The sequence below is a fragment of the Cucumis melo genome, chromosome 12 (assembly GCF_025177605.1).
Source record: "Cucumis melo cultivar AY chromosome 12, USDA_Cmelo_AY_1.0, whole genome shotgun sequence".
NCBI lineage: Eukaryota > Viridiplantae > Streptophyta > Magnoliopsida > Cucurbitales > Cucurbitaceae > Cucumis > Cucumis melo.
Window position 1 is genome coordinate 11,723,507 of NC_066868.1, and position 72,089 is coordinate 11,795,595.

General features: G+C 33.6%; 2 protein-coding genes and 1 long non-coding RNA gene across 3 annotated transcripts; all 3 read left to right on the forward strand.

Moving 5' to 3' along the window:
- The first annotated feature begins 5,039 nt into the window (after positions 1–5,039).
- Positions 5,040–5,615, forward strand: LOC107991890 (protein PELPK1-like). The gene has a single exon (XM_017047307.1). It carries the CDS (start codon positions 5,040–5,042, stop codon positions 5,613–5,615), a length of 576 nt encoding a protein of 191 aa, XP_016902796.1.
- Positions 5,616–23,907: 18,292 nt separating this feature from the next.
- On the forward strand, positions 23,908–26,951 carry LOC103500211 (uncharacterized). The gene is made up of 2 exons (XR_539993.3): positions 23,908–24,336; positions 26,556–26,951. It is a non-coding gene; the product is annotated as an uncharacterized LOC103500211 (long non-coding RNA).
- A 20,727-nt stretch (positions 26,952–47,678) lies between these two features.
- LOC103500203 (uncharacterized) lies at positions 47,679–50,017 on the forward strand. Its single transcript, XM_008463432.3, has 2 exons — positions 47,679–48,285; positions 49,001–50,017. The coding sequence occupies exons 1-2, from the start codon at positions 47,751–47,753 to the stop codon at positions 49,783–49,785; spliced, it is 1,320 nt and encodes a 439-aa protein (XP_008461654.1). The 5' UTR covers positions 47,679–47,750; the 3' UTR covers positions 49,786–50,017.
- Positions 50,018–72,089: the final 22,072 nt, after the last annotated feature.

Below are 72,089 nucleotides of genomic sequence, written 5' to 3' on the forward strand. Positions count from 1 at the left end.
ATAACACCAAATCCATAAAGAGTTAAATGAAAGGTGAGCTATTAAGCTTTAGTAAGTTTAGACATGCAATGGCTACTCTCTCTCTCTTTTTTGTCTATTTAAAGAAGTTTTTTGAATGTGTAAAAGAATTTTGGAAATTTAGTTTTTTATCCTTTAAAAATAAAGAAGTTAAGAAAAATGACCAAAATTCTCTCGATCCTAATCCAATCTTGGGAGGTCCCGTTTGCATTTTACCTTACTCGGTAAGATTTCATGCAACAAGACTACTTATGCAAAGAGACTCATATGCGACGAGAAGTAACTACATGAGAAACTGTTATACGTTTTGAGCTTACTTCACTGAGAAATAGTGCCATCATCCTCGTATAAAAAGATCAGTGATTGATTTGACTTTGTCATCCAATCCAAATTCAGAATCATAAAGGAAATGGCAATGACACATGGCGTTCTGGGATTGACTGATTCTTACCGCCTGACAAAAGTCATTGTTTCTGCATGGAAAGTGTCACCAAAGAGACTTATAAATAGATGAAGTCCGACCATTTTGAAACTGCTTTTACCCTGTGTTAAGATAAGAAAGAATTGAGAGAATTTTGAAGATTTCAAGAGATTTTCAGAAGCTTGAATACAGCAAGAAGTTGCAAGGAATCTCTTGATTTAAGAGCTAGGTGAAGAAGCTAGCTGATTGTTGATTGTGAGTGGTTCTCAAACTCTTTTTAAAAATGAAAGAATTTCTAATGTGTTCAAATCCTTAAATGTATTTCTATTAAAACCCTGAATTACATGATTTTTCTCATGCTTTCCAAATGTATGTGATTTATAAATGAATGAGATTTCACATGAACTGAATGAATGACTCCTCACACTTGCTACATGTTCGGGTGTGGGATGTCTTACCATTGTTGTCTGATCAAGATAAGATGCTTTATTCTTGTTGTGTGATCTGGAATATTATTTGACATTAACAACTTCAATGAATTGGCCGCGTAGACCTCACACCTTTTCCTTTTCTCTTTTATATATATATATATATATTAAATATCGTGGTCTTTTAAAAAATATAATAAAGCTGCAAAGTATTTACACTGTATAGAATAATTCCGAAAACAAGAAAAGCCTAGAGACTCACTATATAAAATACCAAAAATGTCTCATCAACCAAGTCGTCAACAACGCGTGCGTAATATATTTGCTACACGATCGTTTAGATTCAGCTATTCTTTAGTGCACGATCGTTTAGATATGGCAAACAATTTATTTTTTCAATTCTATCGTTTAATTTTGTTACACAATCATTTAATTTGGTTACACAATTATTTAGATTTGATCGTTTAGATATGGACCCAAATCAAAAGGATTTTTTTTTTCAAAATTTGGTTACATGATCATTTAGATTTGGCTAAACAATTTTTTTTTAATTCTTTTGCTACACAACTGTTTCTTCTTTTCTACCCAATTATTTAAATTTATTTACACGATCATTTAGTTTTGGCTAAATGGTTTTTTTTTAATTCTTTTGGTACAAGATCGTTTAGATTTGTCTACCCAATGATTTATTTTTTTTTACATGATCGTCTACATGGCTACTCCAATCTAAATGATTTTTTTTGCAAGATTCTTTATACACAATTTTTTAGATTTTGCTATTTTTTGTACACGGTCGTTTAGATTTGGTTATCCAAATTAAAACGATATAAAAAAAGAAAAGGAAGAGAAGAAAGATGATGGAAAGAAATCACAGCGAAAAAAAAAAAAGAGAAAAAGAAGAAAGACGATAGAAAGATTAAACAATGTAAAAAAAATCAGAAAATAAGAAAAACGATGGAAAAAAATCGCAGCAGTAAAAAAAAAAGAAAAGAAGACAATGAATCGCAGCGATGAGGAAGATGATGAAAGAATCGCAGCGAAGATATTTAAAAAATGGTTAATTTCATGAACTTTATTACACTAGTCGTAAATAGTTTGGTATTTTGTTACATTTATGAAAGTCAAATTTCAATCCTGAAAATATATTTTTTCTTATTAAACTAACATCATCTTTCCAACGTTGCATTTATAAAAGTCAAATTTCAATTCTTTTTCTTCTGTTTTTCTTTATATATATATATATATATATATATATATATATATATATATATATATATATATATATATATATATATATATATATTAAATATCACAATCCTCATATTTTTATTATTAAATTTACCTTTCCTATTTTAATTAAATTATTTTCTGATCAAAATTAAACTATTTTTTTCCTGTGTCTAATTTTTTAGAAAGATATATATTACCAAATATGTTATTTAAAAAAATATATTAAACAAATATTTACGATCTATTGATATTAACAAAAATATGGTTCAAATAATAATATTAAATGTGTTAAATGTGAACGAAAAAATCTGTAGGTAATGTTTAGAATAAATGAAAAGGAAAAAACCTTAGCATTAAGGAAAAAAACTACAGAATTGGCAACTTTAATGTGTTGAAATAAAGAAAATGTGTTAAATGTATATTAAATCAAATTAAAATAAAAAATGAGTTAAATGTGTTAAATTGCCCAATTTTATGCAAAATAGCCAAATTTCACAGTTTTAAATTGTATTGAATGTGTTGAATGGGAAGAAAAAGTTAAGAGAAAAAGGAAATTGTGATTTCAAATGAATTTTCATGTTTGGATCCAAAACAAAATCAATCAATTTAAAATCATTTATGATTTCAAATCTACACAACTGTGAATTAATCTACACGACTTCCCTCATTTCAAAAGCCATCTTATTTTTTACCATAGTTTCGTGATCTACTTTATTTTTTTCATTTTTTTTTACAAATTATCATATTTTTTACAATATTTTCAAAAATCACTATATTTTTTAAAGGGGCTCTTCCAAATTTAGCAAAATTAGTTTGATAAATTAGGTCCATACACACTACTTTTAAATTTGCAAAAATGACAAAATTTAAGCCCAACCCACATTTGAAAAATGAAAAATTACAAATCCACCCCACTAAAATTATCAACATTTTCACGCATCACTTGATATGTGGTTGATACATTCGATGTATGGTTGATACACTTGATGTGTTGTTGATATACTTGTTATGCTTTGCTAATACACTCGATGAATTAAATAACACTTGATACACGTCATTGGTTTGATACACTTGATATGTTGTTGATACATTTGTTAAACTTTGAAAATATACTTAATCAATTAAGGACACTTGATGCACTAAGCATGAAATATTAAATTATCGATACACTTGATTAGGTTTAATACACTTAATAAGTTTGATACACTTAATACACTACTGATAAACATTTTATACTTTCATCGATACACTCGACAGATTTAATGCACTTGATGCAGTTCATATGTTTGATACCCTTGATGTACTGTTGATATATTTTCTATATCTACTGATACGTTCGATTGGTTAAAATACAGTTGATACACTTAATATACCTCACTAGTACATTTTGATACATATTATATGTTTGCTACACTAAGTTACATCATTCATATACTTAATAATACTACATTAAATTGCATAAATTTTGAAAAAAAATGGAAATCACGTAGTAAGTATATCAACCAACTAATACATATAATATAAGTATATCACAATACTAATATACAAAACTGATACAAAGTGAGAGAAAAATAATGATTGGGGCCTTAAAAAGTAGGAGAAGAAATAAGTTATTGAATGGTAGTTTGAGACTAATAAAATATTTAAGATGAAATGTATTTTAAAAAGTGAGAATGTTGTCGTGTTTGAAAGCAACCATTTGAAAGAAGTTTGAAGAAAAAACTTAGACTTAACAAAAAATGATTATCGAAAATCTGGATAAAAAATGGTGAAAAATAAAAGAAGAAGATAAAGATGCCAAAAATGGAGATTGAACGAACGATAGTTTTTTTTTTTTTTTTTTGAAAGAACTTACAGAAAACCAACCAAAAAATAGTGTTTGAGAAAAACAAACATTTTTTATTATTAGATTATTTTTTTTATTATGAATACAAATATGATATAGAGGTTTACAAAAAAGAAGAAGAGAAACTAGAAGATGAAACATTAAAGAGAGATGATCAATAAAGAGGAAAAAAATGTAGGGGGCAGTTTAGGAATAATAAAAAATTTAAAGTAAAAAATATCTCCAAAATATTTTAAAGATTAAAATTTGCTATATTTTTAAAATTTAAAAAGTACGTGTCTAATTGCTAAAACCTATTATGATAGTGTTACCCAATACAAATTTCCTTTTTAAAAATACTCGCACTCAACAGAAAAAAAAATCATTTGAAAATTTAAATTAAATTGAACCAAGAGGTCAGAGGATAAATTCTCCAATAACACATATTGGTGGAAACAATTTGTATCATAGAAAAAATACGAGAGCATTATAAATAAGGGTGGAGAAAGTTACTATATTTATCCTTCTTTAAAAGTGTTCCTTTGTACTTTTTTACTAAATTATTGTCATATAAATTAACTTTAGAGGACTAAAACAAATTGTAACTACTGAACTTAGGAAAACATACTATTTTCTCTCAAAGAAAAGAATGGAAACAAATTGGGTGTTTGAGATCCAAGTAGAGTAATGAAGAATGATCTTTTTTTAGTTTTAGTGTATCCATAATTACCTACAACATATATATATTTTTCTTTTTATGATGGACACCTATATAAATTTTGTTTGGGGTTTGTATGAATATAAATACGTTCACATAATTTTGAATGACATTTGAAATTTCACTAAAATATAAAATAATAGATAGCTAAAGTACAAAACAATGTTTTCTTAAATTATAAAAAAATGTACCAACAAAAAAGAAATTGTAAAAGTTTCAAACAATATTTCTTAAATTAAAAAAAAAATGTAATCATAATAATGATAATAATCAATAATGCTAGCAAATAGTGGACCGCCAATTAAGCCTAGCTACCAATGGATGCCTAACCTTGGATATAAAAACCCCCAAACGTATGTTTACGATATCATTGTAAGTTGAAGTAAACATTTATCTATCATGGCTTCCGATAAAAGCTTCTTAATCCTTGTTCTTGTATTTATAACTCTATCATCAACAACCATCAAAGGGAGTGAAGCAGGACGTCATCTCCAACAATCATTGCCTTCTGTTCCATCAATCAGTTCACCTCTCCTCCCTAACATTCCACCGGTTACTATCCCAAACGTTCCTTTATTGCCTTCGATTCCATTCGTGCCTAATACTCCACCTGTTACTATTCCAAACATTCCTATCCCGAACGTTCCTTCTTTGCTTTCGATTCCACTCGTCCCTAATATTCCATCCGTTACTATCCCGAACGTTCCTTCATTACCTTCGATTCCACTCATCCCTAATATTCCACCTGTTACTTTCCCGGACGTTCCTATCCCAGACATTCCTTTATTGCCTTCAATTCCACTTGTCTCTAATATTCCACCCGTTACTTTCCCGGACGTTCCTTCATTGCCTTCGATTCCACTTGTCTCTAATATTCCACCTGTTACTATCCCCAACGTTCCTTCTATTCTATCCACCGATTTTCCTCCCCTTCCTAATATTCCAGTTATCCCGAGCATTCCTTCCACTCCCTAGTATGCACCAAATACTGTTATCCATTCACTCTTTATATTTCCTCGAATCCAACTTGTCTCCCCCTCAGTATTCCACCTTTGACAACATACTTGTGTGCATTATCAAAGAAGTGTAGCTTCTCTAGACTCGAATTTTCAAGCATGAGGTTTCCTGGTGGAATTTTATTTGCTTCAATTTCTTTCTAATCAATCATGTAAGCTCCTATTATGTAACTTTAAAATGTCGTATATTTGAATAAAAAATTACTATGAGTGAAAATTATTCAGTGTTATTCCATGTATTAATTTTATAAATATCACACAAATATTAGTTAAATCGAAGGAGAACATCACACTAATATAAAACGGCTTTGGTTATATGGGAAGCAAATCCAAAAATTTGTTTTAAATTAATCTATAAAAACAAATGTGAGAACCAAGGATTGTTTTAAATAATTAAGGTCAATCATTTTATTGGTTTTGAAAATTTAGGTCATAAAGATAACTGGTACTCCCATCTTCAACTTTATTTCTTCTTCGTTTATTTACTTTATCAATAGTTTGAAAAACCAAACCAAAATTTAAAAACAAATTAAAAAGAAACTGTTCTCAATCATAAATAAATGGTAAATTATCCTAAAAAATAAGAAGAATTGGACTAACTTTCAAACTATGAAATCAAGTTGAGTTGTGAATCTTTCTAAGGTCATCAATAGCCAAGTTCCAAGAATCAAAGCCTAATCTCACAAAACTATCTAAATTGGAGGAAGGGATCTATCCAAGCCTATTACAATTTGATTTTAGGAATTCAAATTATCCAGCTGGTACTGTAACCCAATTTGTTGAAAATTTCTAACAGGCTTCGGAAGTATTAATCAAACTAAATGTCAAGTCAAACTAGGCACCGTAGTGTTTCATGTAAATCTAAACAATTTCAAGTCATATAAAGATTAATATAAAGCTTGTTTGATAACCATTTCAATTCGTTTATAGTTATTGGTTTTTTAAAAGTTAAGCATGTAAACACTCCTCTAAATTTCTTGTTTATTATTTATTATCTACTTTTTACTTGTTTTATGTTAGCTATCAAAAATAGCTATTTACTAGGAGAATAATTTGGATTTTGAGAAAATATTCAAAGTATTGAGACAAAAAGAACTACAAGATCAGAAGACAACGACCCCAATTTTCAGATTTCTGTTTTCTAGTATGTTCCATCCGTACATCGCAAACAGTTTAGGTTTTTATATAACATGTAACCCTAGAATGAAGAGGGGAAGAAGAGACAATTTACATGCACATGGCAGATCGAGTTTAATTGAATTCTATATAACATATAGAATATTCTAGTAAGGCATTAATTTGTTGAGTAATCCAATTAGTATCTGCTTGTTGTGTGCACTGACCCATTCCGGTGCATTTTGTCTAACTCCTTCTCATCCTCCTAAAGGAGAGTTTCGACCTCAGTTGTGAGTGAGACAGAGACTTATTTAGTGATGCAGTCAAACACGTCATCCGACAATGGAACGTGGCGAATTTCTATAGCACCCTTGAGAATTTTATCATGTGATAATCTAAAATGTGTTTATTTTTCCGTCGATTTAGAATGATTATTTTAATTTAGTTAGTTTTGATGTCATTTGTTAGTGCTTTTAAAATTATGTTTGAGATATCAATTCAACGTCAAAATGGAGAAAAAGTCCGAGGAGTGCTGAAAACATGGCAGGGTGCTTGCACGACAATAAACTCAGATGCTTTTTCATGAAACTAAATGCTCCAATAGGTTGGAAAGGAGCGCCGCAGTGCTCGGTGAAAAGCGTAGGAAAGAAAATAGCATATTTAGGACATCGAGGAAAGAAAATAGCATATCTAGGACATCGAAGATTTCTAACATACAATCATCTGTACCAATGACAAAAAAAGTCATTCAACAGCAGAAAAAAATTTGGTACAATTCATGAACCACACTTTTTAGGGAGGCTGTGTATCTAAAATTGAAAGATCTTGAATTTCCTAGAAGCAACAAGAACTTTAAGAAGTTGTCGATGAAAAGAAGTGAAAAAAATTGTTGAAATAGGTTGTCTTCCTCTTTTGAGTTGTCATTTTGGAAAGATCTTCATGTAAGACATTGTTTAGATGTGATGCATATCGAAAAAAAAATGTTTGCACAAATATCTTATGTTTTAGTTGATTTAGATGGTCAGTTGTGCTTACTCCACCACAAAGGGACTTTGAAGATAGATATAATGAAGACAAACTTGGTGACACAATACTACAGTATCAAAGAATACCCAATGATATGCCAGATGTCGATTTAAATAATGACTTGGATAACGACATCTCAATGTACGTACAACCAGATTGTGTAGGCACATGGATACCTACGTATAATATTATACTGGTTTGTTTTCAAAAGCTTCCTTCCCTCGACATTTGAAATGATTTATAGTTTACAGAGAGAGAAACGACAAAAGCCTTTCATTGTATTGATTTCTTGTTTTGATCTTGTTTGCTTGTGGAGGATGTTTGGGGAGGTGGGGGTATTGTTGTTTTCTAAGGATCTATGGATTAGCGACTTTAATTTCGTTTTAATTTGAATGATTGTTCAAAATCACTACTACAAAATTGAGTTCCCATTTAGAAATATTTATATTTTTAATAAAAACTATCAAGTAAAATGAAAAAACATGGGAAATTGCCAAAAATAGGTTAAAAAAAGAGATTTAAATGAATTTTGGGACAAGTTTTCAAAAGAAAGACTTTTAGGACAATTTGGGTGTGAATGGACAAAAATGCCCTTCCTTTCCTTTCTCTCTTCCACGTTTGCTTTCCCTTCTCTCCACGATCGATTCCTTCTCTTTCGCGTATAGTTCCCTTTCCCTTCTCTTTTCTTTCGCGTAGAACACCTGAACCTACTCCGGCCATCGTCTCTTGCTCATCGTCACTTGCCCATCGTCGCTTGCCCATCGTCATTTGCCCATCGTCGCTTGCCCTTCGTCGGTCGTTGTCCAGTGCATTTCGTCGCTCCTATTCGGACCATTCAATCAACTTCGAGCGTTTTCTCTTATTTAGGTGAGTTTCATGTCTAACCGATTTTCAATTTATCTGCTGTAAGTAAATGTTTGGTTGGGGTATTTGGTGCTATTTTCATCCGTAATTGTCTGGTTTTTGGAATTGGACTTATTTGTCGTAAATTAGTTTAGTCAAAGTTTGGTTTTAGGTTCTTAGAAAGTTCAATGGGTAGTGAAAAATGAATTGAACTAGAGGATGAGGATTTAGTTGGATCAAATAGAGGAGGAGTAAGCAATAGGAATAGAAGGAATGAAGGTTTTTTTTTTTTTATCTCGCACGTATTTTTTTTTATCTCGCACCTATCTCGCACGTATCTCGCATGTTCCAAACTTTCACTATTTATTTCAAAATCAACTTGGTACACCTCCTAATCCATTTAGAGCTATTCTTTGCATGTTTAGTAACTCTCTTAGGCCCTCATGCTTTATCTCGCACGTATCTCGCACACATCTTGCACGTATCTCGCACGTTCCAGACTTTCACTATTTATTTCAAAATCAACTTGGTACACCTCCTAATCCATTTAGAGCTATTCTTTGCATGTTTAGTAACTCTCTTAGGCCCTCATGCTTTATCTCGCACGTATCTCGCACACATCTCGCACGTATCTCGCACATTCCAAACTTCCACTATTTATTTCAAAATCAAATTAGTACACCTCCTAATCCATGTAGATCTATTCTTTGCATGTTTAGTAACTCTCTTAGGCCCGCACACATCTTGCAGTTATTTTTTTTATTTCTTTACATCTTGCACGCATCTTGTAGGTTCTTAAGTTCAAATCAAATTTTGAAGATACAAAACTACTTAAGGTAGTTTAAGGATGACACATGTTCGGATTTTAGTGCGTCATGGTGGTGAATGGGATGGGGGACGAAGAAAATATGAAGGAGGAGTGTTAAAAGGCATTGTTGTCCCTAAAGAAATAACACACAAAGATTTACAGTCTGAACTATATGACCTTGCAGAAGTTGACCCTACAAAGTTCGACATAAAGATAAGATGTATATATGAGATCAAAGGGGAAAAGGAAGCTCCTCCATTTGAGTTAAGCAATGACCGTGATTTGAAGTTTTATATTCTTAGTGAAAATCCATTGGAGGTCCCCCTATACCAATCTTTTGAGCCTACAAGCAATCGAAGCATGAAAGTGTTAAACAAAGATTACAATTCAGTATCTGGGAGCAACCAAGTTCAAAATTTAAACCCTCATCCTCCTCCAATTGGAATGGATACATTAGATGAGAATGAAGTTGATATTGGTGAAGTTCAGGTTGGCTTGTGTGATAACATGATAGGGACCAATTCGGCTATATGGAAATCATATGAGTCATATCATTCAATAGATGATACTTTTACATGGGAGTCAGTTGAGATGTACAATGAATTGTTTGACATCCCGGAACAAAGAGATGCTCCTACAAAAGATTGCAAAGGAAAAGGTAAAGTTGACTACAGCTCCTCTAGTCGGAAGTTGAAGACAAAAGGAAGTGGCTGGTCGGAAGAAAGCTCTACAAGTGAAGAGTTGGATGTAGGACAAATCTTTTTTTGCAAGAGAGATTTGTCAATGAGATTAAGTGTGTTGGCAATGAAAAAAAAATTTCAGTTTGTAGTAAAAAAGTCTACAAAAGAGGTTCTTTTCGTTAGATGCATCGACAACAAGTGTGGTTGGAGATTGCGAGCGGTTAGACTGAAGGATTCAAATATATTCAAGATTAAAAAGTATGTGAAAGTTCATTCATGTTCTCTTGAGTTTTTGAATCGTGACCATAGGCAAGCAAAATCTTGGGTTGTTGGAGAATTAATAAAGTCCAAATTCAAGGGACCCGGTCGCATATACAAACCACGTGATATCATAGAAGACATGAGGCAAGACTATGGCATAAATATGAGTTATGAGAAAGCATGACGTGCCAGAGAAAATGCATATGAACGAGTGCGAGGGTCTCCTGAAGAGTCATATAATCTTTTGCGTAGATATGGTGAAGCACTCAAATTTACAAATTCAGGTACAATATTTCACATGGAACTCGAAGATGATCGTTTCTTTAAATATCTTTTTATGGCTGTTGGTGCATGTGTTAGAGGATTCTTAAATTGCATTAGATCGGTCATAGACATGGACGGAACATTTCTTAAGAACAAATATCAGGGTCAGTTGATAGTGACCGTTTGTTTAGATGGTAACAATCAGATCTATCCTCTAGCCTTTGGAGTAGTTGATAGAGAAACAGATGACTCAATACTGTGGTTCTTAGAAAAATTGAAAGGTGCAATAGGGGAGGTGCCTAATCTAGGCTTTGTGACAGATCGGAAAACATGCTTCGCCAAGGGTATTTCATCAGTTTTCCCCTCTGCATTCCACGACCTTTGTGTCCAACATTTGAGTCAAAATTTGCATGATAAATATAAGAATGACACGGTTGCTACTTTGTTTTATAATGCATCGAGAACATATCGTGAATCAACGTTTGTAGAAGCGTGGAGACATCTTCTTGCATTTCCTAATTGTTCAGGGAAATATTTAAATGATGTTGGAATAGCACGGTAGTCTCGTGTTCACTGCCCAGGAAGATGGTATAACATGATGACAACAAATATCGCAGAGTCCATGAATTCTATACTGAAAGAACCTAGAGATTTGCCTATTGCTTCCTTCCTTGAAAATGTTCGAGCTTTGCTACAACGTTGGTTTTGGGAGCGTCGAGAAGAAGGCATTAAAGTGACGTCTACATTGACCAAATGGGCAGAGTTAGTTATTTAAAAGAAACAAGAAGGAGCTTTGACAATGAAGGTCAACCCAATTGACTGTTACCAATTTCATGTCAAAGATTTAGATAAGGAGGAGGTCGTAAACCTTCAGACTAAAGAATGCACTTGCAAGGAGGTCGTAAACCTTCAGACTAAAGAATGCACTTGCAAGGAGTTTCAAGCTGAGCAACTACCATGCTCACATGTCATTGCTGCAGCACGAGATCGTAATATAAATGTTTATAGTTTATGTGCTAATTATTACACTAATGAATGTTTGTTGGCTGCATATGCGGAGGCCGTCTACCCAGCTGGGAATCAGTCAGATTGGAAGACAAGCGAAGACTACGTACATATGACTGTTTTACCTCCAAAAGTAGTCAAAAGAGTTGGTCGACCGAAGAAAAAGAGGATTCCAAGTGTTGGTGAAGCTCCGAAATTGCATAAGTGTGGTCGGTGTAAACAAATAGGTCACAACAGATTAACGTGAACCAATCCAATTTCATATACCGACAAGTCGAGCATACAAGATTAGAAATTTCTCTACCAATGTACTAAGTATTACACTAATTAATGAATGTTTGTTAATGATGTGTTTTCTTAATGATTTGTCCCAACATTCTTACTTTCTGTGCTTCCAGATGAATGAAGAAGACGAAAATAACAATTGACTTATTCATTTAAGAACACAAAAACTGGTTTTAGGATCGTTTAAAAATAACTAAATGTTCGTTTAAAAATATCTAAATGATCGTTTAAAAATAACTAAACGATCGATTAACAACAACCAAATGATCGTTTGAAAACAACAAAACGATAGGTTAAACAAAACTAAACGATCGATTAAAAACAAGCAAAACATCGTGTAAAAACAACCAAACGATCGTTTGAAAAAAACTAAACGATCAGTTAAACAAAACTAAACGATTGGTCAAACAAAACTAAACGATCGTTTAAAACAACCAATCGATCGTTTGAAATTAACTAAACGATCAGTTAAACAAAACTAAACGATTGGTCAAACAAAACTAAATGATCGTTTAAAACAACCAATCGATCGTTTGAAATTAACTAAATGATCGATTATAAAAAACTAAACGATCGTTTACAGAAACTAAACGATCTTTTGAAACAACGAAAGACACCCGCGAATTGTTTACAGCCGCGATTCAACATTTCAAAAAAAGTACGCGAATTTACAATATTGCCCCTTTGGTAAAAACGACCGATATATACGTTCCGCCTTCTTCGTTCGTTTTTCGTCACTACGCAATACACAACCGCACTGATCACTCACCTTTGTTTTCTCTCAGTCTATTAATCTCTCAGACCATTTTTGTCTCAGTCCATATTTTTCGTCAACGTTAAAAGGTATTTTCCCGAACTTTTCCTACTATAACGTTACACTTTTCCTTTCTTTATATTTCAAACGTTTCGACTTCTGTCTTCAAAAACTATCATTGTGTTCTTAAATTATTATTGTGAAGCGTTTAGGGTTTCGGATTCGACTTCTGTCTTCAATATAGTTCTCCAGATTGTTAAATTTATTACTTTTCGATTAACTATCATTTCAGGATGGCTGTACCTAGCGACAAGTATTTCCCTGCCACTGTGTCATGCCAAGTGCACAAGATCGGCAGTCTTATTAAGGATCAACTGACCAAGGACCAGCTGCAAATGTTCAAAAAAACAATTTTTGGTCCATTGCTGAATGTGAACATGGTCTTCAACGGCCAGTTGATCCATCATTTCTTGCTGAGGCAGATACCTGAAGACGGTAACGCAGATGGAATCTGTTTCTCAGTTTTAGGGAAGAACGTCCATTTTACCCAAAAGGAATTCAACATCATAACTGGATTGTGGCCAACAAACAATCCATTGGAGAAAGATTGCGATAGCAAGCGCCTACAAAGTCTTCTATTCAGATCAGAAAATAAGAAACTAATAACATGCTTGGAAATTGAGGAAATTTTCAAGAATTTTGAGTTTACAAATGATGACAATGTTGTGAAGGTCGCCTTGGCCGTCTTTATAGAAACTGTGATGGTCGGGAAGGATAAGAAAACACGGTTTGACATGGATATTTTGGGAAGAGTTGATGATGAAGAAGCATTTAAAAGCTTCAATTGGTCAACTTTCTTCTGCACTCGTCTGCTCAACAGTTTAAAGACAAGTCTCCAAGGAAAAAAAGAAGCATACGAGCTGAAGAAGACACGAAGTTTCAAAGCAGTGTCATACTACAACATCAAAGGCTACGTGCTTGCTTTTCAGGTGATTTTTATTTGTACATACACTTTAAGTAAATGCCAATTGAACATCAAAGTTTAGCATATTTGTTTAAATGTTGTAGGTGTGGGCTTATGAAGTACTCTCAACTGCAAATGAGCACCTGGCCACAAGAAACAGTAAGGGATTAATCCCTAGGATATTGAGATGGAATTGTACACAAGCTCCATCTTACAAAATGCTGCAGAATAACATATTCCAAAACAAAAATGTAAGTAAAACTTGTCAGTCATCGTTTAATATAATTACACGATCGTTTAATACAATTACATTACAGACTGTTGTTCAACCTAAACTGAAGATGTCAACCCAAGAGAAGGCTTTCATGGAGAGTCGAATTCGAGGGGATGATAACATGCAAATGGAGGACGATGAATCCATTGGAGCAATGAACAACAAATCATTGGAGCAATCAGACTCATCTCCACAAAGAAAACAACTGTCACCCCAAAGAGAACAAAGTCAAATAGTGGCTGACGAGTCTAAAATGCATCCAATCACCAAGAAGAAACATTTCAGATCAAAGAAGTCCAATGACAAAGAAGAACAAAGTCATTCAAAATCCTACAAGAAACTGAAGAAGGAAATAAAAGAAGTTCGTAAGGATTTATCCACACTGACTTCTATAGTCTGTAGGATGGATGACACAATCACAAAGTAGTCATTGGAGCTGTATGAAATGAAGCAGATACTGGAGAGATTGGTCCAGGTAAAATTTGTTTTCATAATACATTAGTTACACGATCGTATAACTTTGATAGACGATCGTTTATCAAAGTTACTCGATCGTTTAACTTTGATAGACGATCATTTATCAAAGTTACGCGATCGTTTACTTTTATATACACGATGGTTTAACAATACATTATTTTTTTAATTTTATGTTCATTTTTATTTGTTTATTAGAATCAAACTGAAAATCAAGGGAATGATCATACTGATCAGAATGACAATGAGTATGTTGTTCAAGAACTGTAACGCCCCAAAAATTTAGATAATTTATTGGGCTTATTTTGAATCTATCTAATGAGAATTATTTGATTTAGGTGGGAATTGAAATTAATTAAATTTTTCTTGGATGAATATTTAATTAATTAGAGGTTTTGGCATGTGGTGTTGTTGAGTTTTATTAAATGGTAGGTTAAGAGGATTAAGTAAAGTTGTGGATTTTTAGTGTTGTTGAAGTTGAATTTAATTAAATAATTATGGACGTTATTTAATTAAACCGTAGGGTGGAAAGTTTGTTGGAGATTTGATAATTATATGTATACGTGGAAATATATATATAATTATTATGTTAAAGGAAAAGATAATTATATTTGTTGAAATATAATTATTTAAGGAAAAGATAGTTGTATTTTGGAGAAAGGATATTTATTAAAGGAGAAAAAGTAAAATAATCATATTTTGGGAAAATATAATTATTTGTAAAAGGATAATTAATTACTTTGGAGAAGATAAATAATAATTAATTATTGTGGAAGATAATTAATTATTTTGGAGAAAGATAAATAATAATTAATTATTGTAGAAGATAATTAATTATTTTGGAGGAAGATAAATAATAATTAATTATGGTGGGAAATAATTAATTATTCTGTAGAAAGATAAATCTTGATTATGGAGTGGAGTTGCTATGGTTGGGTTAAGATAATTCATGTTGAAAGTTATATATATATAATCATTATGTTAAAGGAAAAGATAATTATATTTGTTAAAATATAATTATTTAAGGAAAAGGTAATTGTATTTTGGAGAAAAGATATTTGGTAAGGGAGAAAAAGTAAAATAATTATATTTTGGGAAAATATAATTATTTGTAAAAGGATAATTATTTTGGAGAAAGATAAATAATAATTAATTATTGTGGAAGATAATTAATAATTATTTTGGAGAAAGATAAATAATAATTAATTATTGTGGATGATAATTAATAATTATTTTTGGAGAAAGATAAATAATAATTAATTATTGTGGAAGATAATTAATTATTTTGGAAGAAAGGTAAATAATAATTAATTATTGTGGAAGATAATTAATTATTTTGAAGAAAGATAAATAATAATTAGTTATTGTGGAAGATAATTAATTATTATGTAGAAAGATAAATATTGTTTATGGAGTGAAGTTGTTATGGTTGAGTTAAAGATAATTCATGTTGGAAGTTATAAGTGATTTATTGGAAAAGATTTGATTGATTAAATTAATTGAGGACTTAAGTTAATTTGAGATTTTGGAGGGAAAAGTTAGTTTTGGTGGAATTGTAATTAATTGAGTATATATATATATGGATATATATATTTAATTAATAATTTGGAAAAGTGTAGTTAATTATATTATGGAATATAATTATATTTATTTGGAAAAGAAAATAATCCATGAAGAGAGAGATGATTGATTTTGATTGGACGAAAAAGATATATATTTATAAGAGAGAGTAATGGTTTAAATAAATATATATTTATTGTAGATTTTGGTGAGAGAAAAATAATAATAATAAAGAAGTATTATTATTATTATTAATGGTTATAAATGCCTAAGATTAAGGCATTTATTTAGGAAAGATAATGGGAATAAAGATATATGTATACTTTTTTGGTATTTTATATATATATCCTAAAAGGAAAAGGAAAAGGAAATAATAATAATAATTATTATTATTGTTATTATTTGGGTCTATAAATAGCATTAGAATGCTTAAGATGGAAATAAAAGAAAAAGAAAAAGGTTCTTTATCTTCTTCTCTAAGATAACCCTCTGCTGTCGCCGCCTCAGTTGAAGTTAAGATTGGTCTCTTTGGAAGCTTGAGGATTTAAAGTGATGAATTTTTCATCAAGGATAAGAGGATTTTCCAACCTCCATCTGAGTAACCTTGGTAAGCCAATAAAATTAAATTAATATTTTATTAATCTATTTGGGGTTTTTGTAAAGGTTCAATTGGCTAAACTTTTTAAGATTTAAATCTTGGAATTTTCCCAATCAAGGTTGAATTGGTTTCAACCCTTTTTTTAGAAAGTTAATTAATTTGGGAGAATTTTTGGATGTTAGCCAATTGCTAATTTCATTAATTAAAATACTAAGTTTTCCTTTTATGATTAGGATCAAGTTAATTGGAGAATTTTACTGTCAACTAGGGAGTACCTTTGTTTGGCTAAAATCTCCAGGTAAGAGATTCTCCTACTAGACCTTCGAACTAAATTCAAGAGACCGCATGTAATTATGATTATGCATTGATGGTAGCTAAGATGCATAATTTGATGATAATGATTATACTGAGATTATGATGATAGTTGATGATTGATGATGATGACTGATGTTATGTTAATGACCGGTAGTATGTTGTTGATGACTGTTGATGATTGTTAATGCATGATATATTAATCACATGATTAAGGACGTTAAGATTAATACTCATCCCATGTTATGATGTTATGTTATGCTACATGCTATGGATAGGGTGTTCTGTTAACTTTGTCTATTAGAGTCGTACCTGCATGGGTGTCCTTCGGGATCACCACCTATTTAGGACTGTGTGGTTCGACGGGACGCCAGTCTAGCATGGATATAGATATGATTCGAGTGATTCGACGGGGTCCTCGCATCCCGATTGTCTTAGTGTTACCCCCGGGTTCACTACAGACCAGCATGTCCTAGGTGCTCCCTCGGGACACCGAAGACCAGATTTTCGTTCCTACGGGAGCGCATGTTGCACGTGTTCGGGAACGTGCCAGAGATTGGGTACCATTTTCAGGACTCTAATGGGAAGTTAACAGACACCTGGCGGGACTAGTAGTAGGTCCCTTACTGAGTATATGTTTATACTCACTCTTTCTATGTTTAACATTTCAGGCGAAGGTAAAGGTAGAGGAAAGCTGGCGAGCGACAGAGAAGGATCCGTGACATGCCATATGGGGACTCAGTTTTGCTTCCGCGTTTATGTTTCAGTGTTATAATATTCCATTCTTAATGAAAATTTATTCTTCCCTCGTTTCAAAAAAGTGTCTCTTATCATTGTTTTTTTTTAGTAACGACCTCAGCTTAGTATAAAAAGTTGGGTCGTTACAAGAACAACGTACTGAACAACAACCTATTGAAGAACAACATACTGAACATCAAGAGGAAACCCAAAGGTTAACATTTCATTCATTGTTTACTAGTTTATAAATACCTAACAATTGTATTTTTTTTCTTATTCTCATGTTTTTTCTCATTTTGTTTAGGGAACATCAAGAGGAATGTGGTAGTGATATAAGCATAGACGGTAGGGATGCAGACTTGCTAATGACTATAAGAGATATATTGGATAGTCTAAGTCATCAAATTCAGAAAGAAACAGACCTGCCACAAATGATTACTACCCTTCCATTTGTGAGCCAACCTCTTGCACTTTGTGAATTGGCTCCATTGGATCAAACCGTACAAATTGTAAATGAAGAATCTCAACTGGTATGTATACACAACAAATTTGTAGTCGTTTGAATGAATAGTTTGTTACTTGTTTAATACGATTACATTGCAGGAAACAACAAAAAAACAGGTTGAGATTAAAAAAAATGATGAAGCAGTTACTTTGGTTGAAAAAGAACCAGTAACTGTGCCTGATAAAGATAAACAAGAAAAACCAATAAAGAGAAGAAAGCTATGTAAAATAGCAAATAAAGAGGTGCAAGATGAAGATGAACAAGGTAATCCACCCATAACATCTACTCAGATCATATCAGAATCTACAACACCTGTCCCAGATGTGGAAATCAGAGAAGTAGATACATATAATCCGATGTGGAAAGTGGATCCAAAATTATGGAAGGAATACTTACAATGGAAAAGATTAAGAAAAACAACCCATGAACAAAGGAAAGTAGTCTCCACAACCAGAAAGAAAGACTTTTTCAAACAGCTTGAAGAAAACACATGGGTACATGGAGACGTAAGTACTCTTCCCAAACGATCGCTTATATTAACTAAATGATCGCTTCTATTAACTAAATGATCGCTTCTATTAACTAAACGATCGTTAAGTTAATATTACACGATCGCTTACTAAGTAAACGATCACATGTACATTTCTTAAGCGATCGCTTACTAAGTAAACGATCCCATGTACATTTCTTAAGCGATCGCTTATACTCTCCTTTCATTCACTAAACGATCGTTTATTTTTTCTTTGTAGACATTGAATTTGCTATTATCCCACTTGCAGTATAAAATGTTGCATCTCAAGCACCATTGCAAGCGTTCTTTTAGAATATTATATTCCTCGTTTCTAGTAAGTTGTTATTCTTTAATTTTTTTTTTGTATAGAAGTTAAACTGCATCATTATATTCTGACTAAATTTTTTGACTTGTTCTTGAAGCTTGGAATCAATAAACCAGACTGCATTGTTTGGAACCATATTTTCGATACTCATCTGGTGACACCAGATAATACGAAAACTGAATGGACAGACCCAACAGCACACCTAACTATATGGACAGAAAAAGATGTGGAATACTATTTCAACACTGTTGTGGGTGATTACAACCACATACCAGGGTGGGGAGATGTCAACTACGTGATTACCTGCATCAACAATAAAAGAACACTGGTTGGCTATTGCAGCTGATATGAGAAAATGCAGGATTTACGTGTTCGACTCAATGCCAAATTATGTTGAGCAGAAACTTGTTGATGAAGCTCTTCAAATGCCTGCACGATGCATCCTCTCACTCGCGATTGCAATTGGAGTCAACCTCCATTCAGATCATTTCACATATGGCCCTTGGCCAATACACAGATCGAAGGCCACATTACAGAAAGGGCGTTCATTGGATTGTGGAATTTTCTATGCTAAATTTGTTGAATGCCTTGTAACTGCTAGTGACCTTGGTTGTCTAACTGTGCCAAACATGAAACTGTTTAGATAACAATATGTGCTGGAACTTTGGGCCAATAAATACTTTTGCTAAATAAAAAAATATATATTTCGTTCTTGTACTTTTGAGTTAATATTTGTATTCGTTTATATAATTGTTTTATGTAATTTTTATAGAGAGAATAACATATTATAATTTTAAACTTTGTTATAAAATAAATACTTTGTGATATTTTCAATTAAACGCGACCAAAATTGAGAAAGAATATTTGAGTTAATATTTGTATTCGTTTAGATACATATCACAAAATATTCGTGTAGAGAAATACTCATCGCACACATATGTATAAACGATCTTCTTAATAAACGATGTCTAAACGATCTTCTTAATAAACGTCAAAATATTAAGCGATCATTTAGTAAAGTCTAAACGATCGTTTGGTAAAGTATAAACGATCTTCTTAATAAACGATGTCTAAACGATCTTCTTAATAAACGTCAAAATATTAAGCGATCGTTTAGTAAAGTCTAAACGATCGTTTGGTAAAGTCTAAACGATCTTCTTAAAATCATAAAAAAATTAAGCGATCGTTTAGCTACAAGTAGTTTTGCAACATAGAGAATAATCGATACTACTAATTGAAATGTCAATTGATACTAATTGAAATGCAACATAGACAATAATCGAACAGCCAATTGATACTTGTGATTTATGTAAATATTTCAATACATAGGAGTGTTGGTCCATAATTGAAATGCTAATTGTTTTCTAAAGTATGACATGTTTTCTTGACATAATGTATCTAAACCAACACCAGCAGCTATATACTCAAAATACTTAATTGTGAATACGCCACAATCACTATTATTTCGTTGAAGTGGAATTGAGTCAACAATGACAACTGGCCAAGGTTCCTTGTATGCCAATGATCTACCTCTCCTATCAAAGAAGCCAGTACTATCTAACAACTTTGGCACCAACTGTCGAATGGGCAGTAATATGTTTGTCATCTCTTCGGCAGTTGTAAGTGACGGAAGCGAATCCCATACCTTCACTTGACAACTTACCAAATCCAAGCATAATAGAACCCAATGGTTGCCATGGACATTGAATGGAGAGTAAACGTAATCAACACTTGCCCAAGGATCTTGGAAGTCCTCTTTTGACCCGACAACATAGTCAACCAACCTATACTCTTCGTCCCAGTCAAACAGGCGATTCTCTTTAATACATTCTTTGTATAGGGGCCACTTCGAAACTAAAATGCGCTGCAAAGAAAAACATACAGACGCAAATATCAGACCGAAAGACAAATATCAAACGCAAATACATACATAAAGTAACGCGACGATTCCAAACCATAAAGATTGTGTCTGCAGTTGTGAAGTTCTGAGAAGAAGGTATCCCGGCTGCCTTAATCTTCAAGCGAATGAAAAGAAAAAGTGCATCCAAATGCTAATAGAAACAAAAGTAAGCAGTAAATGTATAGAACCATAACAATGAAAAAATTATAATTGCATAAATGATAAGATAATCCCATACCTCATCCGCCAACCACCGGCGACACATAAACAAGTCTCTGAAAAAAGCCTTCGATTTTTTTCCATGAAAGGTTTCACGCAGCTCATCGTCTGTACGCTTGTCTGTAATTCAAGCTCGAAGTCTATCTAAATGGACGTCAAGTATTTTGTGCATAGGATCATAAACAATTGCTTCATAGTGAGAGGTGCTGGTGGTTGATGTCACAGACCGTTTAGGTAGAGTTGTGAATGGGGTTGATAGGTAAACACTTGCACGCTTCCTACGGGCGGGCCGAACGTGTGGTCGTTGAGTGAGAAATGGTTCTATCTCTGTGACGTCCTCATCGTCAACGACATCTATTGGCTCCTCTAAACCAATATCAACCTTCTTCTCCAACACATCTTCGTCGCCCTATGGAAGCTCATAATGCATTAGTGTGGATAATGATAGAAATTAAACATCAATATTAGCAAGAACATGGAACCAAACCTTCTTTTTAACTTCAATGTGTTCATCCTCCTTTGGCATCCTCAACCAATTAGGGGTACCGCCTGTGTCAACATCTTCGGTTTTAGCATTATCCACTTCATTACTTTCTAATGTATGATCTACTAAGCCTTCGGACACCTTGTGGTCCCCTTCGTCACCCTATGGAACCTCAAAATGAATTAGCGAGAACATGCAACTTAATGTATGAGTAATTACCAAATATGAAACAACTAACGTCAATACACTTAACAGTTTCATTCCTAACCTTTCTTTGAAGTCCAATGTGCTTCAATATGGTTGACATCATGCCCTTCAATTCGTCAATATCTGATTTTATACTATTAAGTTGCCCTTCAACAACCGCTACTCGATCTTGGAGATTCCGAATAGCCTTTTTCATCTTAATCTTGGACTTCTGCTTCTTACTCTTTTTGAAGTCATCTTCATCATTAACAACTTCTCTTACTCTTTTTGAACCACCATTCTTCGACTGAATAATGGTAGATGAGCGGAAGTTTTCAAAAAGTTCACCTGAAGCAATTTTCAACTGCTCCTCTTCAGGTGTCATCTCAATGACCGCCTTAATTATAAACTGCAAATAGAAAAAGGCAAATGTATTTAGGACAAAGAAATAAGCACAAAATCATGCGATCCTTAAGTAAGTTACTATTGCTTGCTACTTACCATTGGCGAGTCAAACACCTGGCTTATAGTTTGGGACTTTGGTGATTGTTGGCACACCCACCTCAGCATTCGTGGTATGACATGATCGTTTACTTTATCTACACCACATCCAATGATGGTTGGTATAGACTCATATGCCCAAACCTATTCGACATTTGAAAAACAAGTTTAGGAAGTGCCACAAGATATATATAGATATATAAACAAGTGGTTATACAATCGTTTAAAAACAACTATACGATCATTTAACATAACTAAACGATCGTTAAAAAAACAACTATACGATCGTTTAACATAACTAAACGATCGTTAAAACAACAACTAAACGATCGTTTAAAACAACTAAACTATCGTTTAAAACAACTAAACTATCGTTTAAAATAACTAAACGATCGTTTAAAATAACTAAACGATCGTTTAAATAACTAAACTATCGTTTAAAATAACTAAACGATCGTTTAAAATAACTAAACGATCGTTTTAAAGTTTTGAAGTAAGAAGTAAGAAGTGACATACGTGTAATGCATGCGGAAATCCATTGATAGTATATTTTTTTTGTCTGTGTTGGTTTCTTCTTTCCCTTGGCATATTGCTTGTCCAAGGCTCTTTTCAAGGCACTTAGCGTGCGTACAAAAACAATCCGACCCCAATCATAATTATTAAATGTATTCCAATCATCAGCAATCTTGAAAAAACCAATGTTCACTTTGGTTCGCCTATCTTTTCCCAACAAAGATATCTCTATAAAGTAGACTAAAGCTAATTTCACAATATCATCGTCATCACCCTCGTATTCCAAAAATATATCCTCTAAGTCGCTAACATAAACACACTCCTTGTCTTTGAAAAACTTCTCCAACAGTCGACTATTCCCAACCAACTGAATATAGTCCTCTTTAGGACCCCATAGTCCAGTTATGATGTTAAACTCTCTCCTACCGAAAGTACAAACAACGTCCCCTAGTAAGAAACTTGTAGAATCCTTTCCTTCATCTTCCACCTCCCTTAACAGTAAGTAGTGGATGAGTGGCCCATTAAAGACAATATTTAGGTCCAAAAAGTGCCCAAACTTTGTTTTCCTAAATAAGGCTAATTGATCGGGTTTGAGTTTGGCCTTAATATTATGTGTTGTCTTTTCCAAATGAGACAAACAACTTACTAGGGAATAAAAATGATGGGAAGGATTAATCTTGTACAAGGGTCCGTCGGTCGATGTCGAAGTCGATGTCATGATTGAAGCCTGAAGAAAAAGGAACAAATTCCAGCAAATATATTGAAAATGGGTTACAGATAAAATTCACTGAAATAAGAGAACACGCTCAAAGTTGATTCTTAGGTTCGAAAAGGAGAAGCGACGAAATGCACTGGAGGACCGACGACAGACGAACAGTCGGAGTATCTTCGAAGAGCAGAGCGGGAAATTTCAAAAGCCAACGAAAGGAGATGTTTTTTTTTTTTACTTCAGGTGTTCTATGCGAAAGAGAAGGGAAAGCGAACGTGGGTAGGCGAAAAATCAATAGAGAGCGATAGAAATTTAATGAAGGGCATTTTTGTCCATTCACACCTAAATTGTCCTAAAAGTCTTTCTTTTGAAAAACTTGTCCCAAAATTCATTTAAATGTCTTTTTTTAACCTATTTTTGGCAATTTCCCAAAAAAGATTAAGAATAACCAAAAAGCTGAAAAATGCATATTTTATTTTTCCCTCGATACTTAACAAGTTACAAGGGTCAAATAATTTTAGGTGCTAAAATGACCTATTTGAAAAAACGATTCATTAAAGAATTAAAAAAAAATCTAAATCCCCATTTTTTTCTCTCTCCACAATACTACCCAAAACCCCATTTTCCATCTCCACTGTTCGCAACGAACGACGACGGCTGATGGTGACCTTCGGCGGCGACCGACGTCTGACGGTGACCCACGACGCGATGCTACACTAGAACGGCTACGAGTGAAAGACTCCACGCGAATGGCTCCACCCGAACGTCTGACGGTGACCCACTCTGACGATGCTCGTGAACAGTGGCCATGACTTAGCTGTTTTTGATTTCGAGACATTGCGCACGGCTGACCCTTTTATTGCTGGTATGCTTGTTTCTATTTCTTAATTTGAAGTTGAATCTCTGGTATTTCCTTTTTTCTCTACAATTCGTTGATTCCGGATTATTGTAGGTTGGTTTCTAAGTGCTTATAGGTTGTACAATCATGTCTTCAAGTCTAAGGTTCCATATCCATAAGAAAGCTCCAACATGATGAAGTCAAAGATTTTGCTTGTCCTTTTTGAATGAACGACCTAAGTAATTGGGAAATGGGAATAAGATGTCTCCAGGTCTTGGAAATTCCCATCCAAAAGTTCTAGTAAAAATTATATATGTAACTCTGTGACATAGATGCAGCTGCTAAAATTGTGGATTTCATTTTCAAAATGTCGAATGTGTACTTAACAGTTTTTTGAAGAGTCAGCTCTTCTTCATCTATTAATCAAACATAAACTAACAATTACACACTAATCCTTAGCATTTGGGCCATACTAATTCTAACACATATTAATTAGCATCAATCACCTAGAAAGTGATTACACAATCTCAGCAACATTTGTTGAGGCTCTCTCTTGAACTTTTACCACCAATCCTTTCATCTTCAACTTTGAGATTTGAATTTTTTGCCATTGATTCTCAAGTTGCAACCTTGCAGTTGAAGGCTGAAGCTTCATACATGTGAAAGGTTGGTTTTCATTTCAATTTTATTGCTCTGTTCCAAGTTTCAAGCACCATTTGTATAAATCAAAACTCTCTTCACCTTCCCCAGGATGGCTTCACCTTCAATTATATTCCATTCAAAACAACCTAAGAAATGATAAATTTTCCATCTAAAGCTATATAGTTACTAACCAGAATTTCTGTTATGACCATGAAGGTAACACTCTTCCATTATTACCATGATCCAAGTTATTGTTTAGCTCCAAGTCACGAATTTCATAATGACTGTCATCGAAATCCAGCTCACTGTCAAATAATTGATCTGGATGTTCCGGCCTAGAAGAATTGTGGACTTTAGGATCTTTGTGCTGAATATTTGTTGCCCTCTTCTTTGATCGATCAAAGCTTTTAGTGGCATCATTTTCATCTAAATATTCATCTTTATCTTTATTTCCGCCTCTTCTTCATTTTCCAGAATCGTTACTGTCATTACTGTTGCTTCCATTTTTTCCTGCTCCATAGAATTCCTTGATGGTAGATTCTATGGTTTCCAAAATACGGTCACCGTACTTCCTCTTCTTCTTCACTAGTGCTTGTTTCAAATTTGTATAATACCTTAAACAGAGACTTAGACGAGAAGGAGCGACCATGCATTGTATTTACACGATTTTGTTATTGAATGCAAAATGCATTTGGAGGGGGACTGGGAGCTAGGGTCCATTAGCTTCAGAAAAAAGAAAAAAGAGAAAACTGGTTGATAGAAGTACATGTCTTCCCGGAAATCTGGCAACTAGGAAAATTTTGATTTATGAAGTAGTAGATAGTACATGTCTTGTTACCTTTTCTACATGAAAATAGTTTTTACATTATCCTATTTGTTCGAATTCTATGGTTACTGTTATGTTCCACAACTTCTTGTTACATATTTATTTCTCTTGTTTGAAAAGGCCGATGTTTCTCAATCAAGTCTGTTTCATGTTTAGCCTATGCTTACTCTCTCAAGGCATTTGTGCTAGTTTCTAGCTCGTATATTGTTGATTCTTCTTTTCTTCTTTTTGTGCAGTCTATTTGGTGGTTCATGTGTCCTCCAAAGATGCTAGTTTGTGTTTTATATCCCGCTTTTATGCAATCTATAAATTTATCAATATCTTAGCATTTTGTATTCTAACTTCCAATTGTTTTCTTTTTTGTTATAAATATTTTAGGTTAAAAGATACTTAGGTGTATTCTAGATAGGCCAGTATCATTACTTGTCATCTTCTCATCTTGATGAGAACAAGTAATATTAAATGTCATCTTCTCAAATTTGATATTCTAGAGATAAAAACAAGTCTACCAATACATCAAGAAGTTTGCAAGAAGGTTTTATGGCCTCAAGTTGTGTTGAGGCCATCTCTTAATATTAGTCATTCAAAGCAACAGAACATCTTAAGTCTTTGAGTTCTAAGTTATTGTTTGAAGTTTGTTTTTAACACCATAGACATTGATAGCTTTTTTATGAAAGTTGATCAACTTAAACTATTATTAGGAGAGTATAATGAGATCTCTATATTTCTGGAAAATTCTCTCATATCTGAAATTAGTGTGGAGTACTTGTTTTGTAAGGTGGAGGATGGAGGTGAAAGTCCGAGGTACACCATTGACGAAGCTCTTGTATCCATGGGTTTTGGGAAATTTCAAATTCTTGTGCTTGCTTATGCTGGAATGGGATGGGTATGAGGAGCTATGGAATGTTGCATATTACATAGTAGAACCATAAGAGCTGACGTTATTTGGCCACAGGCCACAGTAATCTTATCATCCATCACGGCCCAATTTTAAACTTGACACATATTTTGCTTGTCACACTTGTAGAATGAGCCAACGGGGAGTATGTGTGTACCTTAAGGAGGGATAGGTCAATAACAGAGAAAATTGTTTGATGTGTGATTTTTTCCCAAGTGGTTATAGATCCTAAAAGTAATTAGTAGAGTAATGAAACTTAGCTACATAGCCTCATAATCTTCTTATTTCACTTTAACGGTAAGCAAATAATGACATACAAGAGTCATCTTCCATCCCTAGCTTAAGAAAATTCTTTAATTCAACTAATTATTTGATCACTTTTTAGTTATCCAAAAACCTTATTTCCAGCCAAATCAATCAAGCTAATATATGTAAACCTCTTTACCACAGTTAGAGCAATTTTCTCTAAAGAATTGGGCATTCAAAATGCTCTCGACCTCCTCAAAGTAAAGGAAGTTCTCTCATGTAAAACATGTGAATTTTGCAGCAGCAAGCATTCACCAAAATGAGTCTATCTCCCTCATTTCTTAACTAAATTACCTCAAATTTATTTCATAAAAACTTCTTAACTAACTAACCTATGAATGTGGAGCTTTGGAATTGCTTGGATTGATAAAAAACGGCCTCAAAACAAGCTCTCTTATATTCTGTACAAACCTGTATTCCTTATATCTCCAGCCATTTTGAGCAAGAATCAGCTTTTACATTCGTCATACAATTGTTGAGAAGTCCTTTAACTTACTAATCTCAAAATTTCAGTTCCTAACTCATTTTCTATACCTCAAACCGCTTCCAACATCAAAGATTACTCCAGATTTGCGAATTAACCAATCCCTTGTATTGTACCTACTGTTTCATCTCTTTCCCTTCATTTCCAGTTCGAGTATCCTTCATAAAAGTTGTTATAAATTGAAATATCTTTCTAACCTGATTAATCGTCTCTTATTTAACCTATAATCAATTCCCTTTTGTGGTATCTTGTTCTCCAATCCGTCGTCACTTGAAGCATCATATTGGTTTGATTCTCTCTTTCTACTTCTCTCATTTAGCCGATTCATAGCTTAGAGATCGAAACGGAAGCTTTTCACTATTAATTTCTTGTTTTGATCTTGTTTGCTTGTGGAGGATGTTTTGGGGAGATGGGGTTATTGTTGTTTCTTGTGGATCTGTATATTAACGACTTTAATTCCGTTTTAATTTGAATGATTTATTCAAAATCATTATCATTCTGTTTTCACTAAGTTTTGAAGGAGGATTTTGTTAAATGATCGTGTAGAAAGGTAAACGATCACATGGAAAGTTATCCAATCATGTTAGAAGTAAACGATCATTTGAAGGTAGAAAGCTAAACGGTCGCGTGAGAAGGTAAACTATCGTATATAAATATAAACGATCACGTAAGAGGGTAAACAATCATATAGAAAACTAAACAATTGTGTAATAGGTTGAATGATTGTGTAGAAAGCTAAACGATCGTGTAGCAAGTTGTAGGGTAAACGACTGTGTAGCATTTCCAACACAACCTACATACTTATAATTAATTCTTAGACATCTTATTCTCATGCATTATATTCCCAAGCATAATTTATTCCTAACAATTTTATTCTCATCCCTTTTCCCTTAATCCGAATGACCCCTAATTGTTTATGAATTTCTTCTTTGTCCAACCATTAAGTATTTTTATCGTTAGCAACCTTTATTTTAAAAAGAAAAAAGAAACCATTCCCTCAAATGGATCTCACCCCAAGTTAATTATTTAATCCCAACTACGTATATACATTTAAAACTCAGGACTTAGCTTCTTATAAATTTAGGGTTTACATTTTAGCTTCCCTTAAGAAATTTTGTACTCAAAATTTAGAAATCTGTAGCTGAAAATAATAGGTTATCTACTTCAAATCTGTTCTTCCATTTCTCAAGTTGCCTATTTTATTCCATGATGATTCCTAAGAACTTTTACAAATGGAATTGTCTTATTCCTTAGAACTTCCTCTCTTCTATCTAAAATCTTGACCAGTTCTTCTTCATAAGACGAGTCTTTTTTTACTCCACCGGTTGCTCTTGCAACCATGAGATGAATTTGGAATGTATTTCCTTTACATAGATTAATGGAAACCATCATGTATCCTTGCAAGTTTTGATGTCAACTCGAGTCGATAGGTTGCTCGTCCAACTCATTCCATTACCTGATAAGGTCTAATGTATTTGGGGCTTAACTTGGTTTTCTATCTGAAGCAGAGAATACCTTTCTACAAAGATAACTATAGAAAACTTAATCTTCGACTTTGAACTCCAAGTCTCTTCGTCTTTTATCTGCATAACTATTTTATCGATCTTAGGCTCTTTTAAGATTCTATCTGATCAACTTAACACGCACTTGCATTCGTAGCTTGCACTAATTCAAGAACGACTAACTTTCGCTCTCATACTTCATTCATTCCAGCATACTGGAGTTCTATAGGGCTATTTCAATGCTAGATTGGTAATTGTTACTTTAAGAAAACTTCATAAGAGATAGTGGATATCACAACTCCCTTTAAACTATAACACACAGGCACTCAACATGTCCTTTAAGGCCTGGATGGTCTTCTCTGACTAATTATCTATCTGGAGATGAAAAGTTATACTAAACCACAACTTGGTTCTCAAAGCCTTCTTCAAAGTAGGCCTAAACTTAGAAGTAAAGCTCGAATTCCTATCTGACACTATGCATATTGGAACTACATACTAACTCACAACCTTGTGGACGTAAAGCTTATATAGCTGATTTAGCGTAAGCATCGCTCCAATCGGTATGATCCATGTTGTCTTTGTGAGTCTATCTACTATCACTCAGATACCATTGTATCCACTAGAAGTATGAAGTAACGAAAACAGGAAATCCATAATAGTGTGCTCCCACTTCCACTCTGACACTAGTAGTGGGTTAGGAAGTCCTCCTGGCCTCTAGCGTACTAGCTTAACTTGCTGATATATCAAACATCTATGAACATTCTTGAATGTCCCTTGCTTTATTCCAAGCCACCAATATATCTTCTTCAACATTTTGTAAATCTTAGTACTTCTTGGATATAGCATACATCGAATGTGAGCTTTCTTCTAATATAGTATGTTTAAGCTCTTTGATGCTTGGAACTTATAGTCTCATCTAAGCTCTACTCAAATTATGCCTCTTGGCCTTGCTTGGACTTTCCAAGTAACTTTTGCAGATTAGCATCTTCCAACTATCTTCTTACAATCTTAGTTACTAGTGAAGATCTTGAAAATTAATAAAGTTTTGTTTCAAAAATATTCTTGAACTATTGAATAGTTTCATACATAGCCTTGAGCTTAGAAAAAAGTTTTAGAAAATATTTTATTGATTCAAATTTTACATCCGTTTTTTCAGCCATAAAAATAAAAATAAACATTTTAAGTTAAACGATAATTTTAAATTTATTTGACTATTAACACACTATCATAAATCATTAGCACAACAAATCTCAATAGTTATTGTTGTAATTAATATACAGGTAATTGTTAAATACAAAATGTATTTGACAATTAACACACAATGATCGTATATATGATAGATCTAAATGTGTGAAGTTTTTTTTCTATTTGACTAGTTATTGTTTTAATATGTTTTAAGAACAATATTCTTTTGAAATTTGGTGAAATTTTGTGAAATTTTATATTTTAACAAAAGTTTAAAATATCGATATTGACGAATATATCGAAGTCTTAATCTTACACAAATTTTGATTTCGATGGGTATTTTTGAAAACAGTTATAAAAACAAAAATTCAAAAAATACATTTAAATTAGTAAATAAATATTTTATTATTTTCAAATAAATAAACATGTCTATTATTTATAATATATTTATATTAGTGTTATTTTCATATTTATTTTTCGTAATTCATTGATTTTTTTACAATGTAATGGAAATATCAATTCACCCCCTATTATCAATATCGATCAATGGAAATGTGAAAATATCGATAAAAATATTGACACATCGATGAAAATTTAAAACTATGATTTTAACTTAAAATTTTGGTTTTTCATTTTGGGTGCTAAAAAAATTTGTGTAAAAATTGGATTAATAGGAATATTTTTAAAAACTTTTAAGGGGTCTTTTAAAAAATATAAAAAAGCGACAAAGTATTTACATTGTATAGAACAATTTCGAAAATGGAAAAAGTCCAGAGGCCCATTGTGTAAAATATAAAAAATGTCCCGTTAACAATGCGCGTAATATATTTGGTAACGTGATTTGGTACGTTTAATTAATTGGGTACTTTAAATTTGTTTATACGATCGTTTAGAATTAGCTACCCAGATCTAAAACATTTTTTTTTTCAAAATTTGGTCGTTTAGATTTGGTTATACGGTTCCAGATCTAAAAAAAAAAATATCAAAATTTGGTATACAATCGTTTAGATTTGACTACACTTACATTTGGGGTTTTAAATCTATTTCTTTTTCAAAATTTGGTATACGATCGTTTAGATTTGCCTACATGATCGTTTAGATTTTTTTTACCCCAAATCTAATTTTTTTTTTTAAATCTAATATAGACGATTTTTTTCAATATTTTTTATACACCATCTCTTAATTTTGGTTACTTTAATCTAAATCCCTAACAAATTTTTTCAGGATTCTTTATACACCATTGTAAAAAAGAAAAGAAGAAATACAATTTTTTTCAATATTCTTTGTACTCAATCTTTTTAGTTTTTGGTACTCTAATTTAAATGGCCAATCCAAAGAAAAACGATAGAGGAATAAAAAGAAATAGATTTGGTTACCCAAATCTAAAAAAAAATGGAAGAAATCGAAGACGATAAAAAATAGCAGAGAAAAAGATGGAAGGGTAAATCTGAAATATTTTAAAAATGACTAAATTTATGGACTTTGTTAAATAAACCGTAAATATTCCCGTAGTTTGTTATATTTAGGAGAGTTTTTTTTTTTTTTTTTTAAAGTTAAGAGTATTTATGAAACCTTCAATAATCTAGGGATATTTTTCAAACAAAACATTAAAGATTTCTATTCAAAACTAATGGTAAAAGTATTTTTTTTAAAATTCTTTTCAAAATTTTAAGAGCACTTCTTAAGCTTTTATAAGTTGAGTGATACAAACAACAGAGTTGAGGTACATATTTTTTAATTTAGCCTATATATATATATATATATATATATAATACATACATGGATTATTTAACATCTCAACAAATATAGATATTTAATTTCCGAACATCAATTATTATATATATATATACACACACATTGATTAACACACCAATATAAATATATATATATATATATATATATTTAGACATGAGAAATTGCAGTAGGTAGCATTTTGAGAATATAAATATATAAGAAATACGACATTGTTTTAAAATTTTACAAATGTGAAATTCTCACTTTTTAAAATACTATTGATCTTAAATTTGTTATTATTTCCAAATTACCCTTTAATAACTTATTTCTTCTTCTCTTTTAATGCTCTGATCATCTCTTATTTTTTCCTCCACTTTCTAAGGCCCTAATCATCCTTTTTTATATGAAAAAACGTCTTGTTCTTCCATTATTAGTCTTGAATTTAGGATATCAATAGTACATTAATTTCAATATGAAATATAATGGTTGTTGATTGGAGTAATTTAACTTCATTTGTGATTTTTCTCTACTTTCTTTGATGTGTATTTTGAGTTGAATCTAATTTTAAATGATTTTGTTTTATTTTCTTACATTGGTTTTGTTTTGGTTTTAGCTTGTATCTGTTTTGTATATCACATTACTACAAAAACTGACTCTCTTGACGGTTTTAAACTGTCAAGAATGAGTATTCTTGACGGTTTCAAAACCGTCGTTGAATCTAGTGTCAAGTAAGGCCATTTTCTTGATGGTTGTAAAAAGTGTCAAGAATTGGTATCGTTGACAATTTATAACCGTCAAGTATTCAATTTTTCATGACAGTTGAGAACCGTCAAGAGGATACGTTTTTATGACCGTTTAGAACCGTCAAGAATGAGATGATGAAGTCCGAAAATCGTCAAGAATACGACTATTCATGACATTTTAAAACCGTCAAGAGTGCATTTTTCATGACATTTAAAAACCGTCAAGAGTGCATTTTTCATGACATTTAGAAACCATCAAGAGTTCATTTTTCATGACATTTAATAACCGTCAAGAGTACTCTTTTTCATGACATTTGGAAACCATCAAGAGTGCTTTTTAATGACATTTTAGAATCGTCAAGAATTTTGTTATTTATGACATTTGCAAACCATCAAGAAATGTATTGTTAATGACATTTGCAAACCATCAAGAAATGTATTGTTAATGAAATTTCAAAACCGTCAAGAAATTTTTCATTTTTTTTAATTGTAATTTATTTTATATTATTCTTCCTGTATTATGCTCTCACTGGTCCAAAAATTCAACTACATATAAACGGCAAATATACATCAAATGGCAACTAAACATCATCCATTCAATATCATTTCCAAAACTTTGCATCATATTCATATATGATTTACCAAACCAATATATATATAAACAATTTCAACAGATTTCCAAGAATTGAACTAAACATCATCTAATTAACTAACCTAGCCCAAAAGTATATCATCCCCAATACATAAACTTTCATAATGGCAATCCCCTACATATAAACAGTTCACCTATCAACAATTCACCTAAACTGTAATCCTCTACAAAGTCTCAAAAGTATATCAATTAACCCCTCCCCTCCATATGAACATTTTAAAAAATCAGCCACAAAAAATAAAGTTAATTTCCATTTTCAAAGATGACAAATAAGTCCTAGATCATATGTACGAACCCAAAAACTCTACCAACTCAACCCGCACCTCATCTAACTCGGCTTGTGAGTATGATTTTCGTGTATCAATTTGTAGACATACAAAATAAATGAATTAGTATTCATGAAAATATTATACGTACAAAAGAAATAGTTTGATATATAACATACCGAATCCGAGATGACAATGCTTCCCCTATTTACAATTTCTCTCATATACTTCATGACATAGTATTCACACGTAGTGCTCCCGACTTGTAGTGGACACTATAAAAACAACAAATTAGAATAACGGACTAGTCTTAGTTGCTAGTAATTTACAAAATACAATTGAATTTAAATATTTATACTTGCCTTTACTGTTCGCCATAAAGTTTGTTTTCTGCTTTTATTAATGTTCTTTTGCGAGTGAAATATCGCTATTGCTCTGTTTTGGCAAGATAAGATTGCACATATCTTAGAATATTGTACATGCATTAGAATTAACAGCACTACATGATATAAAAGATTAAACTTACGTGTCGGTTACATATCTTGTAGTTGCTTTTGATGTCGTCCTTAGCGAGTCAAGGTAAAACACTATATCCTCATACGCATTTATAGCAAGCAGTGCCCAATGACCCCTAATTATACAAAAATGTAAATACTATTTTATTGTCAATGCAACCAATACCCTAACTAAACTTGCCCGAGATTAAAAAGAGCAAGAACTACTTGGTTTGGTTTTGACACCATCAATCTACTACACAAGTTTCGAATTCGAGATTCTTGTGTGTTTCCAGAAGAGATTAGGGACGAATCTACGAAGACATACTGCACATTTTCTTTCTAACCAATAACAGATGAATACAAGTACCTACAAAATATATAAACTCGTAAAGGAGATACATAAATTTAGATGCAAAGAATGAAATTGACTTACATCATATAGGCCACCAATGTAAACGTTTTCACTTCGTTCATGTTACAAAGATCAATGATATCCTCTCGAAGCACAAAAGTCTTTCGACTAATGCCAAAAAGGTCAGCGGGTAGTGAAAAAGTGATGCTGGAATCTTTCTCCATTACCTTCTCAGCATATCTGAGAATCGACTTCAACGCTAATGGCAAAGTTGATGTCGATTCACATACAACTTCTTTTTCTGCAGGCATTTTTATTAAATCCCTCTCCTAATTCAAGAACATCCAAATTCAGTAAGACTTAGAATATTAGACACTCGAGTTTAATAGTGGATTACATACCTTCAAGACGTCCAACTCTGGTTCATTCACCTTCATCACCTCCTTCCCTTTCTTTTCCTTCTCTTTTAGTTTGTCCAACGATTCCACTTCTATTCTCTTACCCTTTTCTTCAATCCCCTCTAACATTATTGGCCTTGAACAACTCCCGTGTGCAGACAATAGTGTAGATAAGTTTGAGCAAATTTGTGCCTCTAATTCACTAACTCGCCTACGAAGTTCTTCATTCTCAACTAGAATGTTCGCCTCATCTTTTGATGTTTTCTTAATTGAATGAAAGTACGTTGTTGGAGTAACATATCCACCAACCCCACGCACACGATCATTGTGCTCTTTTATACCCAATGCTTGGGTTAACACATCATTCGAACAGTGTCTATTCACAGACGATGAATCTGTATTCATTGATATCTCATCCTAAAAAGATAGCAAAATTAATGTAAGTTATAGAAATGATTGCTTATGTAATGGATAATTGAAATGTTTGATTTACATGTAATGACTTACTATTTTATGGACGACTTGCCGAATGTCTTCGTTGTCGTACTGTCCTTGTTTGTCAACTCGAGCTTTCTTCCACATTTTAGCTCGATCAACATAAACTTCATTTGAACCCTCCTTCTTCATTCGAGAACATGGAGTTCAAGTGATAAACATATTAGCTTGTATTCCATTTTAGGTATAAAGCAAACTTACAAGAAACAAACAACAAACTTACAACTTTTTATGCAACCCCTTACAAGAAACAAACAACCCCCCTCCAAATGACAAAACTTTAGAAGAATCCTACTTACAACTTTTTATGCAACCCCCTACCCCCCCCCCCCCCCCCCCAAAAAAAAAAAAAAAAAAAAAAGAATGACAAAGTCATACAATAATCCATGTTACAACTTTTTATGCAACCCCTTACAAGAAACAAACAACTCCCCCCCCCCCCCCCCCCTCCAAATGACAAAGCTTTAGAAGAATCCTACTTACAACTTTTTATGCAACCCCCCCTCCCCCCCCAAAAGAAAATGACAAAGAGATACAATAATCCTAGTTATAACTTTTTATGCAACCCTTTACAAGAAACAAACAACCCCCTCCCCCTCCCCTCCAAATGACAAAGCTTTAGAAGAATTCTACTTAGAACTTTTTATACGACCCCCCCCCCCCCCCCCCAAATGACAAAGTCATACAATAAGGTTTCTTCGGCAACCACACAAGCAAAGAGGAGCATTACACCAGATATCAAACCAGACATCCCAAATTCTATAAGGTTTCTTCGGCAACAAAGAAAGAACAAACTACAAAAATGGGAGTTTCCTCCTTAAACATCTAAACATCTTACCATTTCTTCCTTAAGATTGGCATACCCTTTCCTTGAGATTCTATGATTGTATTTTTTCTTCGATCGTCTATCTTGTTGTAATTGTCTTTTTTCCTATATCCAAATGTATTTGTTAATGAGAAAGTAGCAAATATTATTCCGAATGATTTTCATGTATAAAAATTATTCATACCTGAAAGGTCTCGAATAACCTTGACCTTACAAACTCTTCCTAGTGATTTGGCTCAATGAAGGAATACTTTTCAGGTGGAACTTGAAGCAATTGTGGTTCATCTTTATGCGGCATGATGTATTTCGTTGTTAGCCAGTTCTTAAACTGACAAAACGAAATACCTACAGTTTGGAGAACGTTTTTCCTAGATCTTGGATCAATGACGAATGCAACCTAAATAATTAAAAGTACTTAATCAAGTGTCCATACAACAAGAACATTATCAAATATAATAAGGACATTAAAGTTATATATACCTCAACTGTAGTGAATATCTTATCTTTCAGTTCTGCAGGTACACTTTTCCAAGACGTATATGTGATAGGGACATGATAATGGGTTGCAGACCCTATGAAAGACTTTAAATTCGCTCCATTCTCACCAATAGGTGCTCCGTCTTCATTGTACCTGACCACCTTCTTGTCTCTCAAACTTCTAATGCGAGTTACATCAAACATAATAATAGGTCCTCGTCGTCGCTTCAACTCTTTTGGGGTTTCTTCAACTGTTGCATTCAATTCACCGACACCCACTTCTTCATTAAGATTGTCCATATTATATTATGCGAAGCTGTCAATTAAAATGAAGAACAAATTAGCATGATATACAAATTTTAAACAATAAATAATGAAATTAGATAAATGAACATAATAAACTTATGGTCTACTTGTTTGACATTGTGAACACACCATTATAATATTATGTAGGTATCCATGTGTCTTCACAATCTGACCTTACGTACGTTGAGACATTTTCATCCAAATCATTGTTTAAATAGACATCTGACATATCATTGGGTATTCCTTCACACCGGAGTATTGTATCACCAAGTTCGTCGTCATTATATCTATCTTCAAAGTCTCTTTGTGGTGGAGTGAGTACAACTAACCATCTAACATCACTTGGATCCTTAACATAAAACACTTGCTTTGCTTGGCTTGCTAGTATAAATGAGTCTGACTTGTGTCCTACTCTATTTAAATCAACTAAAGTATAACCAAGTTCATCGATCCGAACACCACCACTATTTTGAACCCAATCGCATTTAAACACTGGAACATTAAACGTATTATAATTGAGTTCCTATATCTCTTGTATCACTCTATAGAATGACATATCTCCAATGACGAGATTTTTATCTTTAGAACTAGACATTTGCATTGTTCTTGCAACTAAACTAACTCTACTGTTTTGTACACTTCGACCCTTCTCAGAAGATTTTGTGTGATAGCGACATCCGTTTATTGCATAATCACTATATGTAATAACAATAGGATGAGGGCCATGAGCAATCCACCTTAAGTTATCTGAAACTCCACTATTTCCAACTTCAAGCTCAGTTGATACCTACCACAAGAATTCTTATTTCAAGTTCAACACATAACATGTATAACTAAATTACAAGATTCAACACTGTACCTCTTCTCGTAACCAATGTATAAAAGTTTGATTATGTTCCACTTGAAGCCATTTCTGATTTTTAGACTTGTTCGGATATTGTAGTTGCAAAGCCTTCATATGTTTTCTTTGTAGTCATCATTCAAACATTGTAATATAGTTAGATTTAATTATATAAAAGTGAATGAAACAATGAAGAAATCAATGAATAAACTTACTCCATATATGGTTGAACATCAATTGTATTTTCCAACACATATCGATGAGCTTGGCGTAGAAGTTCTTGTTCAGGTTTGAATGGAACTCCCATGGACAACGACCTACCAATATTTGAAGTGTCTAAATGGTCTTGTGACTTGCGAGTCCCAAGCCCAACGGGATCCACTCCAGATAAGAAATCAGAACAAAATTCAATAGTTTCTTCTATTAAATAACTTTCGGCAATACAACCTTCTGGACGATATCTATTCCTCACAGAGTTTTTGATGACTTTCATGAATCTTTCAAAGGGATACATCCATCGAAGATATATAGGGTCACAAAGTTTGACTTTTCTAACTATGTGTACTGTGAGATGAATCATGATTGTGAAGAATGAAGGGGGAAAATACTTTTAAAATAAACACAATGTTACCACAATATCTTCTTCCAACTTGTCTAATTGTTGCGCATCTAACACCTTGTTGCATACAGAATTGAAAAAGATGCACACCCTAGTTATAGCATAACGAACATGTTTCGATAGCACCGATCTTATCGCAATGGGAAACAACTGTTGTATGAGCACATGACAATCATGAGATTTTAAACTATTAAGTTTTAAATATGTCATTGACACAAAATTTCTAATATTGGAAGAGTAACCTTCGGGAACCTTTATTCTTGACAAAGTTTTCAAAACACATCGTTTTTCTTCCTCTTGTATAACATGCAGGAGGAATGGATATTTTCTTCTCACTACTAATAGGGGGCAAGCTCCGGTCGAAGTTTTAGATCAACTAAATCACGTCTAGCATTCAACCCATCCTTACTTTTACCATGAAACAATGTCTAACATGCAAATCTTTCCAATATGGCAACTCGAAAAAGGAAGATAACCTATTCCAACAAATCTTTTCACATCTGTTCATCGATAGGTTCTTATGGATCTTCTTTCCTTTAGGAAATTCAAGATCTTTCAATTTCAAGTACACATCCTCCCCAGAAAGTGGTTCTGGAATTGTACCAAATTCTTTTTTACCGTTGAATGACTTTTTTTTGTCGTCGGTACGGATGATCGCGTGCTAGAAATCTTCGATGTCCTAGGTATGCTATTTTTTTCCCATGTCGTAACCTTATAGAATTTGTATTATCTCCATAAATTGGGCATGCCTTATACCATTTAACACAACATCCACTTAGGTTACCATATGCAGGAAAATCATTGATTGTCCACAACAAAACCGATCTTAAGTTGAATACTTCTTCTCGATAAGCATCATAACATTCAACACCATTTTCCCATAAAAGTTTTAAGTCTTCAATTAGTGGTGCTAAGTATGTGCCTATATCATCCCCCGGTTGTTTTTGCCCTGAAATTAGCATTGATAGCATCATGTACTTTCTTTTTATACACAACCATGGTGGAAGACTATAAATAACCATCACTATCGGCCAACAACTGTATTTAGAACTCATGTCACCATGAGGATTTACTCAATCGGCTGACAATGCTAAACGAAGATTTCTAGGTTCAGAACCAAAGTCTGGCCATTTAAAGTCTACTAACTTCCATGCTGGAGAGTCCGCTGGATGTCGTAACTTACCATCTTCAATTCTTTCACTAGCATGTCAAGTCAGGTTTTCAGCACATTCAATACTTCTAAATAGCCTTTTGAATCGTGGAATGGGTGGGATGTACCATATCTAAAAAATATATTCCTTAAAAGTATATTCCTTGACGTAAAAAAATATATTCCTTGACGTTTAAAAAACGTCAAGAAAGCTAAAAATTGATTTTTCATAAAAATTCTTGACGGTTTCTTCTTCCCATCACTCTTTTCTTGACGGTTTTTTCAAAAAACGTCAAGAAATAAAATCTACAACTATCAAGAAAGGCCTTTTTCTAGTAGTGATTAGTATTGTGATGTAGTTGTATTATATGTATTTGTTGGTTGATATACTTACTATGCGATCTTTATTTCTTCAAATTTTATGCAGTTTATTACAGTATTATTAAGTATATGATGATTGATATAACACAATGCATCATTATCAAGTATATCAACAATATATTATTAAACCATATCAGCATATCAATAAAGTGAATCATTATCAAGTATATAAATCAAGTTTATAAAGTGTATATAAATCAAGTTTATAAAGTGTATATAAATCAAATTTATAAAGTGTATATCAATAGTGTATCAAGTTTATAAGTAGAACTTCAAGCATATCAAGTGTATTTAATCAATTAAATGTATAAGTGAAGAATACTAAGTGTATCTGCAGTACATCGGGTATATCAAACATATCACGTGCATCAAGCGTATCAAGTTTGTTGAGTTTACTAATGAAGCACAACAAGTTTATTAGCTGAGCATCAAGTGTATCAAAGTTATTTGTGAATCCATTATGTATATCAAGGCGTAAATGATATCAAATGTATCAAGAAGAATCAAGTGTAACAAGGAGTATTAGTTGTATCAAGTTGTTTCAGCGGGTATATCCACTAGTACAAAATTGGGCTTTAATGTCAATTGGCTACCGACATCTTTGATAGTGTTATTAAAGCCCTTTAATGTTAGTTGTGCTTTGATGTCGGTTTAAAATCGACATTAAAGGCCTTTAATGTTGGTTTTCAATCGACATCTTTGATAGTATTATTAAAGCTCTTGAATGTCACGGTTAGGCTATGATGTCGGTTTAAAATTGACATTAAAATAGCCTATTTTAATGTCGGTTTTAAACCGACATTATAGATCCCCAATAATATCAATTTAAATCCAACATTAAAGCCTTGTTTTTTAATTCGTTTTTACAAATTTATTTTTATTATATTGTTGCATTTTTCTTACGGTAGCATATCAATAAAATTAATATTCTTTTAGAAAGTATAATATATTTCTTTTTTACTTGTGTATATACAAAATAAAATCTTAATATTATGTTTATATATACAACTTTACTCCAACAACAAAAAAGAGAGAACTTTAACTATGTAACCTATGTTACATTGATCATCATTTGTAAAATAAAAAAGTTACATCGAGAGAGTTGGCTGTCTACTTTGAAGGGTCCAAATTAGCTAATTGAATATTGTTTTCGTTGGGTCGCCGCTGCCATGAGTCGTCGCAGTTTTGGGTATAGACACAACAACTTTAATATTTGAGCCTCCATCTCAACTACCGTTAGAATAAAAATAAATACAATCATTATGATCTAACCAAACTTGATTATCACTAAACCTATTCGAAGAATGAGAATAATTGAACAATAGATGAGTATAGAATTACCTATTATCTATTGCAGGTATTGTCTAATTGTAGGTATTGTTTGTGGTATAAACAAATTCTTCAAAATGAGGAAAAGCAATCCCCCTATGTAAAACGTTCGCAACCTATAAAAAAAAAGTTGAGAATTGAAGGAGTTCATGTAAAACGTTCATTGGAGGTATTGGTTCAAGCAATCTTATAATACCTATATAGAAAACTATAAAAATATCACCTGATGAAGATTTCATAGATGATAAATTTCTCCTTTCGGTAATATGACAAGGCCATATTATTTCATACAACTGAATAAAATATTCTTTTATACATAAAATGCACCTACATACTTCGAAAGAAAAACACCAAAAAAATAACGAGAAAACAGAGAGCCAAATCTAAAATGAAAAATAATCGAAAAAGAGAGAGAGATCTGAGAAAAGATACCATTGTCGTTTCTTGTCGAAGAGGCTAAAGGTCTCCTTGAACTCGGAGATCTGATCGTTGGTGAGCTGCTCGGCCATATAGTCGTCGGAAGGATAAAATTCCAATATTGAACATATTTACGCTGTGAGAAGGCATGGTGTGAATTGATTATGGCATGGTTATCAAAACAAATTACCTTAGATAAAAACTTCAGTTCAATCTCATGAATAAGAACTCACTTTCCACAACTATCAAAGTGGTAAATAGATAAACATGTTTAGCTTATGAAACTATTATAATAATACATGATAATAAAGTATTTCAATTTTTCAAGTTTGTTTAACGTACAGTAACAAATTAGAAGGAAAGAAATTGAAGAAATTTGGACCTTATCATAATAGCCATAACAGCAATACGAATCCAGTCAAGAGATCTAATGATTTTCCACACAAAATATGTAGTCATCAAATTCCAACAATTTCAAAACGACATCAAGAGATCCTTTCTCCTCGATGAAAGACAGGTATGCACCAAAAATTGCTCATTCCTCTTAAGTAAACTCATCTAAGAGATTATCAATTGTCATATGCTTAATATAAGGACAAAAGAAATGGAACATAAAGGGAAACGTGGCAGATCTCTAATCAAAAGGTAAATAAAGTATAGTTAGTTCTTTAATTTATACCTAAGAAAGAAAAACATATATCTGCACTTGGATAAAAACTGCACATAAACTATTTGATTTTCTAACTGCACATGCACATGATATGAAGATTTCCGGAAGGAAAAGAAAAAAATTATTCAAATCTCAAACAATATGCAAACAAAATAATTCTTCTACAAACTTACGCCATGTAACACATCACTAATACAAAATTAATCTTGCCATAGCAACTGCAACAACCTCTTGATCAAAAAACTTCCTAAAGTTGAACAAAAATCTTATTGTGGCCAAGAACATTGCAGCAGGATAAAGAAAACCAAATTCAAAATTTTCGTCATTTATTTCGTTACTATTTCATTCGTTCAAACTCTTCCCAATACTAAAGTATATTACTTAAAATGGAAAAGAACAAAAAACAAAGGAAAATAAACTAAGAATTTTCTGAGGACACACATAGCAAGATTAAAGAGTTGATAGTAGAGAAACTACTGGCCCTTCAAATCCTTCCGCAAATCACATAGTTTTACACATTTTCTCTAAAAGTCTAAATAATTTGTAAGATCAGCAATAAACTAGAATATTAAATGAACTAAAACACAAATTAACAAAGCGGAGAAGACAAATGGACCGAGTAAAATCCGAGAGTACATAAATTTCTATCAAACTCATATCATATGCATATCCATTTGAGTGTATTTCATCACAAGTGACGTGAAAATACAATGTAAAGAACAATAAACTATTGAGACTAAACAAAACCCTTAAAATCGAACGTCATTTGAACAACCTATCTATTAACCTAAAGCGGGTAGAAGTGAATTCTGTCTTGCACCCTATGTCTTTAGCTATCCTCCCGGTCTTACCTTTGAAATGGGAGGCTTATTGGGCCATCGTTGATGAGCTGCCCTCACCTATGTAGATCTAATTAATGGTAATTTCGTTTGAACAGAAGTTCATAGTTAGCTCAAATTAAGATTAAGTTACCTAGGTTGTCAGTAATCGAAATAGTCAGTTTTATACAATCAACGGTATTATAACTTAAAAGTGACTATTACATTGTTCCGGTTTTATGTAAACTCTTTACATAGGATGTTCCCACTTCCATATTTTTACATGAACGATTCAGGATCACATTGTTTATACCAACTAAAAAGTGTGCCACGTCCATAGTGTTCCCAGAATAAGGAGCCCAAACTTATTCATATACTATAGACCGTTTGAGCTATATATTCGAACTTGATCTACGTTTATGTCTCTACATAAAGTTCAAGTCTACACTAGATCGCCTCGGAACCTTAGTTTATTGGATTTAAGATTATAGTATTCTATGTTCACTAATAAGACTTCAATAACTACTTTATTGAATAGAATGTAGTTTAAACTACAAACTACGAGTTTTAGGACATAAATTCAAACAATTTGGTGGTTTGAAAGCCTAAAAAAATGAAACCCTAAATATATCTCTTACTATATATATGAAACCCGAAAAAAATTAAAATTATTATCTTTAATATATCTTTAATGTTCATTTTAAAAAAGCAGATCGTTAATGTTGGTTTAAAACCGACATTAATCCTTTATCTTTGATGCTGATTTAAAACTAACATTAAAGATCCGTTTTTTTAAAATCGACGTTAAACATCCTTGTTCACTTTTTTCCAACAGAAGCCCAGTTTTCTTCTAGTGATCAAATGGTATCGAGTGAATTAAAAAGTATTATGGTGCAACAAGTGTATCAAGATTCAAAAGTTATCGAGAAGTATCAAGTGTATATGAAGTGTATCAAGGAGTATCGGGTGTATCAAATGTATATCAGTAACAACGAAATTTGTAGCACTTTGTTTTTTCTTTTTTTTTGCAAATAATACATTTGTGTGCTATGGACTTAATTATTATAACTTATTTTTCCTTCTTTTTTTGCAAATTCCCAATAAATGTGGATTGCAAGACACACGAGTCATTTCTCGCACGTTTACTTGGTGTGATGGTGGACAGGATGAGACTCCGATTTGGGAGAGACTAGAGGTAGATACCTTGTCATTTTTTATTTTTCTAGTCAAATTAACTCTTTGTTATAGTTTGTTAATTATTTGAGTTTCACTACTTCGGACCACATAGACCCAATTTTGGCGGTGAAAATGTTGTACAGAATAAAGAACATCTTTATGATCACTTTAATGCTCAAAAATCCAGAAAGAATAATGAAAGTTAATCATTTAAGCGTGTTTCAAAATAAAGAATATCAACGATCTCACCTATTGTACATTTATTGGGGTTAAAAAATAGGTAAAAATTTTCCTTTCAAAGATGGTGCCACAAGTGGTTAGGATTTATTCCTTATATATTGATAAAATCTTGTATAAGAAAGGGTGTGGTTTTGAAGCAAGCATATAAGCTTTTGACGGTAAGTTTATCTGAGTGAAGTTTTCATCGAAAATAATAAGAAAAATTGATAGAAGATATCTTTAAATGGTTCGGGCTTGAGTTGAACATAGTATCATTAGTGTTGAGATTAAGGTGGAGATATTCTAACCTTCTTACCTGTTATGATTATTATGTTATTACATATTTTAGTTTTGATGAATCAGTTCTAGAACAGCACGTTAATAAGTGCATAGAGTGCTATTCCTTCAGTCATAACCATGTTTAACATTTATTGTAGGTACAATATATACAATCTTCTATCTCCAGACAAACTACCCCCAGATGTAGGTGTATAATCATCGAACTGGATAAACAAATGTTAATGTGTTGTTTGTTTCTTTTCTTGTTACTTTAGTTTCATTATTTGTGCACAACTGTAGTTACAACTATTATACATAACTAAGAATCGTTCATTTATCAAGAGTGTTTTCTCTTAAAAAACGGGGAAGGAGTCATTGTTTATCATCGAATATTTTTGTTTTCATGGATGAATCCAAGGCTACACGGTGTGGCCTAGAGTGTGTAAGAGGAAGTGAAGGAGTCAATTATGGTGAATCACCCAGTTTTTCATTTTATAAGAAAGATGTTTAAATGTTGAAAAATTAAGCTTACATCGATGTGCCAAGCTTAGGGGAAGTGTCCTACTAAACAGTCACCGTATTCTCTTTGTTTAATAAATTACATATTTATTATTCTTGTAGGATGAAAGTGGAATATGTTTATCTCAATGGGCTTAGATTATTATATCAACATTTTCGTTTTTTAAAATAAAAACCAAACCTAAAACTGAAAAGTGGAAAGATATTCGTAAAACGTTTAGTTTTTGTTTTTGGAAATCGCGCGGATTCAAATGTGATCGATAAGGAAATTTGAAAACCATAGTAACAGATTTTGATGGAATTTAACTTCACAATCAATTATCTTGTTTGTTATCCACTGATCACCATAATGATTTCAAATCATAACCTTCTCCTCTCAAAATGCTCAAATTTCGTCAAGCTTTTTCCAATTAAAAAACTAAATTACATAATTGATCACCTCATCCTTTTCTAATTTTCAATTTACACATCTATGGATAAAAACTATATATATTGATAAACTTTTAACTTTCCTTTCCTTTTAAAATAAGATTTTTTTTTTCAAAAATAAAAAAAATTAAAGAACTATTTATATACATATAACAAAACCACTCAAACCACTAAAAAATAAAATTTGTTACATAGAATTTTATATGAAATATAAATATTGTTCTATTTTCTATAATTTCACTTTTAGAATTACTTTCGAATATAAAATTTAAAATACCTTTATTTCAAAATTTTCTCGTTCTAGATAAAAAAAAAATAATTTAAAATCATTTTTCATTTTTAAATCACCAAATTTAGGATCATTTTTTAACTTTCATGAATCCAGACCAACCATTATATATTATAGATACTAATAGTCTACTTTTTTTCTTTTTTAAATACCCTATAACAAAATAAAGGACAATTTAGTGGATGACAAAGACTTGTAATATGAATTACTCGTTAATTACTACCGAAACATGAAATTTTAAATATATTCATTTTAAATTTTTCGTTCCAAACAAAATAAATAATAAAAAATCATTTCTTCGATATCAAATCACAAGTTTTAGAATGCTTTTTTCAACCTAATTCATGAATCCAAACTGATCCTTTAATAATTTGCGGCAAAAACCTATCTAATATGATTATTCATTAAGAAAATGCATCTTTGCCAAAACAAACTTTTAAGTAATTCTAAATTTTTTCGACTTTTATTCGATAAGATAAACATCTATCAATAACAGACATACATCGTATCATTAGTTGAAATATATTGTGATGTTTGGATAGACATTAATATTAGAGAAAAACACGTCTAACCAACCATTTTGAAGATGATCAATAATTAATAAAATCATTGGACCTTAAGCTATTACTAGTTTATAGATATTGGAAATTAAATTTAAGGTTTAAATATTATTTTTATCCCAATATTTTCGATTTTGGCTATTTTAGTAATTGTTTTTAAATTTTTTTGTTTTGGTCCACATATTTTGAATTTTGGTTCATTCTAGATCACTATACTTTTATAATTTTTATTTTATGATCCTTGAAACTTTTAAAAAGTTACCATTTTAGTCCTTTAGTTTTCATTTCATTTTCAAGAGAAAAGAAATTGTAACGTGTTTCGAAAGTTCAGAATCAAAATAAACTAAAATTGAAAATATAAGAAAGACTATTGTGAACATTTTTAAAGTACAAGAACCCATCTATGAGACAAAAATTAAAAGGGTAGGATCAAAATTTAGAAACCAGAAAGAATCAAAGTAAAAAAGTATAAGGATAAAAGTAATATTTAAACATCTCAATTCTCATAATCTATGGGATAGTTGCAAAAAGTATATAACAATATTTTAAAAAAATTGCAAATATAGCAAAATCTGTCAAAATCTATCACTAATAAATCATAAGAGTCAATCAGCGATAGAAATTTATAAACGATAGAAGCCTATCACCGATAGACTTTGCTATATTACAATTTTTTTAAAATATTGCTACATACTTAATAATTATTATAAAAATTGTTATGCATTATAATTATTCGTAAGAGAATGAGATGCATATAAAAATGGATGGATATGTACCGTAGAATACTCTAAAAGTGATTTATAAAACTTAAAACCTAGACGAACATTCATTTCCCCATTGATGGAAGCAGCAGCAAGAAGCGTCAACGATATATATAAACATGCAAACGTATATTTTGTTTCCACTCAAAGTAAACAACTTCGTCAAGTTTACAACAAAAAGTTGACTTAGTGGGAATAATTGAATGAGCATGTGAATTGTTTATGAATTAAATCTCAAGTAAAGTTGATTATTCATTGGCTCCCAAACCCAAATGCCTAAATTTAAGGCCACACATCTTGGAGAAATTCACTATAAAATGGAGATACTTTCATTTATTTTCCAAACAAAAACACAAAAATTTGAGAACTAATTATATCAACCTATAGTTTTCAATATGGCAAGAATTGCCATATTATTTCTCTTCTTGTTCTTCTCAGCTGCAGTTGAAGGACTTCCAAACACCAAGAAAGTTAAATGCCATGACGATAATTATCCTCAATGTTACAAATCCGACCTTTATTGTCCTGCTGATTGTCCTGAAACTTGCGTTGTAGATTGTTCATCATGCCAAGCTGTCTGCAATCCTCCTCCACCGCCTCGCAGACTCAAATCTCCACCACCGCCGTATATTTACTCTTCTCCCCCACCACCTCCTTATATTTACTCTTCGCCTCCGCCACCTCCTCCCTACATTTATGCTTCGCCTCCACCGCCTCCGCCAGCTACGTTGCCACCTTCACCTCCAACTCCAACTCCGTCCACTCCAACTCCTCCAACATCTCCGCCACCGTCGTCTGAGGCATCGGGGCAAAAGAAAGCTAGGTGCAAGAATAGGAGCTATCCACATTGTTATGGCATGGAGCTAAGTTGTCCAAGTTCTTGTCCTGACCATTGCGAGGTTGATTGTGTTACTTGCAGCCCCGTTTGCAGTAAGTTTACTCACACCTTCATATAGGTTTTATTGCATATATCATTTTATATCATGATTTTAGTCATTCAAAACAATTTCTGATAAAATGAAACTCCATTTCGAGAATGTGATTATGATTTGAATATGATGAAAATGTTTTCTATTTCAAACCATTCTTAAACATGAATTTTTTATATCTGTTAAACAGAAGAGGGAGAGCATCTAAGCAAACTAATGCTGATGTCGATTAAAATACTATGGTCCTAATTTTATATAACATTGAAAATGCATGGACTAATTAAATTGAATAATTTCATAGTAAAAAAATCAAAATGATATTTCTAATTTTATTATATTTTATAGAATATTCTAGAACATATGATAGAAAATCGGTTCAGTTTCCAGATTGATATTAAACTCATGAAGTAATTTTGACCTGGATGGGATATTTAAAACCCAAAGCGTAGCGTAAGCACCTCATGCAAAAAAATTATAACATATACACAAGGTTTAAATGTTTTAATGCTGAAAAAATATGGATGTTTTAGTTTTATTGAAAATACTTGTTAATATATACATAATACATCTGTTACGGTTGCAAATTGTTGTTATTTTCTTTACTATGTATATCCACTGATGGAAATATAGATTCACCACTGATGTTCAAAATTAGCATTGTATGATCATAGGTTTTATATACTTCTTAAGATTGCTTTACTTTGATGTATGCGCAGATTGCAACCGTCCAGGTTCAGTTTGCCAAGACCCAAAATTTGTTGGAGGAGATGGAATCACCTTCTACTTCCATGGCAAAAAAGACCAAGATTTCTGCATCGTCACCGACTCGAACCTCCACATCAACGCCCACTTCATCGGCCGACGAAACGTCAACATGAAGCGGGACTTCACTTGGGTTCAATCTCTCGGCATCCTCTTCGACTCCCACAAGCTCTTCATAGGTGCTCAAAAAACTGCGACATGGAATGATGCTATCGATCGCCTTTCTGTCTCCCTAGACGATGAAACCATTCTTCTCTCTAACCAGGAGGGTGCGACCTGGAGAAATTCAACCTCCAACAAGGAGATCACAATAACCAGGACTCAAAACACAAACGCGGTCGAGATCGAAGTCCCTGGAAACTTCAAGATCAAAGCCGTCGTCGTTCCCATAACGGAAATGGATTCAAGGATCCATAACTATGGGATTACACAAGAGGATTGCTTTGCACATTTGGACTTGAGTTTCAAGTTCTATGCATTGAGTGGGGATGTGAATGGGGTTTTGGGTCAAACTTACAGTAGCAACTATGTGAGCAAAGTGAAGATGGGAGCGGCAATGCCTGTTTTTGGTGGTGTTAACGAATTTGCTTCTTCAAATATTTTTTCTACAGATTGTCAAGTGGCTCGTTTTAGTGGGGAGTCAGATGGAAAAGATGACAGTTCTTTGGAGGCTGAAGTCTATGCCAGTATGATGAGGTGTGGAAGTGACACGGAAGGTGGAGTTGTTTGCAAAAGATAAGTTTGATTTCCATTGGTGGATTAAATTCTTCATGCGAAGGAGAATAAATATATCCTCTAATGATTTATATATTAATAAATGTTTAATAAGGCTGGCACATGGAAATGTGAAAGGTTTGTGATCTTTTTCAGAAAAGAAAAAGGGTTTGTTTATGCATTATTTTCTGCATTCTTAATTTATCTCGAGATTATTTGGTATGATTATAATACAAACATTATGTGATGTTTAAAAATTATTTGTTATTTTCTCCTCCGATCCATTTCTTGCTTCTTCTTGTGTGTTTGTATGTATTAATGATCCATGTCAATATGCTCATGGATTCTACAACATCAATTTTACGGCCGGTTTTGTTCAATTTTTCTCCATTTCTTTACAAATTGATACAATTTGATTTCATATTCTGCTAAATTTTAAGTGCAACTTATTTATAATCAATTAATTTGATGTTATTTTGCCTATTGTGATTTTGATTTTTCGAGGTTAGGTTTCAGGCTTCCATTTTTTTTTTCTCTCTCGAGTAGTGGACTATTTAATGTGAGTCTATCGTTGGTCCACTCATCACTTCAACACATATTTTGAGTCTATCACTAATACACTCATGTCACTCCATTGATAAGAGTCCAATATCACCGATAGATTTATTAGTCTAACGTCAAACTCAAATTTTAGTATATCAATTATATTAGTCCATCACTAATAGACTTGATCGCTTTGACTCATATATCGATTGAGTCTATCATTGATATACTCACATCACTCCATTGATAAAAAATCTATTATTGACGGACTCACATTATTGTATATTAACTCAATCACTAATAGACTCGATCATTTCGAATTATATCTTGAGTCTGTCACGGATACATTCACACCACTCTTCATTGATAAGAAATTATCACCAATATATTTATTAATCTATTAGTGGTATTATTCTATCACATATAGACTTGGATTTTAGTATAACAATGATAGGCATTATCCACTACAAGCACTACAAGAAAAATGACCTACTACGATAGTTAAAATCTGTCATATTTGAAATTATTGACAGTTTTTTTACAATCATTGTATCGCCTGTAAAGGTCTGACTATCTATGACAGAATGAAAAAACTATCACAATAAATATTTTCATAATAAAAAATAAATGTCACATATCTAGTAGTATTGACAAATAATGAATGTCATTATTTTTTATTTTAAGACAGTAACTAACTGTCATCAATTCATACATGTTAGAGTAATTATCTGTCACTACAAGAAATCAAGATTTTCCCGATGCCGAAAAACGTCGGGGGAAGTGAAAAATACGTTGGAAAAGGATCTTCCGACGCAGTCCTCGGCGTTGGGACAAACGTCGGGGGAAGTGAGTCGGGATAGGCTTTCCCGATGTTGTGTTGGTCAGGCGTCGGGAAAGCCTCTCCCGACGCCGTTTTTCCCGACGCAATCCACGACATCGGGAAAGCCTCCCCCGACAGGCTTTATCGTGCAACTTTGTTAAGGAACCGTTTTGCCAACACTATACTAAAAGCTCGAGAAAAGGCTCTTGAAAAGGTTCGTTAAACTTGAGATTTTCTTGTTTGTCCAATGTTAGGCCAACCCTATGATGCACAGACGCACACATATTCATTCAATGAAAGTTGTTTCAATAAAAAAAAAAAAATTCATTTGAGATATATTTGTTTTGAAAGTCATTGACTGACTTAGCTACAGGGTGACAAATGGGATCCTGAAAAAAGTGAGAATGGAGAGAGAAGAACTTGAAAGACAGCAAAGAGAAGGTTGGCGGTGAGCTACAGACGGAGGAAGGCCGAAGCTGAAGTTGCAGCCGCGACGACGGACGGTGACGAATGTTTCTCTCTTCTCCGAACCCTTTCCTAGTTCTGTGTAAAATAGAAACGAAATAAATATTCAGGAGATCTCCCGACGCACTACCTACGGCGTCGAAAAAACCTAGACCTTTCTCGACGCACTACATATGGCATCGAAAAACCTAGACCTTTCCCGACGCACTACTTACGACGTCGGGAAGACCTAGGCCTTTCCAGATGCACTACTTGCCTTTCTCGAGCACACTTACGGCGTCGGAAAAACCTAGGCCTTAGGAATACCCTTTATTTCCCACGTGAGGCTTTTTCCGACGCACTACTTACGGCGTCGGGAATACCCCTTATTTCCCAACATCTTGTGCCCAACGCATGAATTGTGCGTCGGGAAAACCTCTTATTCCCGACGTCTTACTTTATGGGTCGGGAGAACCTCTTATTCCCGACATCTTTATGCCGACGTCTTTTTTGACGTCAGGAAAAGTCCGATTTATTGTAGTGTGTAACTCTTTGCATATTGACGATTGTTATAAAACGTCACGAATTTATATAATTTGACATTTTTTTCCTATCAAGAACATGCTAATCATGACTTCCATCAAATGTCAAGTATATCTTTACCTCAACGGTTCTTTTTTTAAAATAATCAAATGTCATATATTTCTCTATATTACTACAATTCTTTTTTTACAATAAAATACATTAAATGACAGTTTCTATTTTTCTTGCAGCCATGTCATTACACAGGCCAGTTCAATTACAAAATACAACATACTCATAGGGAAACAAATAGTCAACACTTTAATATGTATACATTTATCATTCACTTTATAATATTTGTACAAAAAAATTGACTAATAACCATTTTTTACATGTAAAGGGTTTACAAGAATCTACATGTTGTAAAGTATGATAGGTACATAACAATCCATGTTTAATATCACACAAAGGGAATAGTAGAGTTGAACATAATGAGAGTGCTACCATGACTTCATTCCCCAAAGCAAAGTTTGCTCAAATCATCTTTAGTCAAGTATTGAAGAACAGGTGCAGCTAGAGGGTCGTACAAAAGGAAGACAATAAATTCTTTTACATTGGGTTTATAACAATAGGTGCAATAGAAAAACAACTTGTAAATGGTAAAACAATGCGTTCAACCTAAATTGATGGGTTGATGGATATGAAAGGGATGACTTCAACAACTTAATATGAAGGTAAACACCAACGCCAACTTCACCAGTAGGAATCTAAACTCAATACATGATGGTCATGGTTCACAAAAAACTTGAAAAATAGAAAAGAAAGTTTGAGTTACAAGTCGCTAATAATTTGCAAATTCCTCCAAAACAAAAAATAACCAATCTTGTCACTCTCATATAATAAACATTAAAATAAATAGATAGTTCATTAATAAACATGACAATAAATACATAGTTCATTACTTTAGAAATTCACATCCTAACTTATATTGAGTATCTATTTTACAAGCAAATTATGTTACATCATTAAGTACCTGAAGCTAAAGTAATCATCAAGAAAAACAAAAGAAACGAATCACAAGTGTATCCATCAATCAAGAAGATTAACAAGAGAAAATAAACCAACCTGTCTAATGATTTTGTAGAGGACATCCAACGTCCCTTTTACTGAAAACATTCAGGAGAACATATTACTACTGTACCATGAACTCCTACATGGGCACATGAGGGAGAACACATTAAATCTGCAAACATCTGACATAGTATATATAAATCAAAGGTTAAATCAAGACCAAAGAGAGAAATCAAATAAAAAAAAAGCAATAGAAGCATAAAAATATCCAAAAATACAAATTTCAAAATGAAGCAAACATTAAGATTAAGATTTGATATTATGCTGATAGACGATAACTCCATTAAGGCATTAGAGAAAGCACGCAAGAAAAATGGCGGGACACAAAGTACTTCTTCTCGGTCAATCCATAGTTACCAAATTAACTGCAAAAAGTAGGTTTTATGATGCGATTTAGAATGAATAACTTTTGAAGTGAAAGTGAATCATCTCTGATAAAGATAAAGTTAGGTGTTCGTTCCTAGCCTAGAAGAATAAACATAGTCACTGAACTTCACTGTTTGAAGCAAATAACTACTTGAAATCAATTAAACCCAAATATACCTTTTTTTCCTTTGATAAAAATTCAAATTCTACCTTAGTAGAAGAAGTTCAAAAATTCTAGAAAGAGCCAACACAAATGTAACAATAACATCATGTTAACTACATATAATATACCATGAAAATTATATGCATTGAAGGATAAAAAGACTAAAATTCATGGCAAGAGAATGAAGGTCCTCAAAACTAAAGTAATAGCCAGGCATCAAATACAATACACTCTAACATCATTTATCATGGACCAAAAACAAAATAATAATCAGAAACACAATAAGATTCTAAAGGAGCTATATCCAAGATAGGGATAAAAAGTAGTCAGACTTATAGATAATGGAACCAATTCTTATATCCAATATGATAATTCCAAAATTATAAGACTAATACGATATTCTAAAATTCAAAGGCTACAATTCTAGTTCAAAGACACAAATTTAATGAAAGAAGCTTGAAACTCAATAACCTTGGATGATCTTTGGCTTCAAGTACAAACTTGGATTCCACATTCTGAACCAAAATACACTAATGTCAAGTAAAAATGGGTTCACATAGCAACATTTTATCAAATAGTTACATTCCTAAAGCCTCTAAAGAATAAATAAAAACACATAAAAATTGTGTACGCAAGAACAAAAAAGAAATAAAAAGTAGCCTTACATCAAAGATTTACACATAAACCACATGTATTTAAGAACACCTCCTTTTCAAACTAAATCCAACAATATTCACTAAGAGTAAAAAACCATATATTCAATATGTTTAAGAAGAATACAATGGAAAAAAAAAATCGTTTCTTCCATACATGCATTTGCTAAGAATAGGATCATTGGACCATTTCATCAAAGAATGTGACCATTCTACTAAGAATACACTCTTCTTTAAATAAGTTTTTAGAATAAAAGGAAAATCAATGAACTAAACGAACGTAACAACATAAAATTTTAGAGGCAGTCAACAAGAAAACTACCCACAAAACTATGTACCCCTCCCCTCCCTCGCATACACACTTAAATTCAAATTTATCTTTACCCCTCAATATTAATAAACTTTTGGAACGACTCTCTGTATGTCAATGAAACATAACAATACAAAACTTTAACAAATAAAAACAAACTAAACTTATAAAAAGAAATAAATTCAACACCAAAATGAAACTCATAAACTAAATTAATCTCAATAAAACCTATAAATAACTCAAGCAAAAAACAAACTTATAATGCATATGAATTACTTATCCATCTTTGTCATCCTTTGATACATATTTGTCATCCTTTGATACATATTTGTCATCGCCATCACTTCCTTTACGGTTTCGCCAACTAATTAACCGTAAAAGGAAACCATGTAATAGAATAGGTTAGACAAATAAAGTAGACAAATAAAGTGAGAGAAGTGTTAAGAAGAAAAATAAATTATGGGTTTTCTAGGAAAATATAACCCCCGTCCCTACAGTTTCACCAACTAAATGTAAAGGGAAATAGTTGGAGCACAACGTTGGGCCTGTTAATGTGTGCCCTTATGGATACCCTCAATTCCAAAAAGGATGAAATAGAGAAACTCGTGCGAGACATGTTGATGACGGGCATTATACAACCAAGTAGAAGTGCCTTCTCCAACTCTCGGTCCTATTAGTATTTGAGATTTTGCATGGACTATTATCCACTAGATCATAACGTCATGATCATAGATAAGTATCTTATTTCTGTTGTGGATGATTGCTTGATGAAGTATTTGGTGTTACTGTCTTTTCTAAAATTTATTTAAAATTAGGATATCACCTGCGTTCAAGTAGTTGATGTGCACAAAACCACATTTCAAATGTACGAAGGGCATTCACTACAACAAATACGGACGGCGAGGAACACCAGGGACGGACGACATCATTTGGAGTCCTTAAGGGTGGAGTTCGGTTCTCTGATGGCCGGTGGATCCTCTAATGGCCGGTGGAGTTCGATCTTCTTATGGGTAGCCGAATGGATTCTTTAATGGCAGGTGGAGTTCGATCCTATGATAGCCAGCGTTTGGAGTCCTTGAGGGTGGAGTTCGTTCCTCTAATATCAAATGGAGATGGTCGGTAGCATTTCCAAACAAGGTTAAGGGTGGAGTTCTTGCGAGCGATGGCCGACGACATTTGAAGGAAAGGGAGAGGCATTGAGTGAGGTTTTGCGTGAGGATTTGAAGAATGGCGTTTGGCCAACGACATTTGAAGGAAAGGAAAGGCGACCATTTGATGGAAAGAAAAGGGAGAGGTTTGCCAGAGGATTTGAGATTTTTTTTTTATTAAAATGTATTTTAATTAATTTAGAATAAAATTTATTTTAAAAAATTTGAACAAAAAATATTTGAATAAATTATTTAATGTTTTTACCTTTTATGACAACAAATAACTGTCATGAAAAAGTGAAATAAGAAAACAATGTTTTTTCCCGCCAAAAAACGCGTTTTGACATTTTATGACATTTTCCCCCTCCTTTCAATTTGGGATGCAATGAACTATCATAATATGTCGTTTTTCTAGTAGTGAAGGAATCAAAGTTCTCTCGACGCCATCATGCATCGGCGTAGATCACTAAAGGTGTTGGCCAAAGCTATTCTGACGCACATCAACACGTCAGAAAGGGTGTCGGTTGAAATTCATCGAGGGACCCATTTTCGACAGGCAAAACGCACAACATAGAGAATTTCTTTTGCTAAACACTTATAGTGCATACAGACAAGAGTCGTCGGCACAACCTAACACCCGATGTCCCATTTAGACGTCGAGAGAAAACTTAGCTTCTCCCTACGTTGCGTTTAAAAAACGTTTCCTTGGCGTGCTAAACATCACGTTGGGGGAAGGTATCATTCTTGATGCTATGTGTGTCGAGAGATATTTTAAAATATATATATATATTTAATTTATTGAATTTGTTTTCAATCGTGCAGTATTTTTTTCGGTTCTAATTCGATTTAAATTGACTAAAATTGTAAAAAGTAAGCAACAAATTACTAAATAATTATATAAATACCAAATCAAAATTAAATATATACTCAATTGAATGTTATATTGTCTAACAATTTCGAATGTTCTAAAGAAATTACATATAAAAGAAAAAAGTACATTGATCTCCTAATGGCCGCAAATGCCATATTCCCACAAGTCCACACCTACAATGCTCATAATCCCCTTTGTGCCCTACTCATTTCTTCAATAATCTTCTTCATTTGTTCCATTTGTTGTGCATTTTCTTCAATTTTTTGTGCATGTAGCTCCAACGTTCTTCTCTGCTCTTTAATCACGTGTTTAGCTTCTTGATCTTTGTTGCTCAATATGGACTTTAGCTTCTTCAACCTACCTAGATTCCAAACATGAGGTCAAAGAACTACTAGCGCTACTTTTGTAGGACTTGGGCTTGGGGCCCCAACCAAGACCTTTTGAGTAGCTTGATCGTTTACCGAAAAGGAACTCGTATGTCTCGTCCCTAGAGAGTGGTTGAGAACTCTCTAGGGTGGATTGAGACTAGGATTCTAGCATTTGATTTTACAACAAATTATTGAATTAAGTTATGAATTCATAAATAAAAGTACAAAATAAAACAAATGTATAAACTTACATACGCAATTGTGGCCGCCTGCGAAATGAATTGGCCACTCGTAGCGTGTGTTTCCCTAAACAATTCCACATTGTTGACTGATTGACTTCGTTCTTCAGTGAGCTCGTGTTGTCATTGTAGAAACGACTTGAATCCTCTACTATGGTTGTATCACTACAAGGATCTGGGGTATTCCTGATGTCGTAGTGTGTCGACTAAGAACGCCAAAAGTACTACGTTGGGAAACTTTTTTCGACGCACCAAAGGGATGACGTCGGAATAACCTCATCCCTGACGTAGTTCATGTTGATGTGTGAACGACGTCGACAATGGAGTATGCTCGACATCACCTATATGCGTCAAGAATAAGGAAATCCCGACGTGACGTTGGAAAAAATGTCCCTTGACGTCTTTTCCATGACGTCAGGGGAAAACCCCTTCCCCGACGTAGTATCTGTGTTGGGATAAATGTTTTTATTATTATTATTTATTTTGTTATCGTGAGGTATTATTTTTGGTTCCTCTTCGAATCGCAATAAACAAAATTTATAACAAATTATTAAAATAAAAAATTTGTAATTTATAAAACTAAATACAAAATCCGAATGTTTAATAAAAATTATAATTAATACTGTTGTTCAAATTGTTCAAAATGACGACATTAAAAGAAAAAACTACATTTATATCCTAAAACCTTGTGAATGCCATCAAACCTATAAATGACATAAAAGTACAGTTAGATATATATCATAGATGAGAAATTAAACAAATTAAAAGTTGAAAAATACAAACCCCAAGCGTGTTCACGATCTTCTCTGTGCCTGACTCATCTTCTCAATCATCTTCCTCATCTCTTCCATTTGTCATATATTTTTTTCCATTTTTCGAGCAGTCTCTTCCATTTGTTAGTCCCACTCTGCCATTTGTCGATCATGCTCTTCCTCCCTTTTTCCTTGCTCTTTAATTAAGCGGTTAGCATTTTCAAGGCTAGCCTTTAGTTTTCTAACCTCTCTAGAGTGTATTTCATAAGAAGAGGAAGAACTGGAAGCAGTTCTCTTTCTGGACTTGGGCTTGAGGCCCCAACCAAGACCTTTTAAGTAGCCCAGTCACCTACCCAACATGGTCTCGAATATCTCGTCCCTAGAGAGCGGTTGAGAATATTTTTGAGTGGGCTAGGACTGGAGTTCTAGTATTCGATTTTGCACCGTAGAAGTTGTAAGTTGTGAGATGACAATTAAAATAGAAAGTACAATAAAAGTTTTCATAAAACTAACATGCGCATCTGCTGCTACCTTTGCAACTAACTTGTCAATTCTACTAGCATGTGTTTATATGAACAATTCGACATAGTTCGTTGGACGATCGCATTCTTTAGCGAGATCGTGTTGTCGTTGAAGGAACAACTTGGATCCGCTTCTGTTGTTGTAAGGTTGCTTCGCTTTAGTAGCCTTGTTGACCATTGATTGCTCCTACATCTAAAAATCAAAATGTTACATCCAAACAACAAAAATGAAGTACTCTGAGGTAAAAGTAGACGATATAAATCACCTGAAATTGTCAAGTCAATGTAATGATCACAAACAAAGTGTCAATCTTCCACGTGATTCACCAATCTTGATGATGGGTTCGCACATGCTTCTTCAGGGTCGCTGAACTGCTTGAAATATCAGTGGTTGTCTCCCCTAATTCCTTCCACGTGCTGAGCATTTGATGTTCAACAAAATGAGTAAGTGCTCGATCACCAAAATCGAGCTCGAACAAGCACTAAAAAAAAAAATACATAAGGGTTGGTTTGGGTTTTGTTTCTTTTATGCGTTACATTTTTACAAGTATTTTGTTCATAGATTTAACATGAGGGGCTCTAAATGAGCGACTATTAAGGTGATGCAATAAAAGGTGCACTCCTATTCACGCATTGCTAAACTGAGAAACATAAAAGTTATCGCGCAAGTTTTCCTCTCTATCGCCTAAGTATAAGCGAAGAGAGGTTTCTTGGTAAGTCTTGGGTCAAACACAAGAAATTTAAGCTCCTAATTTATTTTATCGCACACTTAGTCACGCGGTATAACCTATATATTACAATTATGAACAACATGCGAATTATCCTAACTATTTACACTACTGTGCTTGGTGGTGCAAGGTGAGCATGGTGAAATGGAATAATGGAATATGAACTCATTATAAGTATGGCAAGAAAGGAAAAGTTTAATTATCTAACTGCAATACTCTGTGCTTTAATACTTCAAGGCAATACAAAGCATGTATTAATTAAGAATTAGGGCAAGCAACTTCTCAACGCTTTTGCCATACTTGCTAGCCTTTCGGGATGCAAATTCTCAAAGTCAAGCTATGTTTTGTATCTGATCATCTTAAATGTTTTATTAGTGACTTATCTTTAATTAAGGCGAGAAACCTCTCAGTGCTTTCGTCACGCACAGTATCCTTTCGGTACGTTATGCAGAGGATGAGTTTTTCGATAAGATTACATTGCCACGATATTCTCGCCACTCGCTTAGCTAAATGTTGTTCTCACTTGTTAGGCGATTACAATCTATATCATTGCTCTTCACTCGAATGCATGTTAGGGCTATTTTAGACCTAACATTATTAGACTAATTTTTCCCATTCTTTATCTATTTACTCACTAAAATATCATTTTTATGCAGAATATGAAACTTCACCCCGATACGAGTCCAACGCCACTGAAATCACTTAAATCGGAGTTATAACGAAGAAGAACGATAAAAAAAAGTTGAAGGGCAAAATCGAGAAATTGGAAAAGATCGGACGAACCAGATCGTACCACGTGGCATCACCAGATCATGCCACGCGTCCGCCTCGAAGTCACGTGTTTGAACCCTAGGCGTGCCCTTTTTTCCTTTCATTTTTTTGCACGACCCGAAATCCGACCCGACAACCCGATCAGCGAACCGGTTCGCGACCCACGCATCCGCCACGTGTCGAGCCCTCGTCCGTGCACGCGCTCTCCGCTGTCGTGAGTTCGTTTTTTTTATTTTTCTCTTCAATTGGGCCAACCCAAGACCTAACCCAAGCCCATTTTTGACCCAGTTCATCATTTTCCCCAAAATTAATTGTAAAATGACAGTTTTTTAAACTAATTCCACTTTTTTCTCCTATTTTCCCTTCTATAAAATTCCTCATATTTTTTTGGGAGAAAGATAAGAAATTCCAATGTAAAAAAATCCTGTTTCTTATTCTTGTAGCAAATTCTTGAAATTTTATCAATAAAAGATTACTTTTATCAAACAAATGGACTCTTTCCTCAACATCTCTTCAAAGAATTTCATCAATCTTCATGGGCTAAGGTAATCTTTTGGGAATTTTTCTTGGGTTAAATTACCATATTTTCTTTGAGAATTAAATTCTTTTCTATATCTTTTCAATTTTTTATTTGATTGCTTGCTTCCCTTTGCAATTTCTTTTGAAATTTCAATAAAACAAATAAGTTTTTCTCCATCAATTTTTCATTGAAATTTCTTTACAAACTCTTAAGGTGCTGAACTTAAATTTTGATTTGCAATGGTTTGTTATGATGAATTAATTGTTGAGATTGTCTTTAATTTTCTACTAATTGATTCTTGCATAACAAGTTTGAAATGGACATTAATTTTGCTAAGGGTAGTGGCTATCCCCTCCTTAGCAAATCTTGAATAGGATAAATTTTGCCTCGGTTTGAAAATGCTTTGGTCGTTGAGATTGATCATGTTTTAATATAGATTTGGTTACTTTCTTTTTGTAACAATTCCATTCTTGCATATTCAAGAAAAGATTAATTGATCTTCTTTCTTTTTCAATGATAAGAAACATGGTAATTACCCAAGAAAAAGTCCCTCTACTAAACTTGAAAGAAAACCTTTACTTGAGAATTACTTATTGTCACTAATCATTCCTTAATGCTTGTTCTTTACTATAGTTCAAAAATTACTTCCACAAACCCCCCTTTTTGTGTTTCTAATTTTCTTTTAGATCTTGAAGCTACTAATCGACCTTGTTTGTGAATCTTGAAGTTTTGAATCCTAAGTACTCTCTAGGGTTCGACACCCTTCTTCTCCATACTACTCTCAATTTCCACAAAGGTAAGAAGGGTTAAAAAGATAACTTTGAAAGGTAATTGAGGTGATCCCTAACCCTCATATTTCATCTAGTCTTTCTCTATTCTTGTATTCTTTTATTTTAGACTATGAATAAATTCTTGTTTTGCATACTTACATCCATAACAACCTATCATTTTGATAACGACTTACCTCAAATTTCATCCTTTCAATGCACAATGTTAAGATATTCGCGTTTAATTTAGCAAAACTCATAGCACATCAAATATGATTCTCTAAGTATCAAAAGCACAATTTAATACTAATTATCTAACCAAACAGATTGAACATGGAAAAAAAATAAGAAATATGGGAGAATGGAAAAAGAAATGCATTGCTTTAATAAAACTTGCTCTAGGCCTCTCGGCTATGTTGTTCATCTTACAAAATAACACAATAAAAGTATAAACTGAAATACAACAGAAGATGTTACTTTGTAGAGTTTTATTTCTCATACACTTTGGCTCTAATTTTTACCTATCGATGAGGGGGAAGATGGAGGGGATGATTGTCTCTCTCTTTTGTTCTAAGCTCTAACCTAAAACTCAAAAGAAGAAAGAAATTTAACAATGTAAGAACTTGCTCTCCAGCCAAATGTGCATACATTGTTCTGAAGTGAGAGACTCTATTTAAAGGAAAAAGTTGATGTTGATAGAACAACAGGTGCCATTAAGACCTTTGAAAAGCTGCAACGACACTACATAGACATCCTTTGTCCTTTTTCCGAATTTCTCACCGACCAAATTTGTTAGCTAGTGCCTTAAACGCCTAGCTTGTACTTCTTTTCGCTGTAAAGGTTGAACGGGTCATCTTGAGTAAGTATGATATTTTCGAGCTTCACTTCATTTTGCCTAAAATCCTACGATAAGAGCACCAAAACATAGCAAAACAGAGATAAGTCTCTTTTGTATGGAGCATTTCACAGAATAATCAAATTGCCTACTTTTCCTTTGTTTTCTTCTATTTTCATGCGATAAAACTTAATTATTTTACTTAAAAGGCTATAATAACTTGTATTTCTACAAGTTATCACACCCCTAAATTTAAAATAATGCTTGTTCTCAAGCATCACCTCAGGATTCTAAACATGATTTCTTTCATGCACATCGCCAAACCTTTCAGAATGCTTTTCTAATTTATCTCGCACTTTGGTATTTCTTCATTTCTTCGCCTACTCTAAACTTGAAAATATTTTTAGATTTTAAATGCAGCAAGCTTAAGTCTCAAAATATCCTTGTTTGTTTTTAGAAGATCTTATTTCCTCTTTTTGCGAAATGGTCACTGTTTTAAAAAACTCTTAGTTCCTGTCTTTTTCTTGCAAACACTTTTATTAACCAAGTTATTTATTTACATTGGGCGTTGAGTGGGAAACCATAGGTACTCTACGAGTCAGTTCCTCTCCTCAACTATAACTCTTACCACCACTTGTTTATTTACTCTCAGATTCTGATGAAGCTTTGCTTCTGATTTACTTTGGTGAGAGGAGGCAACATAGGAGTTCTTATTTCAATTGAATTTAGAATCAACAAATGGGTTAGTTTTTTTTTTTTAATTTTGAAAAGGAATGGGTTCCTTGAATTTTCGAAAACTTTGAGTCGGACCCACGCACCCCCAAATTTAGAGTCTCGTAAGGTCCTCATTGCGAAAAAGTGATTGATAAGATAAACATTAAAAAATTTACAAAAGAGGTTTGAGGAAAAGTTTTCTTGCCTAAAGATTACAAGAAATATTTACTAAGTTCATTTTGCTAGGGAAAGCATCATCGCTAGATATAAGTTAAATTACACTTAGCATAACTTTCGTCATGAAGGTTATCCTTGCGCGTAATAAAAGAAAACAAGTAAAGAATATATTAATGAAGTATGCGTCAAGAAAAGTTCCAAATAGAAATTTGATTAATATTTGCGAAAAGTTCCAAATAAAGAATAAGAGACATAATAGAAATTTTATTGATACTTGTGAAAATTTTCATACAAAAGAACGTAAAATAAAGAAGGCAAAAATACAAAGACTTCCAACACTAAACCCCCAAATTTAATTCAGTGGGCGAGGTTTAGGATTGCCAGGAGCAAGATTTTTAATATGAATAGAAGGAATTGGTGCAATAAATTCAAGTGCGATGATAGAATGGGGAACACGCTGTGCAAACACCATGAGTGTATATTCCATTTATGTCACAAATGGCCTATCATGTCGCTCTATAATGTGATGCAAATGATTGGACTGGGCCATCATCAAATTGGTCAAGTTGGTCAGGGCAGAGGAGTGTTGTGCGACCGTTGAGTTGAAGGTGGAGACTGTGGCTTTTAAGCCTTGCACATGAGTGTTAAGGCTAGCGATTTGATCTTTTATCGCCACATTCTCCAAAAGCACTTCTTTGAATGCCATGTTCATAGGCTCCGCGATGACAGTATATTATAAGATATATGGAAAAATATTCGATATCAGCAAAGTACATTACAAAGATCAACTTCTTTCTCCACAGGGGCTTCCTTTTTCAGTTTTTCTTCTTCCTCTAAAGGGGCTTCTTCTTCTGAACTCGTCTCACCTACGTCTTCCTCAACGGGGATGTCTTGGAAGAGTGCATCATAAACGGTCAAATGAAGCTTAGGGTCGACTATTTCTACCTTATCTACCGCCTTCTCTATGGAAACATCCCCTTCAGCCAAATTCACAATGAGGACATTCAAATCAATATGCTCAGGATCCAAGTTTATTATAGAAGGGTTGATGGGTGTATGGTTAGGTGACACAGATTATCGTTGCGAAGGAGAGCCTTGAGAGGTTGGGAATTTTGGAGAAGGAGGGTGGCTATGATAAGAGTGAGATGAAGAAGAGAAGTGAATATTCGAGGGGTCTATGGTAGGAAATGGATGAGGGAGGTAGATTTTGGAACAAACAGTCAGGTGACGGCTATGCTGACTGGCTAAAATAGGTGATTTAGGCGAGAAGAGGGAAGTTGGTGGAGACGGGTTAAAAATTTCTTTGCTTAGGAGCAGAGGAGGGCCTTCAACGTCTTCTTAAGCAAAAGGCGAGTTATGTTCATTCTGTAGAGAGGGAGAGGGTATTGAGTCATCTTGGCAAGGAGATTTAGTGGGGGAGTCATCATCAAGGATCATTTTAACAGTTTGTTTTCTTCGTTTCTTTTGCGATGGCTCCTTGATGGGTTGGTTTTCTTGGTTCAGATCAACCACTACCATTGCAGTTGTTGATTTTCTTTTAAACGATGAAGGAGGTGGAGAAATATCATCTTCTTCATCATTCTCATTTCTTGACGGTTGTGTCTTTAGGTGGCGTTCTTCCTCCTTGTTCTGATAAAGGGTCCTTATGCGATTCAAGTCTGCTAAATTAGATTTACCTCCTACCAAACCAGTCTGCAGTTATCTCGTGAGGGTAGGTAAATATTTAAGACACAACTTCTCCACCATCGACGGGAATGGGTTGGTGCCCTTGGGGTTCCTTATCCAGCTAAGAAGTGTCCCATTCATTATATACCCCAAGTTGAATGGTTGCTTTGCCATAATGCAGTACAACAACAACATGTATTTAATAGGGACTGTGCTATATGGCGCATTGGGAGGATCTTCTTCTTGATAAAGAACAACCAGATGTTAGCCTCAGTTGTAATTGGTGTAGAATAAGCTGAAGCCTTCCAATTGGCGCCGTCGCCTAAGTTGCCTATGGCCATGTGATTAGTCATATGATTTTATTTGTATCTCCTTTCATAGGGTCCTGTGATAAGCCTTCGGCTAGGCTATACGTCTCGATCATTAGGCAAATCATACAACTCGTTTATCTCTTCTACAGTGAAAGACACCTTCTCACCTTCCACGATCATGTATGATTAGTTTAGGTGAAACTTCGCCATGTAGAACATATCCACTATATCCAACTTGACTTTCGTCTCCTCTATGAAGAATTTCTCCAATTTCATTGTTTTAATGAGGCCATATAGAAAGTTTAATAGAGGATCGTTGAATGGGAGCAACCCCTTCTAAATTTTGATTAGTTTGTCTAACTTTTGGGCGCTCATTTTGTTCCCTCTTTGGATATCCTTAGGTCTAGATGTCCCCGCCTTTCTTTTGCTTTTGCTTTTCTTAGGAAATTCGATGTTGGTCAACCCTTTTTCTTCAGGCCTTGGCCTTGGTCCTAATGGACTCATTCCTTCTATTTCTCTACTAAACTCTTCCACCATAACATCCACGCGATCTACTTCTTGATGCTCAGCCACCTTACTTCTTGTGACCACACTCTCTACTTGCTCGCTTAAACTTGCAAGTGTTTCTTGTTTCTTCTTTTTGGTGGTTTGGATCTCTGCCAACTTTGTCTTCGCTTCCCTCAAAGATGCAACAATTTTCTTTTTCTCTTTGAAGGTTTACTGGAGAAACTCATCTTCCTCGCGAGTTTTTTCTTTCTTCCTTCTTTCTTTTCCTTCTTTCTTCCTTTTCTCTTCCATCATATGTGTCTTGTGTGTGCGTTCCTTATTTCTCCTTTCTTTATCCTCTTTTATTCTTTATTCTTTTTGCCAAGCCTACTCCTTGCGTTGGGCTCTATCTTCATCCTTCTTTTGCTTCTTTCTCTCCTCCCCTTTTCTTTTCTCATCTTCAACCTTCTTTCTTTCAACTGCCTAAGTTTTCTTCTTCTCTGTCGCTTGCAGCTCTTCTACAAACTTTAACACTTGATTAGAAAACTAACAAGGAACTTGTATACCTTCCTTCTTGCTTGCCTCTCTATGACCCACGAGCACCTTATTGGCCCCATGTTTCAAATGTTTATTTTTGGGTCGATTGTCATCAAGCCGCATCGTCTCCATATCTGGCTTCAAATCTAGTAATCCTTTATAAATGTTCTCTTCTCGTCTCATCCATTTGTTTGCATTAAGAATAGAATCAGTGGTGCTCTTTTTAGGTATTTGTGCTTGCTCTGAATAAAGTCTAATGAAGTGAGCTTGGGGTGACAATGTTTACGTTTGAGGCTTGAGAAAGATCTTCTTTTTAGAACCCTCAGGTCTGAATTTCTGGGAAGAAGATTCAGGTTTCTTGGACGCTTCGGGTCGTCTGGCTTGTGGTTGAATGTGAGATGCATCATTTTTCAGGGTAAACATGGAGGCATTGGAGGTTTCAAGATTTTCCTTGTGTTGATTAGCCATTGGGATATGAAAAGGATGAAGTTAACGATGAGTTTTAAGGTGAAAGAATGAGTTTTTCGACGAGGCTTGAGAGATTGAGAGAGAACATCGTCTTATACTGAAGAGCTCTAAAGGGTTTGTAAAAAGATTGAGAGGGTTTATCTTCCTTATTTATACGCGAAATGCAATCATTACACTGGTCATGTCAATAAATGCGTCTGATACAGAGTCGGTGCGTCTCTACGAAACCCTATATGACCGTTAAATGATGATGGCACTATGATTCTCTCATGTGATACACATTTCCCTAGGCTATTTAAGTTTTCAAATTTAAAAACTTTTCTGCCTCTTCTCGTATCACGTTATTTTTACGACACTCTCATCTCGCACAAAGGTTTCCTCGCGTAAGCACAAAATTCCATAAGCACAAAATTATCTTAATAAACTAAAGTATAAAGCAATAAAAGAAAGCAATAAAAGAAAGCAATAAAAGAAAGCAAGAAAGGAAAGCAAGAAAGAAAAACAATAAATTGCAAGAAAACAAATAAATAAAAATAACAAAGGGAAAAGAATGAAAGAAAATAAAGAAAAAAAAAGCACAAAATAATGCGTGTCGCACAATTAATATGGTCTTATGAGAAGATACAAAACACATACATGCTTTTCAAGGTAATGTTCATAAAGGCGTTTTACAATAAATTAGTACATAATTTGTCGCATTGTTTATCTTCAAGGTATGCCTTTAGTCTTTGCTCGTTTACTTTAAACGCATTAGTCTTGTCCAACGACGTAATCTCCACAGCACCATATAGGAAGATTTAATTGACCAAAAACGATCCAGACCATCGAGAATGCAGGTTACCCCAAAGTAGTCGTGATGCAAATTGAATAGCATCACTTTCTGTCCCACTTTGAATTCTTGAACACAGATGCTGTTGTCATACCTGGGCCTTCGTCTTTTCCTCATAAGTTTTGGCATTCTCATAAGCTTAAGAACGCCAGTGTTGAAGCTCATTTAGTTGTAGTAACTCGACCTCTCCGACAACAATGTGATCAAAGTTTAACTCTTTGCACGCCCACAACGCCTTATGTTCCAACTCTAGTGGTAAGTGGCATGCTTTTCTAAAGACTAACGAGTAAGGGGACATTCTAAGAGGTATCTTATACATGGTGCGATATGCTCATAACGCGAAATCCAGGTGATCCGCTTAGTCCTTAGGGGATGAATTTACCACTTTCTCCAAAATCTTCTTAATTTCTTTGTTCGACACTTCCGCCTGACCATTTGTTTGAGGATGGTAAGTGGTGGCTACTTTATGGGTTATATTGTACTTAAGGTCCCAAATCGCGTGAAGATGTTTCTCTTCAAGAACTTACTGACTGTTATCGCATTGTTCTTTGGGCATTAGATCGCTTCAACCCATTTTGAGACATAGTCCAGCACCAACAAGATGTAGATGTGGCCATTAGATTGAGGAAATGGTCTCATAAAATCTAGTGTTTATGATGAGTTGTTGGGGTATTTCATTGTGATGAGACATGTTTCCCATCCTCTGGCACCACTCACACTTGACCACAAAGTTATTCGCATCTCGAAAAAAAAATAGGCTAGAAATACCCACTCTTCAAGACTTTTACAACTGTCTTTTGTCCACCAAAGTGTCTTTCATAGGGTGCTTCATGATACTTGGCGAGTATCTCAGTTGTTTCATATTCAAGGACACATCGCCTTAATATCTGATATGGCCCCAATTTGTAAAGGAAAGACTCATCCTATCTATGAAAGTGGCATTCATGAAACTTCTTTCTTTGCTGGTTGTTGAAGTCTTGCGACCATGTCTTACATACCAGATAATTGACTATGTTTGCATACTAGGGCTCCTTTACTTCAATGCAAAAGAGTTGTTCATTAGGAAATCCATCTTCAATATCTTTCTTCTCGCGTTGAAACTTTTTATTTTGAAGATGCGACAAGCGATCTACCTCTTGGTTCTTGGTGCCTTGTGGTCTACAATCTCCAATTAAAATTAGTGGAGCAATAAAATCCATCTTATTAACTACAATTTGGCATCCTTCTTCGCCATGAGATATATGATCATAAAATGATTATAATGCATTGTAACTTTGGAGCCTATAGTGTAGCTCCTAAACTTTTTTTATTTCAAATTCTACTGCGAGTAGCTTCTTCTCAATGGTAGTGTAATTCTCTTAAGCTTCATTAATGGTTTTGCTAGCGTAGTAGATAGGATGGATCACTTTGTCCTTCTTTTAACCCAGCACAGTCCCTACCGCCACATCACTCGCATCACATATAAGTTTAAATGGTTATGACCAATTTGGCATGATGAGGATAGGCGCGGAGGTTAACATGTCTTTTCTAGTCTATAACGCATAGTTGCATTTCTCATCAAAGTCATAAGGTTTATTGGTGCATAGAAGGTTACTGAGAGGTTTGGCAATCTAGGAACATCCTCGAATGAATCTTCTATAAAATCCCGCACGACCCAGAAAGCTCCTTAAAGGCTTGACATTTGAAAGCGGTGGTAATTTACTTACCACATCAATCTTCGTGAGGTCCACTTCGAATCCTACGTTGGAGATCTTGTGCCCAAGCACAATTCTCTCTGTAACCATGAAGAGACACTTCTCTCAGTTCAAAATGAGTCGTGTCTCTTCACACTTTTCTAAAACTTTTTCTAAGCTATTTACACATTCCTTGAAAGAATCCCTAAATACTGAAAAGTCGCCCATGAATATATCAATTGATCTCTCCAATAAGCTCGAGAAGATAGTCATCATGCACCTTTGAAATGTCCCTGATGCATTGCATAAACCAAAAGGCATTCGACGAAATGCAAATGAACCATAGGGGCATGTAAACGTTGTCTTATGCTAATCACCGTGTGTAATTGTGATCTAGTTGTAACCAAAATAACCATCTAGAAAGCAATACTCTTTTACCACAAGCTTGCCCAACATTTGGTCATTAAAAGGTAGGGGAAGTGGTCCTTTTTCGTTGCCGCATTCAGCTTGCGATAGTCCATATAAATCCTCCACCCTATGACTGTTCATGTTAGAATTAACTCATTTCACTCGTTCTTAACAACAGTTATCCCGTCTTTCTTAGGGACACATTAGACTGGGCTAACCCATCCACTATCTACCATTGGATAAATAACTCTCGCGTTAAGCCATTTGATGATTTCCTTTTTAACAACTTCTTTCATTGCGGGGTTCGATCGCCTTTGGAATTGAAATGGTACTCGTTTGACCCTTTTCTAACCTGATTTCACTACTAGAAAAGGACCCTTTCTTGACGGTTGGTTTTTTCTTTTCTTGACGGTTTTTGATAAAACCGTCAAGAAAGGAGTGGTTTAATAGGAAAACCGTCAAGAATTTTGATGAAAAGGCGGAGGGGAGGCAATTTTCCGAATTCTTGACGGTTTTAAACCGTCAAGCAATATGAACGTTTTTCTTGACTGTTATAAACTGTCAAGGATTATCTTCTAAATTCTTGACGTTTTTAAAACGTCAAGATTTATTATAAAATCGACATTCTTGACGTTTTTCAAATGTAAAATAATATGTAATTATACTTGACGTTTTAAAAACGTCAAGAAATATCAATTACATTCTTGACGTTTTATAAACGTCAAGAAATATCGATTAAATTCTTGATGTTTTAAAACGTCAAGAATTTTAATGAAAAGGCGGAGACTGAGAAATTTTAAAATTTCTTGACATTTTTAAAACGTCAAGTAAGAGAATTTTTCTTGACGTTTTAGAAACGTCAAGAATTACTAAATTAATTGAAAAAATAATAAAAAAACAATATAAAAAATAGGAGGAAAAAAGGGGGAAAAATGAAAATACTAAAAGCGCGAAATTCTTTTTTCTTTTTCACATTACGCTTTCCTCTATTTCAATTAAAATTTTGCCACTTTTAATTTTACTTTCTCAAATTTCCTCTTTTCCCCCAAATTTTGTAAAAAAGCCCTAACTTTCCCCCCTCCATATTTCTCTTCACGATCGAAAACTTCACATCTCTTTCATTCCAAGATTTGGTGTGCTTACGCTCGCAAGCCCCCTTCATCACAAGCCGCCGTTGAAGACGTTGCGTTTGTCCACCGCTGAAGATTTGGTGTGTTCGTAGGTTGTCGTTCAGAATAGGTTCGTCCGCCGCCGCAACAGGTTTGTCCGCCGTCGTTCACAAGTTCGTCCGAAGTCGCTGCCTCTTTTTTGCATTTTTCTATTTCCTCTAAGGGTGGTTGTATGATGTATCCTTCGAACTTTTTATTCTCCAAACTTTTTATTTCCTCTAAGGGTGGTTGTATGATATATAAACTCAAAATGTTCCCCTAAATTGACGATTCCCAAATTGAAGATTTGAAGCAATTGTGTGTTGTGATTGAAATTTCATGCTAGGAAGGCTCTGTGTGCTTTGAAAGGATTGGTGAAATTACAAGCAATGGTGAGAGGTCATTTGGTGAGACAAAGAGCCACTTTCCATCACTTTCTTCTTCTCTCTTCATTTCTCTTCCAGTTTTGGAATCCATTTCTCTAATTTTGTTCCATTTTCTTCAGATCAAAGCCCTAGCGATTTTTCTGTCTCTTGTTCGGTGCGATGGGTCAGATTCAGTACTTTCTCAGAGCCCTCGCATTAAACAAAATCACTTTATTTTTTTTTCTTTTCAAAAAACGTTTTAACTTTTTTCCTGGAAAATGATCCTGATGAGTGTATTGTGTCATGAGCAGCAATGGGAAGGTCTCTGTTTCTTTTAAGTATTAATGAGATGTAGTTATGGGTTTTCTCAAAATCATCCAAGATTTTTAACGTCATTTTCTCTCTTTGTGTTTTCTTGGGAAAATACAGCTATCGTACCACTGTTGTTAATTGTATTGTTTAGTCGGTGAAGGAAAAAAGTGAAACGAATCTCATCCTTTCTTCTTCTTTTTGTTTCCTATTTTAGACCACCTTCTCTACTTTTCAAAAATATGTTGATAGAGATTTTGAAGTCTTGCCCAGGATTTCACGTTAAGAAATTTTGTACACAGATTTCCATTTTTGTAATATACTTTTGTTGCTTTTTCATCTAATAAGTTTTGGTGTTGATTTACCTACTTACTAACATTTAAAAACAGAATCTTTTTTTTTCTTTTTAAACTTTTGCTACGTATTTAATTCTTAACATGTAGCGTTGAGACTTTTACTTTCAATACAATTCTAAACAGATCGCGTTGGTATCCAAAATATGGGAACAACTTTTAATAGGAGATCCGAAGCAGATCGCGTTGGTACCCAAGTGCCAATAAAACTTATGCATTTGGAAGGATTGTACGCGTTGTTTGTTTCAAAGTTTGTAAGTTCTTTGGATGCTAGTATTTCTTGTTAATTAATTTTCTCTTTTAGTTGGATTTCAAGGTGCATTTGATTGGAATTGTTTAGTTCATATGATGTTGTATTAATTTTGATCGTAGTATTGTAAGAAACAATCTATTTAGTTCACATTCTGCACTATG

Bases quoted from the DNA above. Each gene is read 5' to 3' on its own strand.
- LOC103500203 (XM_008463432.3), top strand. From the start codon at position 47,751: ATGGCAAGAATTGCCATATTATTTCTCTTCTTGTTCTTCTCAGCTGCA. The intron at 48,286-49,000 runs GTAAGTTTACTC...ATGTATGCGCAG, and splicing joins TACTTGCAGCCCCGTTTGCA to ATTGCAACCGTCCAGGTTCA.
- LOC107991890 (XM_017047307.1), top strand. From the start codon at position 5,040: ATGGCTTCCGATAAAAGCTTCTTAATCCTTGTTCTTGTATTTATAACT.